The sequence below is a fragment of the Rattus norvegicus genome, chromosome 5, assembly GCF_036323735.1.
Source record: "Rattus norvegicus strain BN/NHsdMcwi chromosome 5, GRCr8, whole genome shotgun sequence".
In the NCBI taxonomy this organism is placed as follows: Eukaryota; Metazoa; Chordata; class Mammalia; order Rodentia; family Muridae; genus Rattus; species Rattus norvegicus.
The window spans coordinates 1,027,109-1,099,197 of record NC_086023.1 but is presented as its reverse complement, the minus strand read 5'-3'; positions in this window follow the sequence as shown (position 1 = coordinate 1,099,197).

The following is a 72,089-nucleotide window of genomic DNA, read 5'->3' as shown; positions in this document are numbered from 1 at the left end:
TTCTTTGTGAATTCAGTTAGTTCCCATTAGCAGGCTCTTGTAATATGTGTAATTTAAAAGATTTATCAAAATTTGGTGACCCGAATCTGAGTAACATGGTGAATTCGGTCAGTTGCCAATAGGCCGCAGTAGTAATTAGTGGACTGTTCGGGATATAGAAAAATGTTCAGGAATGGAATCAAAATTTGTAGGCGAAATCAGTGAGTTCCCAATGGGACATGCTTGTATGAGTTTGCTTTTCAATACAGAGCAACATTTTAAGGAACGGAATCTAAGAATCATGGTGAATTCAGTAGGTTCCCAATAGGATTCCCATGTAATAAACTTGTTATTCAAGATAGAGCAACGTTTTAATGAACTGAAACACTGCTTCTTTGTGAATTCAGTTAGTTCCCATTAGCAGGCTCTTGTAATATGTGTACTTTTAAAGATTTATCAAAATTTGGTTAGCCGAATCTGAGTAACATGGTGAAATCGGTTAGTTCCCAATGGGCCGCAATAGTAATAAGTGGACTGTTCGGGATATAGAAAAATTTTCACGAATGGAATCAAAATTTCTAGGCGAATTCAGTGAGTTCCCAATGGGACATGCTTGTATGAGTTTGCTTTTCAATAGAGAGCAACATTTTAAGGAACGGAATCTAAGTATCATGGTGAATTCAGTAGGTTCCCAATAGGATTCGCATGTAATAAGCTTGTTATTCAAGATAGAGCAATGTTTAACGAACTGAAACACTGTTACTTTGTGAATTTAGTTAGTGCACTGTAGCCTGCTCTTGTAATATGTGTACTTTTAAAGTTTTATCGAAATTTGGTGAGCCGAATCTGAGTAACATTGTGAATTCGGTTAGTTCCCAATAGGCCGCAGTAGGAATAAGTGGACAGTTCGGGATATAGAAAAATTATCACGAATGGAATCAAAATTTCTAGGCAAATTCAGTGAGTACCCAATGGGACATGCTTGTATGAGTTTGCTTTTCAATATAGAGCAACATTTTAAGGAACGTAATCCAAGTCTCATCGTGAATTCAGTAGGTTCCCAGTAAGATTTGCATGCAATAAGCTTGTTATTCAAGATAGAGCAACGTTTTAACGAACTAAAACACTGTTTCTTTGTGAATTCAGTTAGTTCCCAGTAGCCTGTTCTTGTAATATGTGTACTTTTAAAGATTTATCAAAATTTGGTGAGCCGAATCTGAGTAACATGGTGAATTCGTATAGTTCCCAATAGGCCAGAGTGGTAATAAGAGGACTGTTCGGGATATAGAAAAATGTTCAGGAATGGAATCAAAATTTCTAGTCGAAATCAGTGAGTTCCCAATGGGACATGCTTGTATGAGTTTGCTCTTCAATATACAGCAACATTTTAAGGAACGGAATCTAAGTATCAATGTGAATTCAGTAGGTTTCCAATAGGATTCGCATGTAATAAGATTGTTATTCAAGATAGAGCAACGTTTAACGAACTGAAACACTCTTTCTTTGTGAATAAGTTAGTTACCAGTAGCAGGCTCTTGTAATATGTGTACTTTTAAAGATTTATCAAAATTTGGTTAGCCGAATCTGAGTAACATGGTGAATTTAGTTAGTTCCCAATGGGCCTCAGCAGTAATAAGTGGACTTTTCAGGATATAGAAAAATTTTCACGAATGGAATCAAAATTTCTTGGCGAATTTTGAGAGTTCCCAATGGGACATGCTTGTATGAGTTGGCTTTTCAATATAGAGCAACATTTTAAGGAACGGAATCTATGTTTCAAGGTGAATTCAGTAGTTTCCCAATAGGATTCGCATGTAATAAGATTGTTATTCAAGATAGAGCAACGTTTTAACGAACTGAAACACTGTTTCTTTGTGAATTCATTTAGTTCCCAGTAGCAGGCTCTTGTAATATGTGTACTTTTAAAGATTTATCAAAATTTGGTGAGCCGAATCTGAGTAACACGGTGAATTCGGTTAGTTCAAAATGGGCCGCAGTAGTAATAAGTGGACTGTTCGGGATATAGAAAAATTTTCAGGAATGGAATCCAAATTTTTAGGCGAAATCAGTGAGTTCCCAATGGGACATGCTTGTATGAGTTTTCTTTTCAATATAGAGCAACATTTTAAGGAACGGAATCTAAGAATCATGGTGAATTCAGTAGGTTCCCAATAGGATTCGCATGTAATAAGGTTGTTATTCAAGATAGAGCAAAGTTTTAACGAACTGAAACACTGTTTCTTTGTGAATTCAGTTAGTTCCCAGTAGCAGGCTCTTGTAATATGTGTACTTTTAAAGATTTATCAAAATTGGGTGAGCCGAATATGAGTAACATGGTGTATTCGGATAGTGCCCAATAGGCCGCAGTAGTAATAATTGGACTGTTCGGGATATAGAAAAATGTTCACGAATGGAATCAAAATATCTAGGCGAATTCAGTGAGTTCCCAATGGGACATGCTTGTATGAGTTTGCTTTTCAATATGGAGCAACGTTTTATGGAACGTAATCTAAGTATCATGGTGAATTCAATAGGTTCCCAGTAGGATTCGCATATAATAAGCTTGTTATTCAAGATAGAGAAACGTTTTAACGAACTGAAACACTGTTTCTTTGTGAAATCAGTTAGTACCCAGTAGCCTGCTCTTGTAATATGTGTACTTTATAGATTTATCAAAATTGGGTGAGCCGAATCTGAGTAACATGTCGAATTAGGTTAGTTCCCAATGGGCCTAAGTAGTAATAAGTGGACTGTTCGGGATATAGAAAAATGTTCACGAATGGAATCAAAATTTCTAGGCGAATTCAGAGAGTTCCCAATGGGACATGCTTGTATGAGTTTGCTTTTCAATAGAGAGCAACATTTTAAGGAACGGAATCTAAGTATCATGGTGCATTCAGTAGGTTCCCAATAGGATTCGCATGTAATAAGCTTCTTATTCAAGATAGAGCAATGTTTAACGAACTGAAACACTGCTACTTTGTGAATTTAATTAATTCCCAGTAGCCTGCTCTTGTAATATGTGTACTTTTAAAGATTTACCGAAATTTGGTGAGCCGAATCTGAGTAACATGGTGAATTCGATTTGTTCCCAATAGGCCGCACTAGTAGTAGTGGAGTGTTCGGGATATAGAAAAATTTTCATGAATGGAGTCAAAATTTCTATGCGAATTCAGTGAGTTCCCAATGGGACATGCTTGTATGAGTTTGCATTTCAATACAGTGCAACATTTTAAGGAACGGAATCTATGTATCATGGTGAATTCAGTAGGTTCCCAATAGGATTCCCATGTAATAAACTTGTTATTCAAGATAGAGCAACGTTTTAATGAACTGAAACACTGTTTCTTTGTGAATTCAGTTAGGTCCCAGTAGCCTGTTCTTGTAATATGTGTACTTTTAAAGATTTATCAAAATTTGTTGAGCCGAATCTGAGTAACATGGTAAATTCGGTTAGTTCCCAATAGGCCGCAGTAGTAATAAGTGGACTGTTCGGGATATAGAAAAATTTTCACGAATGGAATCAAAATTTCTAGGCGAATTCAGAGAGTTCCCAATGGGACATGCTTGTATGAGTTTGCTTTTCAATAGAGAGCAACATTTTAAGGAACGGAAACTATGTATCATGGTGAATTCAGTAGGTTCCCAATAGGATTCGCATGTAATAAGCTTGTTATTCAAGATAGAGCAATGTTTAACGAACTGAAACACTGTTTCTTTGTGAATTCAGTTAGTTCCCAGTAGCCTGCTCTTGTAATATGTGTACTTTTAAAGATTTATCAAAATTTGGTTAACCGAATCTGAGTAACTAGGTGAATTCGGATGGTTCCCAATGGGCCTCAGTAGTAATAAGTGGACTGTTCGGGATATAGAAAAATGTTCACGAATGGAATCAAAATTTCTAGTCGAATTAAGTGAGTTCCCAATGGGACATGCTTGTATGAATTTGCTTTTCAATACAGAGCAACATTTTAAGGAAGGGAATCTAAGTATCATGGTGAATTCAGTAGGTTCCCAATAGGATTCGCATGTAATAAGCTTGTTATTCAAGATAGAGCAACGTTTTAACGAACTGAAACACTGTTTCTTTGTGAATTCAGTTAGTTCCCAGTAGCAGGCTCTTGTAATATGTGTACTTTTAAAGATGTATCAAAATTTGTTGAACCGAATATGAGTAACATGGTGAATTCGGATAGTTCCCAATAGGCCGCAGTAGTAATAATTGGACTGTTCGGGATATAGAAAAATGTTCACGAATGGAATGAAAATTTCTCGGCAAATTCAGTGAGGTCCCAATGGGACATGCTTGTATAGTTTGCTTTTCAATATACAGCAACATTTTAAGGAACCGAATATAAGTATCATGGTGAATTCAGTAGGTTCCCAATAGGATTCGCATGTAATAAGCTTGTTATTCAAAATAGAGCAACGTTTTAACGAACTGAAACACTGCTTCTTTGTGAATTCAGTTAGTTCCCATTAGCAGGCTCTTGTAATATGTGTAATTTAAAAGATTTATCAAAATTTGGTGACCCGAATCTGAGTAACATGGTGAATTCGGTCAGTTGCCAATAGGCCGCAGTAGTAATTAGTGGACTGTTCGGGATATAGAAAAATGTTCAGGAATGGAATCAAAATTTGTAGGCGAAATCAGTGAGTTCCCAATGGGACATGCTTGTATGAGTTTGCTTTTCAATACAGAGCAACATTTTAAGGAACGGAATCTAAGAATCATGGTGAATTCAGTAGGTTCCCAATAGGATTCCCATGTAATAAACTTGTTATTCAAGATAGAGCAACGTTTTAATGAACTGAAACACTGCTTCTTTGTGAATTCAGTTAGTTCCCATTAGCAGGCTCTTGTAATATGTGTACTTTTAAAGATTTATCAAAATTTGGTTAGCCGAATCTGAGTAACATGGTGAAATCGGTTAGTTCCCAATGGGCCGCAATAGTAATAAGTGGACTGTTCGGGATATAGAAAAATTTTCACGAATGGAATCAAAATTTCTAGGCGAATTCAGTGAGTTCCCAATGGGACATGCTTGTATGAGTTTGCTTTTCAATAGAGAGCAACATTTTAAGGAACGGAATCTAAGTATCATGGTGAATTCAGTAGGTTCCCAATAGGATTCGCATGTAATAAGCTTGTTATTCAAGATAGAGCAATGTTTAACGAACTGAAACACTGTTACTTTGTGAATTTAGTTAGTGCACTGTAGCCTGCTCTTGTAATATGTGTACTTTTAAAGTTTTATCGAAATTTGGTGAGCCGAATCTGAGTAACATTGTGAATTCGGTTAGTTCCCAATAGGCCGCAGTAGGAATAAGTGGACAGTTCGGGATATAGAAAAATTATCACGAATGGAATCAAAATTTCTAGGCAAATTCAGTGAGTACCCAATGGGACATGCTTGTATGAGTTTGCTTTTCAATATAGAGCAACATTTTAAGGAACGTAATCCAAGTCTCATCGTGAATTCAGTAGGTTCCCAGTAAGATTTGCATGCAATAAGCTTGTTATTCAAGATAGAGCAACGTTTTAACGAACTAAAACACTGTTTCTTTGTGAATTCAGTTAGTTCCCAGTAGCCTGTTCTTGTAATATGTGTACTTTTAAAGATTTATCAAAATTTGGTGAGCCGAATCTGAGTAACATGGTGAATTCGTATAGTTCCCAATAGGCCAGAGTGGTAATAAGAGGACTGTTCGGGATATAGAAAAATGTTCAGGAATGGAATCAAAATTTCTAGTCGAAATCAGTGAGTTCCCAATGGGACATGCTTGTATGAGTTTGCTCTTCAATATACAGCAACATTTTAAGGAACGGAATCTAAGTATCAATGTGAATTCAGTAGGTTTCCAATAGGATTCGCATGTAATAAGATTGTTATTCAAGATAGAGCAACGTTTAACGAACTGAAACACTCTTTCTTTGTGAATAAGTTAGTTACCAGTAGCAGGCTCTTGTAATATGTGTACTTTTAAAGATTTATCAAAATTTGGTTAGCCGAATCTGAGTAACATGGTGAATTTAGTTAGTTCCCAATGGGCCTCAGCAGTAATAAGTGGACTTTTCAGGATATAGAAAAATTTTCACGAATGGAATCAAAATTTCTTGGCGAATTTTGAGAGTTCCCAATGGGACATGCTTGTATGAGTTGGCTTTTCAATATAGAGCAACATTTTAAGGAACGGAATCTATGTTTCAAGGTGAATTCAGTAGTTTCCCAATAGGATTCGCATGTAATAAGATTGTTATTCAAGATAGAGCAACGTTTTAACGAACTGAAACACTGTTTCTTTGTGAATTCATTTAGTTCCCAGTAGCAGGCTCTTGTAATATGTGTACTTTTAAAGATTTATCAAAATTTGGTGAGCCGAATCTGAGTAACATGGTGAGCTCAGTTAGTTCCAAATTGGCCTCAGTAGTAATTAGTGGACTGTTCGGGATATAGAAAAATTTTCACGAATGGATTCAAAATTTCTAGGCGAATTCAATGAGTTCCCAATGGGACATGCTTGTATGAGTTTGCTTTTCAATACAGAGCAACATTTTAAGGAACGGAATCTAAGTATCATGGAGAATTCAGTAGGTTCCCAAAAGGATTCGCATGTAATAAGCTTGTTATTCAAGATAGAGCAACGTTTTAACGAACTGAAACACTGTTTCTTTGTGAATTCAGTTAGTTCCCAGTAGCCTGCCCCTGTAATATGTGTACTTTTAACGATTTATCAAAATTTGGTGAGCCGAATATGAGTTCATGTGGAATTCGGTTAGTTCCCAATTGGCCGCAGTAGTAATAAGTGGACTCTTCGGGATATAGAAAAATTTTCAGGAATGGAATCAAAATTTCTAGGCGAATTCAGTTAGTTCCCAAAGGGAAATGCTTGTATGAGTTTGCTTTTCAATATAGAGCAACATTTTAGGAACGGAATATAAGTATAAAATGAATTCAGTAGGTTCACAATAGGATTCTCATGTAATAAGCTTGTTATTCAAGATAGAGCAAAGTTTTAACGAACTGAAACACTGTTTCTTTGTGAATTCAGTTAGTTCCCAGTAGCAGGCTCTTGTAATATGTGTACTTGTAAAGATTTATCAAAATTTGGTGAGCCGAATCTGAGTAACATGGTGAGTTCGGTTAGTTCCCAATAGGCCGCAGTAGTAATAAGTGGACTGTTCGTGATATAGAAAAATGTTCACGAATGGAATCAAAATTTCTAGGCGAATTCAGTGAGTTCCCAATGGCACATGCTGTATGAGTTTGCTTTTCAATACAGAGCAACATTTTAAGGAAAGGAATCTAAGTCTGTTAGTGAATTCAGTAGGTTCCCAATAGGATTCGCATGTAATAAGCTTGTTATTCAAGATAGAGTAACGTTTTAACGAACTGAAACACTGTTTCTTTGTGAATTCAGTTAGATCCCAGTAGCCTGTTCTGGTAATATGTGTACTTTTAAAGATATATCAAAATTCGGTTAGGCGAATCTGAGTAACATGGTGAATTCGGTTAGTTCCAAATGGGCCTTAGTAGTTATAGGTGGACTGTTCGGGATATAGAAAAATTTTCACGAATGGAATCAAAATTTCTAGGCGAATTCAGTGAGTTCCCAATGGGACATGCTTGTATGAGTTTGCTTTTCAATATAGAGCAACATTTTAAGGAACGGAATCTAAGTATCATGGTGAATTCAGTAGGTTCCCAATAGGATTCGCATGTAATAAGCTTGTTATTCAAGATAGAGCAACGTTTAACGAACTAAAACACTGTTCCTTTGTGAATTCAGTTAGTTCCTGGTAGCATGCTCTTGTAATATGTGTACTTTTAAAGATTTATCAAAATTTGATGAGCCAAATCTGAGTAACATGGTGATTCGGTTAGTTCCCAATGGGCCTCAGTAGTAATAAGCGGACTGTTCGGGATATAGAAAAATGTTCACGAATGGAATCAAAATTTCTAGGCGAAATCAGTGAGTTCCCAATGGGACATGCTTGAAAGAGTTTGCTTTTCAATATAGAGCAACATTTTAAGGAACGGAATCTAAGTATCAGGGTGAATTCAGTAGGTTCCCAATAGGATTCGCATGTAATAAGCTTGTTATTCAAGATAGAGCAACGTTTTAACGAACTGAAACACTGTTTCTTTGTGAAGGCAGTTTGTTCCCAGTAGCCTGTTCTTGTAATATGTGTACTTTTAAAGATTTTCAATATTTGGTTAGCCGAATCTGAGTAACATGGTGAATTCGGTTAGTTCACAATGGGCCGCAGTAGTAATAAGTGGACTGTTCGGGATATAGAAAAATTTTCACGAATGGAATCAAAATTTCTAGGCGAATTCAGTGAGTACCAAATGGGACATGCTTGTATGAGTTTGCTTTTCAATATAGAGCAACATTTTAAGGAACGGAATCTAAGTATCATGGTGAATTCAGTAGGTTCCCAATAGGATTCGCATGTAATAAGCTTGATATTCAGATAGAGCAACGTTTTAACGAACTGAAACACTGTTTCTTTGTGAAGGCAGTTAGTTCCCAGTAGCCTGTTCTTGTAATATGTGTACTTTTAAAGATTTTCAATATTTGGTTAGCCAAATCTGAGTAACATGGTGAATTCGGTTAGTTCACAATGGGCCGCAGTAGTAATAAGTGGACTGTTCGGGATATACAAAAATTTTCACGAATGGAATCAAAATTTCTAGGCGAATTCAGTGAGTACCCAATGGGACATGCTTGTATGAGTTTGCTTTTCAATATAGAGCAACATTTTAAGGAACGGAATCTAAGTCTCATGGTGAATTCAGTAGGTTCCCAGTAGGATTCGCATGTAATAAGCTAGTTATTCAAGATAGAGCAACGTTTAACGAACTGAAAGTATGTTTCTTTCTGAATTCAGTTAGTTCCCAGTAGCAGGGTCTTGTAATATGTGTACTTTTAAAGATTTATCAAAATTTGGTGAGCTATATCTGAGAAATGGTGAATTCGGTTAGTTCCCAATAGGCCGCAGTAGTAATAAGTGGAGTGTTCGGGATATAGAAAAATGTTCACGAATGGAATCAAAATTTCTAGGGGAATTCAGTGATTACCCAATGGGACATGCTTGTATGAGTTTGCTTTTCAATACAGAGCAACATTTTACGGAACGGAATCTATGTATCATGGTGAATTCAGTAGGTTTCCAATAGGATTCGCAGGTAATAAGCTTGTTATTCAAGATAGAGCAACGTTTTAACGAACTGAAACACTGTTTCTTTGTGAATTCAGTTAGATCCCAGTAGCCTGTTCTTGTAATATGTGTACTTTTAAAGATTTATCAAAATTTGGTTAGCCGAATCTGAGTAACATGGTGAATTCGGTTAGTTCCCTATGGGCCTCCGTCGTAATAAGTGGACTTTTCGGGATATAGAAAAATTTTCACGAATGGAATCAAAATTTCTAGGCGATTCAGTGAGGTCCCAATGGGACATGCGTGTATGAGTTTGATTTTCAATACAGAGAAACAATTTAAGGAACGGAATCAAAGTATCATGGTGAATTCAGTAGGTTCCCAATAGGAATCACATGTAATAAACTTGTTTATCAAGATTGAGCAACGTTTTAACGAACTGAAACACTGTTTCTTTGTGAATTCACTTAGATCCCAGTAGCCTGTTCTTGTAATATGTATACTTTTAAAGATTTATCAAAATTTGGTGAGCCGAATCTGAGTAACATGGTGAATTCGGTTAGTTCCCAATAGACCCCAATACTAATAAGTGGACTGTTCGGGATATAGAAAAATTTTCACGAATGGAATCAAAATTTCTAGGCGAATTCAGTGAGTTCCCAATGGGACATGCTTGTATGAGTTTGCTTTTCAATACAGAGCAACATTTTAAGGAAAGGAATCTAAGTCTCATGGTGAATTCAGTAGGTTCCCAAAGGATTCGCATCTAATAAACTTGTTATTCAAGATAGAGCAAAGTTATAACGAACTGAAACACTGTTCCTTTGTGAATTCACTTAGATCCCAGTAGCCTGTTCTTGTAATATGTGTACTTTTAAAGATTTATCAAAATTTGGTGAGCCGAATCTGAGTAACATGGTGAATTCGGTTAGTTCCCAATACGTCCCAATAGTAATAAGTGGACTGTTCGGGATATAGAAAAATTTTCACGAATGGAATCAAAATTTCTAGGCGAATTCAGTGAGTTCCCAAGGGCACATGCTTGTATGAGCTTGATTTTCAATATAGAGCAACATTTAAAGGAAGGCAATCTAAGTATCAAGGTGAATTCAGTAGGTTCCCAATAGGATTCGCATGTAATAAGCTTGTTATTCAAGATAGAGCAACGTTTAACGAAATGAAACACTGTATCTTTGTGAATTCAGTTACTTCCCAGTAGCAGGCTCTTGTAATATGTGTACTTTTAAAGATTTATCAAAATTTGTTGAGCCGAATCTGAGTAACATGGAGAATTCAGTTAGTTCCCAATGGGCCTCAGTAGTATTAAGTGGACTCTTCGGGATATAGAAAAATTTTCATAATGGAATCAAAATTTCTAGGCGAATTCAGTGAGTCCCCAAAGGGACATGCTTGTATGAGTTTGCTCTTCAATACAGAGCAACATTTTAAGGAACGGAATTTATTTATCATTGTGAATTCAGTAGGTTCCCATAGGATTCACATGTAATAAACATGTTATTCAAGATAGAGCAACGTTTTAACGAACTGAAACACTGTTTCTTTTTGAATTCAGTTAGATCCCAGTAGCCTGTTCTTGTAATATGTGAACTCTTAAAGATTTATCAAAATTTGGTGAGCCGAATCTGAGTAACATGGTGAATTCGGTTAGTTCCCAATGGGCCTTAGTAGTAAGTGGACAGTTCGGGATATAGAAAAATTTTCACGAATGGAATCAAAATGTCTAGGCCAATTCAGTGAGTTCCCAATGGGACACGCTTGTATGAGTTTGCTTTTCAATACAGAGCAACATTTTAAGGAACGGAATCTAAGTATCATGTTGAATTCAGTAGATTCCCAATAGGATTCGCATGAAATAAACTTGTTATTCAAGATAGAGCAACGTTTTAACGAACTGAAACACTGTTTCTTTGTGAATTCACTTAGATCCCAGTAGCCTGTTCTTGTAATATGTGTACTTTTGAAGATTCATCAAAGTTTTGTGAGCCGAATCTGAGTAACATGGTCAATTCGGTTAGTTCACAATGGGCCGCAGTGGTAATAAGTGGACTGGTCAAGATATAGAAAAATTTTCAGGAATGGAATCAAAATTTCTAGGCGACATCAGTGAGTTCCCAATGGGACATGTTTGTATGAGATTGCTTTTCAATATATAGCAACATTTTAAGGAACGGAATCTAAGTATCATGGTGAATTCAGTAGGTTCCCAATAGGATTCGTATGTAATAAGCTTGATATTCAAGATAGAGCAACGATTTAACGAACTGAAACACTGTTTCTTTGTGAAGGCAGTTAGTTCCCAGTAGCCTGTTCTTGTAATATGTGTACTTTTAAAGATTTTCAATATTTGGTGAGCCGAATCTGAGTAACATAGTGAATTCGGTTAGTTCACAATGGGCCGCAGTAGTAATAAGTGGACTGTTCGGGATATAGAAAAATTTTCACGAATGGAATCAAAATTTCTAGGCGAATTCAGTGAGTACCAAATGGGACATGCTTGTATGAGTTTGCTTTTCAATATAGAGCAACATTTTAAGGAACGGAATCTAAGTCTCATGGTGAATTCAGTAGGTTCCCAGTAGGATTCGCATGTAATAAGCTAGTTATTCAAGATAGAGCAACGTTTAACGAACTGAAAGTATGTTTCTTTCTGAATTCAGTTAGTTCCCAGTAGCAGGGTCTTGTAATATGTGTACTTTTAAAGATTTATCAAAATTTGGTGAGCTATATCTGAGAAATGGTGAATTCGGTTAGTTCCCAATAGGCCGCAGTAGTAATAAGTGGAGTGTTCGGGATATAGAAAAATGTTCACGAATGGAATCAAAATTTCTAGGGGAATTCAGTGATTACCCAATGGGACATGCTTGTATGAGTTTGCTTTTCAATACAGAGCAACATTTTAAGGAACGGAATCTAAGTATCATGGTGAATTCAGTAGGTTTCCAATAGGATTCACACGTAATAAACTAGTTATTCAAGATAGAGCAACGTTTTAACGAACTGAAACACTGTTTCTTTGTGAATTCAGTTAGATCCCAGTAGCCTGTTCTTGTAATATGTGTACTTTTTAAGATTTATCAAAATTTGGATAGCTGAATCTGAGTAACATGGTGAATTCGGTTAGTTCCCTATGGGCCTCAGTCGTAATAAGTGGACTTTTCGGGATATAGAAAAATTTTCACGAATGGAATCAAAATTCTAGGCGATTCAGTGAGTTCCCAATGGGACATGCGTGTACGAGTTTGATTTTCAATACAGAGAAACAATTTAAAGAACGGAATCAAAGTATCATGGTGAATTCAGTAGGTTCCCAATAGGAATCACATGTAATAAACTTGTTAATCAAGATAGAGCAACGTTATAACGAACTGAAACACTGTTTCTTTGTGAATTCACTTAGATCCCAGTAGCCTGTTCTTGTAATATGTATACTTTTAAAGATTTATCAAAATTTGGTGAGCCGAATCTGAGTAACATGGTGAATTCGGTTAGTTCCCAATAGGCCCCAATACTAATAAGTGGACTCTTCAGGATATAGAAAAATTTGCATGAATGGAAACAGAATTTCTAGGCGATTCAGTGAGTTCCCAATGGGACATGCGTGTATGAGTTTGATTTTCAATACAGAGCAACAATTTAAGGAACGGAATCTAAGTATCATGGTGAATTCAGTAGGTTCCCAATAGGATTCGCGTGTAATAAACTTGTTATTCAAGATAGAGCAACGTTATAACGAACTGAAACACTGTTTCTTTGTGAATTCACTTAGATCCCAGTAGCCTGTTCTTGTAATATGTGTACTTTTAAAGATTTATCAAATTTTGGTGAGCCGAATCCTAGTAACATGGTGAATTCGGTTAGTTCCCAATAGGCCACAGTAGTAGTAAGTGGACTGTTCGGGATATAGAAAAAATTTCACGAATGGAATCAAAATTTCTAGGCAAATTTTGGGAGTTCCCAATGGGACATGCTTGTATGAGTTTGCTTTTCAATACAGAGCAACATTTTAAGGAACGTAATCTAAGTATCATGGTGAATTCAGTAGGTTCCCAATAGGATTCGCATGTAATAAGTTTGTTATTCAAGATAGAGCAACGTTTTTACGAACTGAAACACTGTTTCTTTGTGAATTCAGTTTCTTCCCAGTAGCAGGCTCTTGTAATATGTGTACTTTTAAAGATTTATCAAAATTGGGTGAGCCGAATCTGAGTAACATGGTGTATTCGGATAGTGCCCAATAGGCCGCACTAGTAATAATTGGACTGTTCGGGTTATAGAAAAATGTTCAGGAATGGAATCAAAATATCTAGGCGAAATCAGTGAGTTTCCAATGGGACATGCTTGTATGAGTTTGCTTTCCATACAGAGCAACATTTTAAGGAACGGACTCTAGGTATCATTGTGAATTCAGTAGGTTCCCAATAGGATTCGCATGTAATAAGCTTGTTATTCAAGATAGAGCAACGTTTTAACGAACTGAAACACTGTTTCTTTGTGAAGTCAGTTAGTTCCCAGTAGCAGGCTCTTGTAATATGTGTACTTTTAAAGATTTATCAAAATTTGGTGAGCCAAATCTGAGTAACAGGGTGAATTCGGAGAGTTCCCAATAGGCCGCAGTAGTAATAAGTGGACTGTTCGGGATATAGAAAAATTTTCGCGAATGGAATCAATATTTCTAGGCGAATTCAGAGAGTTCCCAATGGGACATGCTTGTATGAGTTTGCTTTTCAATACAGAGCAATATTTTAAGGAACGGAATCTATGTTTCATGGTGAATTAAGTTGGTTACCAATAGGAATCACATGTAATAAACTTGTTATTCACGATAGAGCAACGTTTTAACGAACTGAAACACTGTTTCTTTGTGAATTCTGTTAGATCCCAGTAGCCTGTTCTTGTAATATGTGTACTTTTAAAGATTTATCAAAATTTGGATAGCCGAATCTGAGTAACATGGTGAATTGGGTTAGTTCACAATGGTTCTCAGTAGTAATAGGAGGACTGTTCGGGATATAGAAAAATTTTTACGTATGGAATCAAAATTTCTAGGCGAATTCAGTGAGTTCCCAATGGGACATGCTCTATGAGTTTGCTTTTCAATACAGAGCAACATTTAAAGGAAAGGAATCTAAGTCTCATTGTGAATTCAGTAGGTTCCCAATAGGATTCGAATCTAATAAAGTTGTTATTCAAGATAGAGCAACGTTTTAACAAACTGAAACACTGTTTCTTTGTAAGTCAATTAGTTCCCAGTAGCAGGCTCTTGTAATATGTGTACTTTTAAGGATTTATCAAATTTTCCTGAACCGGATCTTAGTAAATCGGTAAATGCGGTTAGTTCCCAATAGGCTGCAGTGGTAATAAGTAGACTGTTCGGGATATAGAAAAACGTTCACGAATGGAATCAAAATTTCTAGGCAAATTCAGTGAGTTCCCAATGGGACATGCTTGTATGAGTTTGCTTTTCAATAGAGAGCAACATTTTAAGGAACGTAATCTAAGTATCATGGTGAATTCAGTAGGTTCCCAATAGGATTCGCATGTAATAAGCTTCTTATTCAAGATAGAGCAATGTGTTAACGAACTGAAACACTGTTTCTTTGTGATTTCAGTTAGTTCCCAGTAGCAGGCTCTTGTAATATGTGTATTTTTAAAGATTTATCTAATTTTCCTGAGCCGGATTTGAGTAAATCGGTAAATGCGGTTATTTCCCAATAGGCTGCAGTGGTAATAAGTAGACAGTTCGGGATATAGAAAAATGTTCACGAATGGAATCAAAATTTCTAGGCGAATTCAGTGAGTTCCCAATGGGACATGCTTGTATGAGTTTGCTTTTCAATAGAGAGCAACATTTTAAGGAATGGAAACTAAGTATAATGGTGAATTCAGTAGGTTCCCAATAGGATTCGCATGTAATAAGCTTGTTATTCAAGTTAGAGCAAAGTTTTAACGAACTGAAACACTGTTTCTTGTGATTGCAGTTAGTTCCCAGTAGCAGACTCTTGTAATATGTGTACTTTTAAAGATTTATCAAAATTTGGTGAGCCGAATCTGAGTAACATGCTGAATTCGGTTAGTTCCAAATGCGCCGCAGTGGTAAAAAGTGGACTGTTTGGGATACTGAATAATTTTCACGATTGGAATCAAAATTTCTAGGCAAATTCAGTGAGTTCCCAATGGGACATGCTTGAATGAGCTTGCTTTTCAATACAGAGCAACATTTTAAGGAACGGAATCTAAGTATCATTGTGAATTCAGTAGGTTCCCAATAGGATTCGCAAGTAATAAGCTTGTTATTCAAGATAGAGCAACGTTTAACAAAATGAAACACTGTTTCTTTGTGAATTCAGTTACTTCCCAGTAGCAGGCTCTTGTAATATGTGTACTTTTAAAGATTTATCAAAATTTGGTGAGCCGAATCTGAGTAACACGGTGAATTCGGTTAGTTCAAAATGGGCCGCAGTAGTAATAAGTGGACTGTTCGTGATATAGAAAAATTTTCAGGAATGGAATCCAAATTTTTAGGCGAAATCAGTGAGTTCCCAATGGGACATGCTTGTATGAGTTTTCTTTTCAATATAGAGCAACATTTTAAGGAACGGAATCTAAGAATCATGGTGAATTCAGTAGGTTCCCAATAGGATTCGCATGTAATAAGCTTGTTATTCAAGATAGAGCAAAGTTTTAACGAACTGAAACACTGTTTCTTTGTGAATTCAGTTAGTTCCCAGTAGCAGGCTCTTGTAATATGTGTACTTTTAAAGATTTATCAAAATTGGGTGAGCCGAATATGAGTAACATGGTGTATTCGGATAGTGCCCAATAGGCCGCAGTAGTAATAATTGGACTGTTCGGGATATAGAAAAATGTTCACGAATGGAATCAAAATATCTAGGCGAATTCAGTGAGTTCCCAATTGGACATGCTTGTATGAGTTTGCTTTTCAATATGGAGCAACGTTTTATGGAACGTAATCTAAGTATCATGGTGAATTCAATAGGTTCCCAGTAGGATTCGCATATAATAAGCTTGTTATTCAAGATAGAGCAACGTTTTACGAACTGAAACACTGTTTCTTTGTGAAATCAGTTAGTACCCAGTAGCCTGCTCTTGTAATATGTGTACTTTATAGATTTATCAAAATTGGGTGAGCCGAATCTGAGTAACATGTCGAATTAGGTTAGTTCCCAATGGGCCTAAGTAGAAATAATAGGACTGTTCGGGATATAGAAAAATGTTCACGAATGGAATCAAAATTTCTAGGCGAATTCAGAGAGTTCCCAATGGGACATGCTTGTATGAGTTTGCTTTTCAATAGAGAGCAACATTTTAAGGAACGGAATCTAAGTATCATGGTGCATTCAGTAGGTTCCCAATAGGATTCGCATGTAATAAGCTTCTTATTCAAGATAGAGCAATGTTTAACGAACTGAAACACTGCTACTTTGTGAATTTAATTAATTCCCAGTAGCCTGCTCTTGTAATATGTGTACTTTTAAAGATTTATCGAAATTTGGTGAGCCGAATCTGAGTAACATGGTGAATTCGATTTGTTCCCAATAGGCCGCACTAGTAGTAGTGGAGTGTTCGGGATATAGAAAAATTTTCATGAATGGAGTCAAAATTTCTATGCGAATTCAGTGAGTTCCCAATGGGACATGCTTGTATGAGTTTGCATTTCAATACAGTGCAACATTTTAAGGAACGGAATCTATGTATCATGGTGAATTCAGTAGGTTCCCAATAGGATTCCCATGTAATAAACTTGTTATTCAAGATAGAGCAACGTTTTAATGAACTGAAACACTGTTTCTTTGTGAATTCAGTTAGGTCCCAGTAGCCTGTTCTTGTAATATGTGTACTTTTAAAGATTTATCAAAATTTGTTGAGCCGAATCTGAGTAACATGGTAAATTCGGTTAGTTCCCAATAGGCCGCAGTAGTAATAAGTGGACTGTTCGGGATATAGAAAAATTTTCACGAATGGAATCAAAATTTCTAGGCGAATTCAGAGAGTTCCCAATGGGACATGCTTGTATGAGTTTGCTTTTCAATAGAGAGCAACATTTTAAAGAACGGAAACTATGTATCATGGTGAATTCAGTAGGTTCCCAATAGGATTCGCATGTAATAAGCTTGTTATTCAAGATAGAGCAATGTTTAACGAACTGAAACACTGTTTCTTTGTGAATTCAGTTAGTTCCCAGTAGCCTGCTCTTGTAATATGTGTACTTTTAAAGATTTATCAAAATTTGGTTAACCGAATCTGAGTAACTAGGTGAATTCGGATGGTTCCCAATGGGCCTCAGTAGTAATAAGTGGACTGTTCGGGATATAGAAAAATGTTCACGAATGGAATCAAAATTTCTAGTCGAATTAAGTGAGTTCCCAATGGGACATGCTTGTATGAATTTGCTTTTCAATACAGAGCAACATTTTAAGGAAGGGAATCTAAGTATCATGGTGAATTCAGTAGGTTCCCAATAGGATTCGCATGTAATAAGCTTGTTATTCAAGATAGAGCAACGTTTTAACGAACTGAAACACTGTTTCTTTGTGAATTCAGTTACTTCCCAGTAGCAGGCTCTTGTAATATGTGTACTTTTAAAGATGTATCAAAATTTGGTGAACCGAATATGAGTAACATGGTGAATTCGGATAGTTCCCAATAGGCCGCAGTAGTAATAATTGGACTGTTCGGGATATAGAAAAATGTTCACGAATGGAATGAAAATTTCTCGGCAAATTCAGTGAGGTCCCAATGGGACATGCTTGTATAGTTTGCTTTTCAATATACAGCAACATTTTAAGGAACCGAATCTAAGTATCATGGTGAATTCAGTAGGTTCCCAATAGGATTCGCATGTAATAAGCTTGTTATTCAAAATAGAGCAACGTTTTAACGAACTGAAACACTGCTTCTTTGTGAATTCAGTTAGTTCCCATTAGCAGGCTCTTGTAATATGTGTACTTTAAAAGATTTATCAAAATTTGGTGACCCGAATCTGAGTAACATGGTGAATTCGGTCAGTTGCCAATAGGCCGCAGTAGTAATTAGTGGACTGTTCGGGATATAGAAAAATGTTCAGGAATGGAATCAAAATTTGTAGGCGAAATCAGTGAGTTCCCAATGGGACATGCTTGTATGAGTTTGCTTTTCAATACAGAGCAACATTTTAAGGAACGGAATCTATGTATCATGGTGAATTCAGTAGGTTCCCAATAGGATTCCCATGTAATAAACTTGTTATTCAAGATAGAGCAACGTTTTAATGAACTGAAACACTGTTTCTTTGTGAATTCAGTTAAATCCCAGTAGCCTGTTCTTGTAATATGTGTACTTTTAAAGATTTATCAAAATTTGGTTAGCCGAATCTGAGTAACATGGTGAAATCGGTTAGTTCCCAATGGGCCGCAATAGTAATAAGTGGACTGTTCGGGATATAGAAAAATTTTCACGAATGGAATCAAAATTTCTAGGCGAATTCAGTGAGTTCCCAATGGGACATGCTTGTATGAGTTTGGTTTTCAATAGAGAGCAACATTTTAAGGAACGGAATCTAAGTATCATGGTGAATTCAGTAGGTTCCCAATAGGATTCGCATGTAATAAGCTTGTTATTCAAGATAGAGCAATGTTTAACGAACTGAAACACTGTTACTTTGTGAATTTAGTTAGTGCACTGTAGCCTGCTCTTGTAATATGTGTACTTTTAAAGTTTTATCGAAATTTGTTGAGCCGAATCTGAGTAACATTGTGAATTCGGTTAGTTCCCAATAGGCCGCAGTAGGAATAAGTGGACAGTTCGGGATATAGAAAAATTATCACGAATGGAATCAAAATTTCTAGGCAAATTCAGTGAGTACCCAATGGGACATGCTTGTATGAGTTTGCTTTTCAATATAGAGCAACATTTTAAGGAACGTAATCCAAGTCTCATCGTGAATTCAGTAGGTTCCCAGTAAGATTTGCATGCAATAAGCTTGTTATTCAAGATAGAGCAACGTTTTAACGAAGTAAAACACTGTTTCTTTGTGAATTCAGTTAGTTCCCAGTAGCCTGTTCTTGTAATATGTGTACTTTTAAAGATTTATCAAAATTTGGTGAGCCGAATCTGAGTAACATGGTGAATTCGTATAGTTCCCAATAGGCCAGAGTGGTAATAAGAGGACTGTTCGGGATATAGAAAAATGTTCAGGAATGGAATCAAAATTTCTAGTCGAAATCAGTGAGTTCCCAATGGGACATGCTTGTATGAGTTTGCTCTTCAATATACAGCAACATTTTAAGGAACGGAATCTAAGTATCAATGTGAATTCAGTAGGTTTCCAATAGGATTCGCATGTAATAAGATTGTTATTCAAGATAGAGCAACGTTTAACGAACTGAAACACTCTTTCTTTGTGAATAAGTTAGTTACCAGTAGCAGGCTCTTGTAATATGTGTACGTTTAAAGATTTATCAAAATTTGGTGAGCCGATTCTGAGTAACATGGTGAATTCGGTTAGTTCCCAATGGGCCGCAGTAGTAATAAGTGGACTGTTCGGGATATAGAAAAATTTTCACGAATGGAATCAAAATTTCTAGGCGAATTCAGTGATTTCCCAATGGCACATGCTTGTATGAGTTTGCTTTTCAATATAGAGCAACATTTTAAGGAACGGAATCTAAGTATCGTGGTGAATTCAGTAGGTTCCCAATAGGATTCGCATGTAATAAGCATGTTATTCAAGATAGAGCAACGTTTTAACGAACTGAAACACTGTTTCTTTGTGAATTCAGTTAGTTCCCAGTCGCAGGCTCTTGTAATATGTGTACTTTTAAAGATTTATCGAAATTTGTTGAGCCGAATCTGAGTAACATGGTGAATTCGGTTAGTTCCCAATTGGCGGCAGTAGTAATAAGTGGACTGTTCGGGATATAGAAAAATTTTCACGAATGGAATCAAAATTTCTAGGCGAATTCAGTGAGTTCCCAATGGGACATGCTTGTATGAGTTGCTTTTCAATACAGAGCCATTTTTAAGGAACGGAATCTAAGTATCATGGTGAACTCAGTAGGTTCCCAATAGGATTCACATGTAATAGCTTGTTATTCAAGATAGAGCAACGTTTTAACGAAGTGAAACACTGTTTCTTTGTGAATTCAGTTAGTTCCCAGTAGCCTGTTCTTGTAATATGTGTACTCTTTAAGATTTATCAAAATTAGGTGAGCCGAGCCTGAGTAACATGGTGAATTCGGTTAGTTCCCAATAGGTCGCAGTAGTTATAAGTGGACTGTTCGGGATGTAGAAAAATTTTCACGAATGGAATCAAAATTTCTAGGCGAATTCAGTGAGTTCCCAATGGGACATGCTTGCATGAGTTTGTTTTCAATACAGAGCAACATTTTCAGGAACGGAATGTAAGTATCATGGTGAATTCAGTAGGTTCCCAATAGGATTTGCCTGTAATAAAATTGTTATTCATGATAGAGGAACGTTTTAACGAACTGAAATACTGTTTCTTTGTGAATTCACTTAGATCCCAGTAGCCTGTTCTTGTCATATGTGTACTTTTAAAGATTTATCAAAATTTGGTGAGCCGAATCTGAGTAACTTGGTGAATTCGGTTAGTTCCAATGGGCTGCAGTAGTAATAAGTGGACTGTTCGGGATATAGAAAAAATTTTCACGAATGGAATAAAAATTTCTAGTCGAATTAAGTGAGTTCCCAATGGGACATGCTTGTATGAGTTTGCTTTTCCATATAGAGCAACATTTTAAGGAACGGAATCTAAGTATCATCGTGAATTCAGTAGGTTCCCAATAGGATTCGCATGTAATAAGCTTGTTATTCAAGATAGAGCAACGTTTTAACGAAATGAAACACTGTTTCTTTGTGAAATCAGTTAGTTCCCAGTAGCTTGCTCTTGTGATATGTGCCCTTTTAAAGATTTATCAAAATTTGGTGAGTCGAATCTGAGTAACATGGTGAATTCGGTTAGTTCCCAATAGGCCGCAGTAGTAATAAGTGGACTGTTCGGGATATAGAAAAATTTTCAAGAATGGAATCAAAATATCTAGGAGAATTCAGTGAGTTCCAATGGGACATGCTTGTATGAGTTTGCTTTTCACTACAGAGCAACATTTTAAGGAACGGAACCTAAGTATCATGGTGAGTTCAGTAGGTTCCGAATAGGATTCGCATGTAATAAACTTGTTATTCAAGATAGAGCAACGTTTTAACGAACTGAAACACTGTTTCTTTGTGAATTCACTTAGATCCCAGTAGCCTGTTCTTGTAATATGTGTACTTTTAAAGATTTACCAAAATTTGGTGAGCCTAATCTGAGTAACATGGTGAATTCGATTTGTTCCCAATAGGCCGCAGTAGTAGTAGTGGAGTGTTCGGGATATAGAAAAATTTTCACGAATGGAGTCAAAATTTCTATGCGAATTCAGAGAGTTCCCAATGGGACATGCTTGTATGAGTTTGCTTTTCAATACAGTGCAACATTTTAAGGAACGGAATCTATGTATCATGGTGAATTCAGTAGGTTCCCAGTAGGATTCCCATGTAATAAACTTGTCATTCAAGATAGAGCAACGTTTTAATGAACTGAAACACTGTATCTTTGTGAATTCAGTTAGGTCCCAGTAGCCTGTTCTTGTAATATGTGTACTTTTAAAGATTTATCAAAATTTGGTTAGCCGAATATGAGTAACATGGTGAATTCGGTTAGTTCCCAATAGGCCGCAGTAGTAATAAGTGGACTGTTCGGGATATAGAAAAATTTTCACGAATGGAATCAAAATTTCTAGGCGAATTCAGTGAGTTCCGAATGGGACATGCTTGTATGAGTTTGCTTTTCAATAGAGAGCAACATTTTAAGGAACGGAATCTAAGTATCATGGTGAATTCAGTAGGTTTCCAATAGGATTCACACGTAATAAAATTGTTATTCAAGATAGAGCAACGCTTTAACGAACTGAAACACTGTTTCTTTGTGAATTCACTTAGATCCCAGTAGCCTGTTCTTGTAATATGTATACTTTTAAAGATTTATCAAAATTTGGTGAGCCGAATCTGAGTAACATGGTGAATTCGTTTAGTTCCCAATAGATCCCAATACTAATAAGAGGACTCTTCGGGATATAGAAAAATTTTCACGAATGGAATCAAAATTTCTAGGCGAATTCAGTGAGTTCCCAATGGGACATGCTTGTATGAGTTTGCTTTTCAATACAGAGCAACTTTTATGGAAAGGAATCTAAGTCTCATGGTGAATTCAGTAGGTTCCCAAAGGATTCGCATCAAATAAACTTGTTATTCAAGATAGAGCAACGTTTTAATGAACTGAAACACTGTTTCTTTGTGAATTCAGTTACTTCCCAGTAGCAGGCTCTTGTAATATGTGTACTTTTAAAGATTTATCAAAATTTGGTGAGCCGAATCTGAGTAACATGGTGAATTCGGTTATTTCCCAATAGTCCCCAGTACTAATAAGTGGACTGTTCAGGATATAGAAAATTTTTCACGAATGAAATCAAAATTTCTAGGCAAATTGTGGGCGTTCCCAATGGGACATGCTTGTATGAGTTTGCTTTTCAATACAGAGAAACATTTTAAGGAACGGAATCTAAGTATCATGGTGAATTCAGTAGGTTCCCAATAGGATTCGCATGTAATAAGCTTGATATTTAAGATAGAGCAACGTTTTAACGACTGAAACACTGTTTCTTTGTGAAGGCAGTTAGTTCCCAGTCGCCTGTTCTTGTAATATGTGTACTTTTAAAGATTTTCAATATTTGGTGAGCCGAATCTGAGTAACATGGTGAATTCGGTTAGTTCACAATGGGCCGCAGTAGTAATAAGTGGACTGTTCGGGATATAGAAAAATGTTCACGAATGGAATCAAAATTTCTAGGCGAATACAGTGAGTTCCCAATGGGACGTGCTTGTATGAGCTTGCTTCTCAATATAGAGCAACATTTTAAGGAACGGAATCTAAGTATCATGGTGAATTCAGTAGGTTCCAATAGGATTCGCATGTAATAAGTTTGTTATTCAAGATAGAGCAAAGTATTAACGAACTGGAACACTGTTTCTTTGTGAAGTCAGTTAGTTCCCAGTAGCAGGCTCTTGTAATATGTGTACTTTTAAAGATTTATCGAAATTTGGTGAGCCGAATCTGAGTAACATGGTGAATTCGGTTAGTTCCCAATAGGCCGCAGTAGTAATAAGTGGACTGTTTGGGATATAGAAAAATGTTCACGAATGGAATCAAAATTTCTAGGTGAATTCAGTTAGTACCCAATCGGACATGCATGTTTGAGTTTGCTTTTCAGTACAGAGCAACGTTTTAAGGAACGGAATCTATGTATCATTGTGAATTCAGTAGGTTTCCAATGGGATTCACATGTAATAAACTTGTTATTCAAGATAGAGCAACGTTTTAACGAACTGAAACACTGTTTCTTTGTGAATTCAGTTAGATCCCAGTAGCCTGTTCTTGTAATATGTGTACTTTCAAAGATTTATCAAAAAATTTTTAGCCATTTCTGAGTAACATGGTGAATTCGGTTAGTTCCCAATGGTCCTCAGTAGTAATAAGTGGACTTTTCCGGATATAGAAAAATTTTCACGAATGGAATCAAAATTTCTAGGCGATTCAGTGAGTACCCAGTGGGACATGCGTGTATGAGTTTGAATTTCAATACAGAGCAACAATTTATGGAACGGAATCTAAGTATCATGGTGAATTAAGTAGGTTCCCAATAGGATTCGCATGTAATAATCTTGTTAATCAAGATAGATCAACGTTTTAACGAACTGAAACACTGTTTCTTTGTGAATTCACTTAGATCCCAGTAGCCTGTTCTTGTAATATGTTTACTTTTAAAGATTTATCAAAATTTGGTGAGCCGAATCTGAGTAACATGGTGAATTCGGTTAGTTCCCAATAGGCCCCAGTACTAATAAGTGGACTGCTCAGGATATAGAAAAATTTTCAGGAATGGAATCAAAATTTATAGGCAAATTTTGGGGGTTCCCAATGGGACATGCTTGTATGAATTTGCTTTTCAATACAGAGCAACATTTTAAGGAACGGATTCTAAATATCATGGTGAATTCAGTAGGTTCCCAGTAGGTTCGCATGTAATAAGCTTGTTATTCAAGATAGAGCAACGTTTTAACGAACTGAAACACTGTTTCTTTGTGAAGGCAGTTAGTTCCCAGTAGCCTGTTCTTCTAATATGTGTACTTTTAAAGATTTATCAAAATTTGGTGAGCCGAATCTGAGTAACATGGTGAATTCGGTTAGTCCACAATGGGCCGCAGTAGTAATAAGTGGACTGTTCGGGATATAGAAAAATGTTCACGAATGGAATCAAAATTTCTAGGCGAATACAGTGAGTTCCCAATGGGACATGCTTGTATGAGCTTGCTTTTCAATATAGAGCAACATTTTAAGGAACGGTATCTAAGTATCATGGTGAATTCAGTAGGTTCCCAATAGGATTCGCATGTAATAAGCTTGTTATTCAAGATAGAGCAATGTTTAACGAACTGAAACACTGTTACTTTGTGAATTTAGTTAGTGCACTGTAGCCTGCTCTTGTAATATGTGTACTTTTAAAGATTTATCGAAATTTGGTGAGCCGAATCTGAGTAACATGGTGAATTCGGTGAGTTCCCAATAGGCCGCAGTAGGAATAAGTGGACATTTCGGGATATAGAAAAATTATCACGAATGGAATCAAAATTTCTAGGCAAATTCAGTGAGTACCCAATGGGACATGCTTGTATGAATTTGCTTTTCAATATAGAGCAACATTTTAAGGAACGTAATCCAAGTATCATCGTGAATTCAGTAGGTTCCCAGTAAGATTTGCATGCAATAAGCTTGTTATTCAAGATAGAGCAACGTTTTAACGAACTAAAACACTGTTTCTTTGTGAATTCAGTTAGTTCCCCGTCGCAGGCTCTTGTAATATGTGAACTTTTAAAGATTTATCAAAATTTGGTGAGCCGAATCTGAGTAACATGGTGAATTCAGTTAGTTCCCAATGGGCCTCATTAGTATTAAGTGGACTTTTCGGGATATAGAAAAATGTTCACGAATGGAATCAAAATTTCTAGGCGAATTCAGTGAGTTCCCAATGTGACATGCTTGTATGAGCTTGCTTTTCAATATAGAGCAACATTTTAAGCATCGGAATCTATGTATCATGGTGAAATCAGTAGGTTCACAATAGCATTCTCATGTAATAAGCTTGTTATTCAAGATAGAGCAACGTTTAACGAAATGAAACACTGTTTCTTTGTGAATTCAGTTACTTCCCAGTAGCCTGCTCTTGTACTATGTATACTTTTGAAGATTTATCAAAATTTGGTGAGCCGAATCTGAGTAACATGGTGAATTCGGTTAGTTCACAATGGGCCGCAGTAGTAATAAGTGGACTGTTCGGGATATAGAAAATGTGCACGAATGGAATCAAAATTTCTAGGCGAATTCAGTGAGTTCCCAATGGGACATGCTTGTATGAGTTTGCTTTTCAATATAGAGCAACATTTTAAGGAACGGAATCTAAGTATCATGGTGAATTCAGTAGGTTCCCAATAGGATTCGCATGTAATAAGTTTGTTATTCAAGATAGAGCAACGTTTTAACGAACTGAAACATTGTTTCTTTGTGAATTCAGTTACTTTCCAGTAGCAGGCTCTTGTCATATGTGTACTTTTAAAGATTTATCAAAATTGGGTGAGCCGAATCTGAGTAACATGGTGTATTCGGATAGTGCCCAATAGGCCGCACTAGTAATAATTGGACTGTTCGGGATATAGGAAAATGTTCAGGAATGGAATCAAAATATCTAGGCGAAATCAGTGAGTTCCCAATGGGACATGCTTGTATGAGTTTGCTTTCCATACAGAGCAACATTGTAAGGAACGGAATCTAGGTATCATGGTGAATTCAGTAGGTTCCCAATAGGATTCGCATGTAATAAACTTGTTATTCAAGATAGAGCAACGTTTTAACGAACTGAAACACTGTTTCTTTGTGAAGTCAGTTAGTTACCAGTAGCAGGCTCTTGTAATATGTGTACTTTTAAAGATTTATCAAAATTTGGTGAGCCAAATCTGAGTAACTTGGTTAATTCGGTTAGGTCCCAATAGGCCGCAGTAGTAATAAGTGGACTGTTCGGGATATAGAAAAATGTTCACGAATGGAATCAAAATTTCTAGGCAAATTCTGTGAGTACCCAATGGGACATGCTTTTATGCGTTTGCTTTTCAATACAGAGTAACATTTTAAGGAAAGGAATCTAAGTCTCATGGTGAATTCAGTAGATTCCCAAACGATTCACATCTAATAAACTTGTTATTCAAGATAGAGCAACGTTTTAACGAACTGAAACACTGTTTCTTTGTGAAGTCACTTAGATCCCAGTAGCCTGTTCTTGTAATATGTGTACTTTTAAAGATTTATCAAATTTGGTGAGCCGAATCTGAGAAATGGTGAATTCGTTTAGTTCCCAATAGGCCGCAGTAGTAATAAGTGGACTGTTCGGGATATAGAAAAATTTTCACGAATGGAATCAAAATTTCTAGGCGAATTCAGAGAGTTCCCAATGGGACATGCTTGTATGAGTTTGCTTTTCAATACAGAGCAATATTTTAAGGAACGGAATCTATGTATCATGGTGAATTCAGTTGGTTCCCAATAGGAATCACATGTAATAAACTTGTTATTCATGATAGAGCAACGTTTTAACGAACTGAAACACTGTTTCTTTGTGAATTCCGTTAGATCCCAGTAGCCTGTTCTTGTAATATGTGTACTTTTAAAGATTTATCAAAATTTGGTTAGCCGAATCTGAGTAACATGGTGAATTCGGTTAGTTCACAATGGTTCTCAGTAGTAATCAGAGGACTGTTCGGGATATAGAAAAATTTTCACGAATGGAATCAAAATTTCTAGGCGAATTCAGTGAGTTCCCAATGGGACATGCTCTATGAGTTTGCTTTTCAATACAGAGCAACATTTAAAGGAAAGGAATCTAAGTCTCATTGTGAATTCAGTAGGTTCCCAATAGGATTCGAATCTAATAAAGTTGTTATTCAAGATAGAGCAACGTTTTAACAAACTGAAACACTGTTTCTTTGTGAAGTCAATTAGTTCCCAGTAGCAGGTCTTGTAATATGTGTACTTTTAAGGATTTATCAAATTTTCCTGAACCGGATCTGAGTAAATCGGTAAATGCGGTTAATTCCCAATAGGCTGCAGTGGTAATAAGTAGACTCTTCGGGATATAGAAAAACGTTCACGAATGGAATCAAAATTTCTAGGCAAATTCAGTGAGTTCCCAATGGGACATGCTTGTATGAGTTTGCTTTTCAATATAGAGCAACATTTTAAGGAACGTAATCTAAGTATCATGGTGAATTCAGTAGGTTCCCAATAGGATTCGCATGTAATAAGCTTCTTATTCAAGATAGAGCAACGTGTTAACGAACTGAAACACTGTTTCTTTGTGATTTCAGTTAGTTCCCAGTAGCAGGCTCTTGTAATATGTGTACTTTTAAAGGTTTATCAAAGTTTCCTGAGCCGGATCTGAGTAAATCGGTAAATGCGGTTATTTCCCAATAGGCTGCAGTGGTAATAAGTAGACAGTTCGGGATATAGAAAAACGTTCACGAATGGAATCAAAATTTCTAGGCGAATTCAGTGAGTTCCCAATGGGACATGCTTGTATGAGTTTGCTTTTCAATAGAGAGCAACATTTTAAGGAACGGAAACTAAGTATAATGTTGAATTCAGTAGGTTCCCAATAGGATTCGCATGTAATAAGCTTGTTATTCAAGTTAGAGCAAAGTTTTAACGAACTGAAACACTGTTTCTTGTGATTTCAGTTAGTTCCCAGTAGCAGACTCTTGTAATATGTGTACTTTTAAAGATTTATCAAAATTTGGTGAGCCGAATCTGAGTAACATGGTGAATTCTGTTAGTTCCAAATGCGCCACAGTGGTAAAAAATGGACTGTTTGAGATACTGAATAATTTTCACGATTGGAATGAAAATTTCTAGGCAAATTCAGTGAGTTCCCAATGGGACATGCTTGCATGAGCTTGCTTTTCAATACAGAGCAACATTTTAAGGAACGGAATCTAAGTATCATGGTGAATTCAGTAGGTTCCCAATAGGATTCGCATGTAATAAGCTTGTTATTCAAGATAGAGCAACGTTTAACAAAATGAAACACTGTTTCTTTGTGAATTCAGTTACTTCCCAGTAGCAGGCTCTTGTAATATGTGTACTTTTAAAGATTTATCAAAATTTGGTGAGCCGAATCTGAGTAACATGGTGAATTCGGTTATTTCCCAATAGTCCCCAGTACTAATAAGTGGACTGTTAAGGATATAGAAAATTTTTCACGAATGGAATCAAAATGTCTAGGCAAATTGTGGGGGTTCCCAATGGGACATGCTTGTATGAGTTTGCTTTTCAATACAGAGAAACATTTTAAGGAACGGAATCTAAGTATCATGGTGAATTCAGTAGGTTCCCAATAGGATTCGCTTGTAATAAGCTTGATATTCAAGATAGAGCAACGTTTTAACGACTGAAACACTGTTTCTTTGTGAAGGCAGTTAGTTCCCAGTAGCCTGTTCTTGTAATATGTGTACTTTTAAAGATTTTCAATATTTGGTGAGCCGAATCTGAGTAACATGGTGAATTCGGTTAGTTCACAATGGGCCGCAGTAGTAATAAGTGGACTGTTCGGGATATAGAAAAATGTTCACGAATGGAATCAAAATTTCTAGGCGAATACAGTGAGTTCCCAATGGGACATGCTTGTATTAGCTTGCTTTTCAATATAGAGCAACATTTTAAGGAACGGAATCTAAGTATCATGGTGAATTCAGTAGGTTCCAATAGGATTCGCATGTAATAAGTTTGTTATTCAAGATAGAGCAAAGTATTAACGAACTGGAACACTGTTTCTTTGTGAAGTCAGTTAGTTCCCAGTAGCAGGCTCTTGTAATATGTGTACTTTTAAAGATTTATCGAAATTTGGTGAGCCGAATCTGAGTAACATGGTGAATTCGGTTAGTTCCCAATAGGCCGCAGTAGTAATAAGTGGACTGTTCGGGATATAGAAAAATGTTCACGAATGGAATCAAAATTTCTAGGTGAATTCAGTTAGTACCCAATCGGACATGCATGTTCGAGTTTCCTTTTCAATACAGAGCAACATTTTAAGGTACGGAATCTATGTATCATTGTGAATTCAGTAGGTTTCCAATGGGATTCACATGTAATAAACTTGTTATTCAAGATAGAGCAACGTTTTAACGAACTGAAACACTGTTTCTTTGTGAATTCAGTTAGATCCCAGTAGCCTGTTCTTGTAATATGTGTACTTTCAAAGATTTATCAAAAATTTTTTAGCCATTTCTGAGTAACATGGTGAATTCGGTTAGTTCCCAATGGGCCTCAGTAGTAATAAGTGGACTTTTCCGGATATAGAAAAATTTTCACGAATGGAATCAAAATTTTTAGGCGATTCAGTGAGTACCCAGTGGGACATGCGTGTATGAGTTTGAATTTCAATACAGAGCAACAATTTAAGGAACGGAATCTAAGTATCATGGTGAATTAAGTAGGTTCCGAATAGGATTCGCATGTAATAAACTTGTTAATCAAGATAGAGCAACGTTTTAACGAACTGAAACACTGTTTCTTTGTGAATTCACTTAGATCCCAGTAGCCTGTTCTTGTAATATGTGTACTTTTAAAGATTTATCAAAATTTGGTGAGTTGAATCTGAGTAACATGGTGAATTCGGTTAGTTCCCAATAGGCCCCAGTACTAATAAGTGGACTGCTCAGGATATAGAAAAATTTTCACGAATGGAATCAAAATTTATAGGCAAATTTTGGGGGTTCCCAATGGGACATGCTTGTATGAGTTTGCTTTTCAATACAGAGCAACATTTTAAGGAACGGATTCTAAATATCATGGTGAATTCAGTAGGTTCCCAGTAGGTTCGCATGAAATAAGCTTGTTATTCAAGATAGAGCAACGTTTTATCGAACTGAAACACAGTTTCTTTGTGAAGGCAGTTAGTTCCCAGTAGCCTGTTCTTCTAATATGTGTACTTTTAAAGATTTATCAAAATTTGGTGAGCCGAATCTGAGTAACATGGTGAATTCGGTTAGTTCACAATGGGCCGCAGTAGTAATAAGTGGTGTTCGGGATATAGAAAAATGTTCACGAATGGAATCAAAATTTCTAGGCGAATTAAGTGAGTTCCCAATGGGACATGCTTGTATGAGCTTGCTTTTCAATATAGAGCAACATTTTAAGGAACGGTATCTAAGTATCATGGTGATTTCAGTAGGTTCCCAATAGGATTCGCATGTAATAAGCTTGTTATTCAAGATAGAGCAATGTTTAACGAACTGAAACACTGTTACTTTGTGAATTTAGTTAGTGCACTGTAGCCTGCTCTTGTAATATGTGTACTTTTAAAGATTTATCGAAATTTGGTGAGCCGAATCTGAGTAACATGGTGAATTCGGTGAGTTCCCAATAGGCCGCAGTAGGAATAAGTGGACATTTCGGGATATAGAAAAATTATCACGAATGGAATCAAAATTTCTAGGCAAATTCAGTGAGTACCCAATGGGACATGCTTGTATGAATTTGCTTTTCAATATAGAGCAACATTTTAAGGAACGTAATCCAAGTATCATCGTGAATTCAGTAGGTTCCCAGTAAGATTTGCATGAAATAAGCTTGTTATTCAAGATAGAGCAACGTTTTAACGAACTAAAACACTGTTTCTTTGTGAATTCAGTTAGTTCCCCGTCGCAGGCTCTTGTAATATGTGTACTTTTAAAGATTTATCAAAATTTGGTGAGCCGAATCTGATTAACATGGTGAATTCAGTTAGTTCCCAATGGGCCTCAGTAGTATTAAGTGGACTTTTCGGGATATAGAAAAATGTTCACGAATGGAATCAAAATTTCTAGGCGAATTCAGTGAGTTCCCAATGGGACATGCTTGTATGAGCTTGCTTTTCAATATAGAGCAACATTTTAAGCAACGGAATCTATGTATCATGGTGAAATCAGTAGGTTCCCAATAGGATTCTCATGTAATAAGCTTGTTATTCAAGATAGAGCAACGTTTAACGAAATGAAACACTGTTTCTTTGTGAATTCAGTTACTTCACAGTAGCAGGCTCTTGTAATATGTGTACTTTTGAAGATTTATCAAAATTTGGTGAGCCGAATCTGAGTAACATGGTGAATTCGGTTAGTTCACAGTGGGCCGCAGTAGTAATTAGTGGACTGTTCGGGATATAGAAAATGTGCACGAATGGAATCAAAATTTCTAGGCGAATTCAGTGAGTACCCAATGGGACATGCTTGTATGAGTTTGCTTTTCAATACAGAGCAACATTTTAAGGAAAGGAATCTAAGTCTCTTGGTGAATTCATTAGGTTCCCAAAGGATTCGCATCTAATAAACTTGTTATTCAAGATAGAGCAACGTTTTAACGAACTGAAACACTGTTTCTTTGTGAAGTCACTTAGATCCCAGTAGCCTGTTCTTGTAATATGTGTACTTTTAAAGATTTATCAAATATGGTGAGCTGATTCTGAGAAATGGTGAATTCGTTTAGTTCCCAATAGGCCGCAGTAGTAATAAGTGGACTGTTTGGGATATAGAAAAATTTTCACGAATGGAATCAAAATTTCTAGGCGAATTCAGAGAGTTCCCAATGGGACATGCTTGTATGAGTTTGCTTTTCAATACAGAGCAATATTTTAAGGAACGGAATCTATGTATCATGGTGAATTCAGTTGGTTCCCAATAGGAATCACATGTAATAAACTTGTTATTCATGATAGAGCAACGTTTTAACGAACTGAAACACTTTTTCTTTGTGAATTCCGTTAGATCCCAGTAGCCTGTTCTTGTAATATGTGTACTTTTAAAGATTTATCAAAATTTGGTTAGCCGAATCTGAGTAACATGGTGAATTCGGTTAGTTCAAAATGGTTCTCAGTAGTAATAAGAGGACTGTTCGGGATATAGAAAAATTTTCACGAATGGAATCAAAATTTCTAGGCGAATTCAGTGAGTTCCCAATGGGACATGCTCTATGAGTTTGCGTTTCAATAAAGAGCAACATTTAAAGGAAAGGAATCTAAGTCTCATTGTGAATTCAATAGGTTCCCAATAGGATTCGAATCTAATAAAGTTGTTATTCAAGATAGAGCAACGTTTTAACAAACTGAAACACTGTTTCTTTGTGAAGTCAATTAGTTCCCAGTAGCAGGCTCTTGTAATATGTGTACTTTTAAGGATTTATCAAATTTTCCTGCTCCGGATCTGAGTAAATCGGTAAATGCGGTTAGTTCCCAATAGGCTGCAGTGGTAATAAGTAGACTCTTCAGGATATAGAAAAACGTTCACGAATGGAATCAAAATTTCTAGGCAAATTCAGTGAGTTCCCAATGGGACATGCTTGTATGAGTTTGCTTTTCAATATAGAGCAACATTTTAAGGAACGTAATCTAAGTATCATGGTGAATTCAGTAGGTTCCCAATAGGATTCGCATGTAATAAGCTTCTTATTCAAGATAGAGCAACGTGTTAACGAACTGAAACACTGTTTCTTTGTGATTTCAGTTAGTTCCCAGTAGCAGGCTCTTGTAATATGTGTACTTTTAAAGATTTATCAAATTTTCCTGAGCCGGATCTGAGTAAATCGGTAAATGCGGTTATTTCCCAATAGGCTGCAGTGGTAATAAGTAGACAGTTCGGGATATAGAAAAATGTTCACGAATGGAATCAAAATTTCTAGGCGAATTCAGTGAGTTCCCAATGGGACATGCTTGTATGAGTTTGCTTTTCAATAGAGAGCAACATTTTAAGGAACGGAAACTAAGTATAATGTTGAATTCAGTAGGTTCCCAATAGGATTCGCATGTAATAAGCTTGTTATTCAAGTTAGAGCAAAGTTTTAACGAACTGAAACACTGTTTCTTGTGATTTCAGTTAGTTCCCAGTAGCAGACTCTTGTAATATGTGTACTTTTAAAGATTTATCAAAATTTGGTGAGCCGAATCTGAGTAACATGGTGAATTCGGTTAGTTCCAAATGCGCCACAGTGGTAAAAAATGGACTGTTTGAGATACTGAATAATTTTCACGATTGGAATGAAAATATCTAGGCAAATTCAGTGAGTTCCCAATGGGACATGCTTGCATGAGCTTGCTTTTCAATACAGAGCAACATTTTAAGGAACGGAATCTAGGTATCATGGTGAATTCAGTAGGTTCCCAATAGCATTCGCATGTAATAAGCTTGTTATTCAAGATAGAGCAACGTTTAACAAAATGAAACACTGTTTCTTTGTGAATTCAGTTACTTCCCAGTAGCAGGCTCTTGTAATATGTGTACTTTTAAAGATTTATCAAAATAATGTGAGCCGAATCTGAGTAACATGGTGAATTCGGTTATTTCCCAATAGTCCCCAGTACTAATAAGTGGACTGTTCAGGATATAGAAAATTTTTCACGAATGGAATCAAAATTTCTAGGCAAATTGTGGGGGTTCGCAATGGGACATGCTTGTATGAGTTTTCTTTTCAATATACAGCAACATTTTAAGGAACGGAATCTAAGAATCATGGTGAATTCAGTAGGTTCCCAATAGGATTCGCATGTAATAAGGTTGTTATTCAAGATAGAGCAAAGTTTTAACGAACTGAAACACTGTTTCTTTGTGAATTCAGTTAGTTCCCAGTTGCAGGCTCTTGTAATATGTGTACTTTTAAAGATTTATCAAAATTGGGTGAGCCGAATCTGAGTAACATGGTGTATTCGGATAGTGCCCAATAGGCCGCAGTAGTAATAATTGGACTGTTCGGGATATAGAAAAATGTTCACGAATGGAATCAAAATATCTAGGCGAATTCAGTGAGTTCCCAATGGGACATGCTTGTATGAGTTTGCTTTTCAATATGGAGCAACATTTTATGGAACGTAATCTAAGTATCATAGTGAATTCAATAGGTTCCCAGTAGGATTCGCATATAATAACATTGTTATTCAAGATGAGCAACGTTTTAACGAACTGAAACACTGTTTAATGGGAATTCAGTTAGTTCCCAGTAGCAGGCTCTTGTAATATGTGTACTTTTAAAGATTTATCAAATTTTCCTGAGCCGGATCTGAGTAAATCGGTAAATGCGGTTAGTTCCCAATAGGCTGCAGTGGTAATAAGTGGAGTGTTCGGGATAAATAAAAATGTTCACGAATGGAATCAAAATTTCTAGGCGAATTCAGTGAGTTCTCAATGGGACATCCTTGTATGAGTTTGCTTTTCAATATAGAGCTACATTTTAAGGAACGGAATCTAAGTATCATGGTGAATTCAGTAGGTTCCCAATAGGATTCCCATGTAATAAGCTTGTTATTCAAGATAGAGCAAAGTTTAAACGAACTGAAACACTGTTTCTTTGTGAATTCAGTTAGTTCCCAGTAGCCTGCTCTTGTAATATGTGTACTTTTAAAGATTTATCAAAATTTGGTGAGCCGAATCTGAGTAACATGTTGAATTAGGTAGGTTCCCAAAGGGCCTCAGTAGTAATAAGTGGACTGTTCGGGATATAGAAAAATTTTCACAAATGGAATCAAAATTTCTAGGCGAATTCAGTGAGTTCCAATGGGACATACTTGTATGAGTTTGCTTTTCCATACAGAGCAACATTTGAAAGAACGGAATCTAAGTTTCATGGTGAATTCAGTAGGTTCCCAATAGGATTCGCATGTAATAAGCTTGTTATTCAAGATAGAGCAACGTTTTAACGAACTGAAACACTGTTTCCTTGTAAATTCTGTTAGTTCGCTGTAGCAGGCTCTTGCAATGTGTGTACTTTTAAAGATTTATCAAAATTTGGTGAGCCGAATCTGAGTAATATGTTGAATTCGGATAGTTCCCAGTAGGCCGCAGTAGAAATAAGTGGACTGTTCGGGATATAGAAAAATTTTCACGAATGGAATCAAAATTTCTAGGCAAATTCAGTGAGTTCCCAATGGGACATGCTTGTATGAGTTTGCTTTTCAATATATAGCAACATTTTACGGAACGGAATCTAAGTATTATGGTGAATTCAGTAGGTTCCCAATAGGATTCGCGTGTAATAAGCTTGTTATTCAAGATAGAGCAACGTTTTAACGAACTGAAACACTGTTTCTTTGTGAATTCAGTTATTTCCCAGTACCAGGCTCTTGGAATATGTGTACTTTGAAAGATTTATCAAAATTTGGTTAGCGTAATCCGAGTACCATGGTGATTTCGGTTAGTTCCCAATAGGCCGCAGTAGTAATTAGTGGACTGTTCGGGATATAGAAAAATGTTCTGGAATGAAATAAAAATTTCTAGTCGAATTCAATGAGTTCCCAATGGGACATGCTCGTATGAGTTTGCTTTTCAATATAGAGCAACATTTTAAGGTACGGAATATAAGTATCATGGTGTATTCAGTAGTTTCCCAAGAGGATTCGCATGTAATAAGCTTGTTATTCAAGATAGAGCAACGTTTAACGAACTGATACACTGTTTCTTTGTGAATTCAGTTAGTTCCCAGTAGCAGGCTCTTGTAATATGTGTACTTTTAAAGATTAATCAAAATTTGGTGAGCCGAATCTCAGTAACATGGTGAATTCGGTTAGTTCACAATGGGCCACAGTAGTAATAAGTGGACTGTTCGGATTATAGAAAAATATTCACGAATGGAATCAAAATTTCTATTCGAATTCAGTGAGTTCCCAATGGGACATGCTTGTGTGAGTTTGCTTTTCAATACAGAGAAATATTTTAAGGAACGGAATCTAAGTATCATGGTGAATTCCGTAGGTTCCCAATAGGATTCACATGTAATAAACTTGTTATTCAAGATAGAGCAACGTTCTAACGAACTGAAACACTGTTTCTTTGTGAAGTCAGTTAGTTCCCAGTAGCCTGTTCTTGTAATATGTGTACTTTTAAAGATTTATCAAAATTTGGTGAGCCGAATCACAGGAAATTGGTGAATTCGGTTAGTTCCCAGTGGGCCTCAGTAGTAATAAGCGGACTGTTCGGGATATAGAAAAATTTTCACGAATGGAATCAAAATTTCTAGGCGATTAGGTGAGCTCCCAATGGGACATATTGTAAAGTTTGCTTTTCAATATAGAGCAACATTTTAAGGAACGGAATCTAAGTATCATGGTGAATTCAGTAGGTTCCCAATAGGATTCGTATGTAATAAGCTTGTTATTCAAGGTAGAGCAACGTTTTAACGAACTGAAACACTGTTTGTTTGTGAATTCAGTTAGTTCCCAGTAGCAGGCTCTTGTAATATGTGTACTTTTAAAGATTTATCAAAATTTGGTGAGCGGAATCTGAGTAAAATGGTGAATTCGGTTAGTTCCCAATAGGCCGCAGTAGTATTTAGTTGACTGTTCGGGATATAGAAAAATGTTCAGGAACGGAATCAAAATTTCTTGGCGAATTCAGTGAGTTCCCAATGGGACATGCTTGTATGAGTTATTTTTCAATATAGAGCAACATTTTAACGCACGGTTTATAAGTATCATGGTGAATTGAGTAGGTTCCCAACAGGATTCGCATGTAATAAGCTTGTTATTCAAGATAGAGCAACGTTTAATGAACTGAAACACTGTTTCTTTGTGAATTCAGTTATTTCCCAGTAGCAGGCTCTTGTAATATGTGTACTTTTAAAGATTAATCAAAATTGGGTGAGCCGAATCTGAATAACATGGTGAATTCGGTTAGTTCCCAATAGGCCGCAGTAGTAAGAAGTGGACTGTTCGGGATATAGAAAAATGTTCACGAATGGAATCAAAATTTCTAGGCAAATTCAGTGAGTACCCAATGGGACATGCTTGTATGAGTTTGCTTTTCAATATAGAGCAACATTTTAAAGAACGTAATCCAAGTATCATCGTGAATTTAGTAGGTTCCCATTAAGATTCGCATGCAATAAGCTTGTTATGCAAGATAGAGCAACGTTTTAACGAACTAAAACACTGTTTCTTTGTGAATTCAGTTAGTTCCCAGTAGCCTGCTCTTGTAATATGTGTACTTTCAAAGATTTATCAAAATTTGTTGAGCCGAATCTGAGTAACATGGTGAATTCGGTTAGTTCCCAATAGGCCGCAGTAGTAATAAGTGGACTGTTCGGGATATAGAAAAATGTTCAGGAATGGAATCAAAATTTCTAGGCGAATTGAGTGAGTTCCCTATGGGACATGCTTGTATGAGTTTGCTTTTAAATTTAGAGCAACATTTTAAGGAATGGAATCTAAGTATCATAGTGAATTCAGTAGGTTCCCAATAGGATTCGCATGTAATAACCTTGTTATTCAAGATAGAGCAACGTTTTAACGAACTGGAACACTGTTTCTTTGTGAATTCAGTTAGTTTCCAGTAGCCTGCTCTTGTAATATGTGTACTTTTAAAGATTTATCGAAATTTGGTGAGGCGAATCTGAGTAACATGGTGAATTCGATTTGTTCCCAATAGGCCACAGTAGTAGTAGTGGAGTGTTCGGGATATAGAAAAATTTTCACGAATGGAGTCAAAATTTCTATGCGAATTCAGTGAGTTCCCAATGGGACATGCTTGTATGAGTTTGCTTTTCAATACAGTGCAACATTTTAAGGAACGGGATCTATGGATCATGGTGAATTCAGTAGGGTCCCAATAGGATTCCCATGTAATAAACTTGTTATTCAAGATAGAGCAACGTTTTAATGAACTGAAACACTGTTTCTTGTGAATTCAGTTAGGTCCCAGTAGCCTGTTCTTGTAATATGTGTACTTTTAAAGATTTATCAAAATTTGGTGAGCCGAATATGAGTAACATGGTGAATTCGGTTAGTTCCCAATAGGCCGCAGTAGTAATAAGTGGACTGTTCGGGATATAGAAAAATTTTCACGAATGGAATCAAAATTTCTAGGCGAATTCAGTGAGTTCCGAATGGGACATGCTTGTATGAGTTTGCTTTTCAATAGAGAGCAACATTTTAAGGAACGGAATCTAAGTATCATTGCGAATTCAGTAGGTTCCCAATAGGATTCGCATGTAATAAGCTTGTTATTCAAGATAGAGCAATGTTTAACGAACTGAAACACTGTTTCTTTGTGAATTTAGTTAGTGCCCTGTAGCCTGCTCGTGTAATATGTGTACTTTTAAAGATTTATCGAAATTTGGTGAGCCGAATCTGAGTAACATGGTGAATTCGGTTAGTTCCCAATAGGCCGCAGTAGTAATAAGTGCACTGTTCGGGATATAGAAAAATTATCACGAATGGAATCAAAATTTCTAGGCAAATTCAGTGAGTACCCAATGGGACATGCTTGTATGAGTTTGCTTTTCAATATAGAGCAACATTTTAAGGAACGTAATCCAAGTATCATCGTGAATTCAGTAGGTTCCCAGTAAGATTCGCATGCAATAAGCTTGTTATTCAAGATAGAGCAACGTTTTAACGAACTAAAACACTGTTTCTTTGTGAATTCAGTTAGTTCCCAGTAGCCTGCTCTTGTAATATGTGTACTTTCAAAGATTTATCAAAATTTGTTGAGCCGAATCTGAGTAACATGGTGAATTCGGTTAGTTCCCAATAGGCCGCAGTAGTAATAAGTGGACTGTTCGGGATATAGAAAAATGTTCACGAATGGAATCAAAATTTCTAGGCGAATTCAGTGAGTTCCCAATGGGACATGCTTGTATGAGTTTGCTTTTCAATAGAGAGCAACATTTGAAGGAACGGAATCTAAGTATCATGGTGAATTCAGTAGGTTCCCAATAGGATTCGCATGTAATAAGCCTGTTATTCAAGATAGAGCAATGTTTAACGAACTGAAACACTGTTACTTTGTGAATTTAGTTAGTGCCCTGTAGCCTGTTCTTGTAATATGTGTACTTTTAAAGATTTATCGAAATTTGTTGAGCCGAATCTGAGTAACATGGTGAATTCGATTTGTTCCCAATAGGCCGCAGTAGTAGTAGTGGAGTGTTCGGGATATAGAAAAATTTTCACGAATGGAGACAAAATTTCTATGCGAATTCAGTGAGTTCCCAATGGGACATGCTTGTATGAGTTTGCTTTTCAATACAGTGCAACATTTTAAAGAACGGAATCTATGTATCATGGTGAGGTCAGTAGGTTCCCAATAGGATTCCCATGTAATAAACTTGTTATTCAAGATAGAGCAACGTTTTAATTAACTGAAACACTGTTTCTTTGTGAATTCAGTTAGGTCCCAGTAGCCTGTTCTTGTAATATGTGTACTTTTAAAGATTTATCAAAATTTGGTGAGCCGAATCTGAGTAACATGGTGAATTCGGTTAGTTCCCAGTAGGCCGCAGTAGTAATAAGTGGACTGTTCGGGATATAGAAAAATTTTCACGAATGGAATCAAAATTTCTAGGCGAATTCAGTGAGTTCCCAATGGGACATGCTTGTATGAGTTTGCTTTTCAATATAGAGCAACATTTTAATGAACGTAATCCAAGTATCATCGTGAATTCAGTAGGTTCCCAGTAAGATTCGCATGCAATAAGCTTGTTATTCAAGATAGAGCAACGTTTTAACGAACTAAAACACTGTTTCTTTCTGAATTCAGTTAGTTCCCAGTAGCCTGCTCTTGTAATATGTGTACTTTCAAAGATTTATCAAAATTTGTTGAGCCGAATCTGAGTAACATGGTGAATTCGGTTAGTTCCCAATAGGCCGCAGTAGTAATAAGTGGACTGTTCGGGATATAGAAAAATGTTCACGAATGGAATCAAAATTTCTAGGCGAATTCAGAGAGTTCCCAATCGGACAAGCTTGTATTAGTTTGCTTTTCAATAGAGAGCAACATTTTAAGGAACGGAAACTATGTATCGTATCATGGTGAATTCAGTAGGTTCCCAATAGGATTCGCATGTAATAAGCTTGTTATTCAAGATAGAGCAATGTTTAACGAACTGAAACACTGTTTCTTTGTGAATTCAGTTAGTTCCCAGTAGCCTGCTCTTGTAATATGTGTACTTTTAAAGATTTATCAAAATTTGGTTAGCCGAATCTGAGTAACTAGGTAAATTCGGTTAGTTCCCAATGGGCCTCAGTAGTAATAAGTGGACTGTTTGGGATATAGAAATATGTTCACGAATGGAATCAAAATTTCTAGTCGAATTAAGTGAGTTCCCAATGGGACATGCTTGTATGAATTTGCTTTTCAATACAGAGCAACATTTTAAGGAAGGGAATCTAAGTATAATGGTGAATTCAGTAGGTTCCCAATAGATTCGCATGTAATAAGCTTGTTATTCAAGATAGAGCAACGTTTTAACGAACTGAAACACTGTTTCTTTGTGAATTCAGTTAGTTCCCAGTAGCAGGCTCTTGTAATATATGTACTTTTAAAGATTTATCAAAATTTGGTTACCCGAATATGAGTAACATGGTGAATTCGGCTAGTTCCCAATAGGCCGCTGTAGTAATAAGTGGACTGTTCGGGATATAGAAAAATTTTCACGAATGGAATCAAAATTTCTAGGCAAATTCAGTGAGTTCCCAATGGGACATGCTTGTATGAGTTTGCTTTTCAATAGAGAGCAACATTTTAAGGAACGGAATCTAAGTATCATGGTGAATTTCGTAGGTTCCCAATAGGATTCGCATGTAATAAGCTTGTTATTCAAGATAGAGCAATGTTTAACGAACTGAAACACTGTTTCTTTCTGAATTTAGTTAGTGCCCTGTAGCCTGCTCTTGTAATATGTGTACTTTTAAATATTTATCAAAATTTGGTGAGCCGAATCTGAGTAACATGGTGAATTCGGTTAGTTCCCAATAGGCCGCAGTAGTAATAAGTGGACTGTCTGGGATATAGAAAAATTATCACGAATGGAATCAAAATTTCTACTCAAATTCAGTGAGTACCCAATGGGACATGCTTGTATGAGTTTGATTTTCAATATAGAGCAACATTTTAAGGAACGTAATCCAAGTATCATCGTGAATTCAGTAGGTTCCCAGTAAGATTCGCATGCAATAAGCTTGTTATTCAAGATAGAGCAACGTTTTAACGAACTAAAACACTGTTTCTTTCTGAATTCAGTTAGTTCCCAGTAGCCTGCTCTTGTAATATGTGTACTTTGAAAGATTAACAAAATTTGTTGAGCCGAATCTGAGTAACATGGTGAATTCGGTTAGTTCCCAATAGGCCGCAGTAGTAATAAGTGGACTGTTCGGGATATAGAAAAATGTTCACGAATGGAATCAAAATTTCTAGGCGAATTCAGAGAGTTCCCAATCGGACATGCTTGTATGAGTTTGCTTTTCAATAGAGAGCAACATTTTAAGGAACGGAAACTATGTATCGTATCATGGTGAATTCAGTAGGTTCCCAATAGGATTCGCATGTAATAAGCTTGTTATTCAAGATAGAGCAATGTTTAACGAACTGAAACACTGTTTCTTTGTGAATTCAGTTAGTTCCCAGTAGCCTGCTCTTGTAATATGTGTACTTTTAAAGATTTATCAAAATTTGGTTAGCCGAATCTGAGTAACTAGGTGAATTCGGTTAGTTCCCAATGGGCCTCAGTAGTAATAAGTGGACTGTTTGGGATATAGAAATATGTTCACGAATGGAATCAAAATTTCTAGTCGAATTAAGTGAGTTCCCAATGGGACATGCTTGTATGAATTTGCTTTTCAATACAGAGCAACATTTTATGGAAGGGAATCTAAGTATAATGGTGAATTCAGTAGGTTCCCAATAGGATTCGCATGTAATAAGCTTGTTATTCAAGATAGAGCAACGTTTTAACGAACTGAAACACTGTTTCTTTGTGAATTCAGTTAGTTCCCAGTAGCAGGCTCTTGTAATATCTGTACTTTTAAAGATTTATCAAAATTTGGTTACCCGAATATGAGTAACATGGTGAATTCGGTTAGTTCCCAATAGGCCGCTGTAGTAATAAGTGGACTGTTCGGGATATAGAAAAATTTTCACGAATGGAATCAAAATTTCTAGGCAAATTCAGTGAGTTCCCAATGGGACATGCTTGTATGAGTTTGCTTTTCAATATACAGCAACATTTTAAGGAACCGAATCTAAGTATCATGGTGAATTCACTAGGTTCCCAATAGGATTCGCATGTAATAAGCTTGTTATTCAAAATAGAGCAACGTTTTAACGAAGTGAAACACTGCTTCTTTGTGAATTCAGTTAGTTCCCATTAGCAGGCTCTTGTAATATGTGTACTTTAAAAGATTTATCAAAATTTGGTGAACCGAATCTGAGTAACATGGTGAATTCGGTCAGTTGCCAATAGGCCGCAGTAGTAATTAGTGGACTGTTCGGGATATAGAAAAATTTTCAGGAATGGAATCAAAATTTATAGGCGAAATCAGTGAGTTCCCAATGGGACATGCTTGTATGAGTTTGCTTTTCAATAGAGAGCAACATTTTAAGGAACGGAATCTATGTATCATGGTGAATTCTGTAGGTTCCCAATAGGATTCCCATGTAATAAACTTGTTATTCAAGATAGAGCAACGTTTTAATGAACTGAAACACTGTTTCTTTGTGAATTCAGTTAAATCCTAGTAGCCTGTTCTTGTAATATGTGTACTTTTAAAGATTTATCAAAATTTGGTTAGCCGAATCTGAGTAACATTGTGAAATCGGTTAGTTCCCAATGGGCAGCAATAGTAATAAGTGGACTGTTCGGGGTATAGAAAAATTTTCACGAATGGAATAAAAATTTCTAGGCGAATTCAGTGAGTTCCGAATGGGACATGCTTGTATGAGTTTGCTTTTCAATAGAGAGCAACATTTTAAGGAACGGAATCTAAGAATCATGGTGAATTCAGTAGGTTCCCAATAGGATTCGCATGTAATAAGCTTGTTTTTCAAGATAGAGTAATGTTTAACGAACTGAAACACTGTTACTTTGTGAATTTAGTTAGTGCCCTGTAGCCTGCTCTTGTAATATGTGTACTTTTAAAGATTAATCGAAATTTGGTGAGCCGAATCTGAGTAACATGGTGAATTCGGTTAGTTCCCAATGGGCCGCAGTAGGAATAAGTGGTCTGTTCGGGATATAGAAAAATTATCACGAATGGAATCAAAATTTCTAGGCAAATTCAGTGAGTACCCAATGGGACATGCTTGTATGAGTTTGCTTTTCAATATAGAGCAACATTTTAAGGAACGTAATCCAAGTATCATCGTGAATTCAGTAGGTTCCCAGTAAGATTTGCATGCAATAAGCTTGTTATTCAAGATAGAGCAACGTTTTAACGAACTAAAACACTGTTTCTTTGTGAATTCAGTTAGTTCCCAGTAGCCTGCTCTTGTAATATGTGTACTTTTAAAGATTTATCGAAATTTGTTGAGCCGAATCTGAGTATCTTGGTGAATTCGTATTGTTCCCAATAGGCCAGAGTGGTAATAAGTGGACTGTTCGGGATATAGAAAAATGTTCAGGAATGGAATCAAAATTTCTAGTCGAAATCAGTGAGTTCCCAATGGGACATGCTTGTATGAGTTTGCTCTTCAATATACAGCAACATTTTTAGGATCGGAATCTAAGTATCAAGGTGAATTCAGTAGGTTCCCAATAGGATTCGCATGTAATAAGATTGTTATTCAAGATAGAGCAACGTTTAACGAACTGAAACACTCTTTCTTTGTGAATCAGTTAGTTCCCAGTAGCAGGCTCTTGTTATATGTGTATACTTAAAGATTTATCAAAATTGGTTAGCCGAATCTGAGTAACATGGTGAATTCGGTTAGTTCCCAATGGGCCGCAGTAGTAATAAGTGGACTGTTCGGGATATAGAAAAATTTTCACGAATGGAATCAAAATTTCTAGGCGAATTCAGTGATTTCCCAATGGCGCATGCTTGTATGAGTTTGCTTTTCAATATAGAGCAACATTTTAAGGAACGGAATCTAAGTATCATGGTGAATTCAGTAGGTTCCCAATAGGATTCGCATGTAATAAGCATGTTATTCAAGATAGAGCAACGTTTTAACGAACTGAAACACTGTTTCTTTGTGAATTCAGTTAGTTCCCAGTAGCCTGTTCTTGTAATATGTGTACTTTTAAAGATTTATGACAATTAGGTGAGCCGAGCCTGAGAAACATGGTGAATTCGGTTAGTTCCCAATAGGTCGCAGTAGTTATAAGTGGACTGTTCGGGATATAGAAAAATTTTCACGAATGGAATCAAAATTTCTAGGCGAATTCAATGACTTCCCAATGGGACATGCTTGCATGAGTTTGTTTTCAATACAGAGCAACATTTTATGGAAAGGAATGTAAGTATCATGGTGAATTCAGTAGGTTCCCAATAGGATTTGCCTGTAATAAAATTGTTATTCAAGATAGAGGAACGTTTTAACGAACTGAAACACTGTTTCTTTGTGAATTCACTTAGATCCCAGTAGCCTGTTCTTGTAATATGTGTACTTTTAAAGATTTATCAAAATTTGGTGAGCCGAATCTGAGTAACTTGTTGAATTCGGTTAGTTCCAATGGGCCTCAGTAGTAATAAGTGGACTGTTCGGGATATAGAAAAATTTTCACGAATGGAATCAAAATTTCTAGTCGAATTAAGTGAGTTCCCAATGGGACATGCTTGTATGAGTTTGCTTTTCCATATAGAGCAACATTTTAAGGAACGGAATCTAAGTATCATCGTGAATTCAGTAGGTTCCCAATAGGATTCGCATGTAATAAGCTTGTTATTCAAGATAGAGCAACGTTTTAACGAAATGAAACACTGTTTTTTTGTGAAATCAGTTAGGTCCCAGTAGCTTGCTCTTGTAATATGTGCACTTTTAAAGATTTATCAATTTTGTGAGCCGAATCTGAGTAACATGGTGAATTCGATTAGTTCCCAATAGGCCGCAGTAGTAATAAGTGGACTGTTCGTGATATAGAAAAATTTTCACGAATGGAATAAAAATTTCTAGGCGAATTCAGTGAGTTCCGAATGGGACATGCTTGTATGAGTTTGCTTTTCAATATAGAGCAACATTTTAAGGAACGGAATCTAAGTATCATGGTGAATTCAGTAGGTTCCCAATAGGATTCGCATGTAATAAGCTTGTTATTCAAGATAGAGCAATGTTTAACGAACTGAAACACTGTTACTTTGTGAATTTAGTTAGTGCCCTGTAGCCTGCTCTTGTAATATGTGTACTTTTAAAGATTTATCGAAATTTGGTGAGCCGAATCTGAGTAACATGGTGAATTCGTTTAGTTCCCAATGGGCCGCAGTAGGAATAAGTGGTCTGTTCGGGATATAGAAAAATTATCACGAATGGAATCAAAATTTCTAGGCAAATTCAGTGAGTACCCAATGGGACATGCTTGTATGAATTTGCTTTTCAATATAGAGCAACATTTTAAGGAACGTAATCCAAGTATCATCGTGAATTCAGTAGGTTCCCAGTAAGATTTGCATGCAATAAGCTTGTTATTCAAGATAGAGCAACGTTTTAACGAACTAAAACACTGTTTCTTTGTGAATTCAGTTAGTTCCCAGTAGCCTGCTCTTGTAATATGTGTACTTTTAAAGATTTATCAAAATTTGTTGAGCCGAATCTGAGTATCTTGGTGAATTCGTATTGTTCCCAATAGGCCAGAGTGGTAATAAGTGGACTGTTCGGGATATAGAAAAATGTTCAGGAATGGAATCAAAATTTCTAGCCGAAATCAGTGAGTTCCCAATGGGACATGCTTGTATGAGTTTGCTCTTCAATATACAGCAAAATTTTAAGGATCGGAATCTAAGTATCAAGGTGAATTCAGTAGGTTCCCAATAGGATTCGCATGTAATAAGATTGTTATTCAAGATAGAGCAACGTTTAACGAACTGAAACACTCTTTCTTTGTGAATTCAGTTAGTTCCCAGTAGCAGGCTCTTGTTATATGTGTACGCTTAAAGATTTATCAAAATTTGGTTAGCCGAATCTGAGTAACATGGTGAATTCGGTTAGTTCCCAATGGGCCGCAGTAGTAATAAGTGGACTGTTCGGGATATAGAAAAATGTTCACGAATGGAATCAAAATTTCTAGGCGAATTCAGTGATTTCCCAATGGCACATGCTTGTATGAGTTTGCTTTTCAATATAGAGCAACATTTTAAGGAACGGAATCTAAGTATCGTGGTGAATTCAGTAGGTTCCCAATAGGATTCGTATGTAATAAGCATGTTATTCAAGATAGAGCAACGTTTTAACGAACTGAAACACTGTTTCTTTGTGAATTCAGTTAGTTCCCAGTCGCAGGCTCTTGTAATATGTGTACTTTTAAAGATTTATCGAAATTTGTTGAGCCGAATCTGAGTAACATGGTGAATTCGGTTAGTTCCCAATTGGCCGCAGTAGTAATAAGTGGACTGTTCGGGATATAGAAAAATTTTCACGAATGGAATCAAAATTTCTAGGCGAATTCAGTGAGTTCCCAATGGGACATGCTTGTATGAGTTTCTTTTCAATACAGAGCCATATTTTAAGGAACGGAATCTAAGTATCATGGTGAATTCAGTAGGTTCCCAATAGGATTCACATGTAATAGCTTGTTATTCAAGATAGAGCAACGTTTTAACGAAGTGAAACACTGTTTCTTTGTGAATTCAGTTAGTTCCCAGTAGCCTGTTCTTGTAATATGTGTACTTTTAAAGATTTATCAAAATTAGGTGAGCCGAGCCTGAGTAACATGGTGAATTCGGTTAGTTCCCAATAGGTCGCAGTAGTTATAAGTGGACTGTTCGGGATATAGAAAAATTTTCACGAATGGAATCAAAATTTCTAGGCGAATTCAATGACTTCCCAATGGGACGTGCTTGCATGAGTTTGTTTTCAATACAGAGCAACATTTTAAGGAACGGAATGTAATTATCATTGTGAATTCAGTAGGTTCCCAATAGGATTTGCCGGTAATAAAATTGTTATTCAAGATAGAGGAACGTTTTAACGAACTGAAACACTGTTTCTTTGTGAATTCACTTAGATCCCAGTAGCCTGTTCTTGTAATATGTGTACTTTTAAAGATTTATCAAAATTTGGTGAGCCGAATCTGAGTAACATGGTGAATTCGGTTAGTTCCAATGGGCTGCAGTAGTAATAAGTGGACTGTTCGGGATATAGAAAAATTTTCACGAATGGAATCAAAATTTCTAGTCGAATTAAGTGAGTTCCCAATGGGACATGCTTGTATGAGTTTGCTTTTCCATATAGAGCAACATTTTAAGGAACGGAATCTAAGTATCATCGTGAATTCAGTAGGTTCCCAATAGGATTCGCATGTAATAAGCTTGTTATTCAAGATAGAGCAACGTTTTAACGAAATGAAACACTGTTTCTTTGTGAATTCAGTTAGTTCCCAGTAGCTTGCTCTTGTAATATGTGCACTTTTAAAGATTTATCGAAATTTGTTGAGCCGAATCTGAGTAACATGGTGAATTCCGTTAGTTCCCAATTGGCCGCAGTACTAATAAGTGGACAGTTCGGGATATAGAAAAATTTTCACGAATGGAATCAAAATTTCTAGGCGAAATCAGTTCGTTCCCAATGGGACATGCTTGTATGAGTTGCTTTTCAATACAGAGCCATATTTTAAGGAACGGAATCTAAGTATCATGGTGAATTCAGTAGGTTCCCAATAGGATTCACATGTAATAGCTTGTTATTCAAGATAGAGCAACGTTTTAACGAAGTGAAACACTGTTTCTTTGTGAATTCAGTTAGTTCCCAGTAGCCTGTTCTTGTAATATGTGTACTTTTAAAGATTTATCACAATTAGGTGAGCCGAGCCTTCGTAACATGGTGAATTCGGTTAGTTCCCAATAGGTCGCAGTAGTTATAAGTGGACTGTTCGGGATATAGAAAAATTTTCACGAATGGAATCAAAATTTCTAGGCGAATTCAATGACTTCCCAATGGGACATGCTTGCATGAGTTTGTTTTCAATACAGAGCAACATTTTATGGAAAGGAATGTAAGTATCATGGTGAATTCAGTAGGTTCCCAATAGGATTTGCCTGTAATAAAATTGTTATTCAAGATAGAGGAACGTTTTAACGAACTGAAACACTGTTTCTTTGTGAATTCACTTAGATCCCAGTAGCCTGTTCTTGTAATATGTGTACTTTTAAAGATTTATCAAAATTTGGTGAGCCGAATCTGAGTAACTTGTTGAATTCGGTTAGTTCCAATGGGCTGCAGTAGTAATAAGTGGACTGTTCGGGATATAGAAAAATTTTCACGAATGGAATCAAAATTTCTAGTCGAATTAAGTGAGTTCCCAATGGGACATGCTTGTATGAGTTTGCTTTTCCATATAGAGCAACCTTTTAAGGAACGGAATCTAAGTATCATCGTGAATTCAGTAGGTTCCCAATAGGATTCGCATGTAATAAGCTTGTTATTCAAGATAGAGCAACGTTTTAACGAAATGAAACACTGTTTCTTTGTGAAATCAGTTAGGTCCCAGTAGATGCTCTTGTAATATGTGCACTTTTAAAGATTTATCAATTTTGTGAGCCGAATCTGAGTAACATGGTGAATTCGGTTAGTTCCCAATAGGCCGCAGTAGTAATAAGTGGACTGTTCGGGATATAGTAAAATTTTCACGAATGGAATCAAAATTTCTAGGCGAATTCAGTGAGTTCCCAATGGGACATGCTTGTATGAGTTTGCTTTTCAATACAGAGCAACATTTTAAGGAACGGAACCTAAGTATCATGGTGAGTTCAGTAGGTTCCCAATAGGATTCGCATGTAATAAACTTGTTATACATGATAGAGCAACGTTTTAACGAAATGAAACACTGTTTCTTTGTGAATTCACTTAGATCCCAGTAGCCTGCTCTTGTAATATGTGTACTTTTAAAGATTTACCAAAATTTGGTGAGCCTAATCTGAGTAACATGGTGAATTCGATTTGTTCCCAATAGGCCGCAGTAGTAGTAGTGGAGTGTTCGGGATATAGAAAAATGTTCAGGAATGGAATCAAAATTTCTAGTCGAATACAGAGAGTTCCCGATGGGACATGCTTGTATGAGTTTGCTTTTCAATACAGTGCAACATTTTAAGGAACGGAATCTATGTATCATGGTGAATTCAGTAGGTTCCCAATAGGATTCCCATGTAATAAACTTGTCATTCAAGATAGAGCAACGTTTTAATGAACTGAAACACTGTTTCTTTGTGAATTCAGTTAGGTCCCAGTAGCCTGTTCTTGTAATATGTGTACTTTTAAAGATTTATCAAAATTTGGTTAGCCGAATGTGAGTAACATGGTGAATTCGGTTAGTTCCCAATAGGCCGCAGTAGTAATAAGTGGTCTGTTCGGGATATAGAAAAATTTTCACGAATGGAATCAAAATTTCTAGGCGAATTCAGTGAGTTCCGAATGGGACATGCTTGTATGAGTTTGCTTTTCAATAGAGAGCAACATTTTAAGGAACGGAATCTAAGTATCATGGTGAATTCTGTAGGTTCCGAATAGGATTCGCATGTAATAAGCTTGTTATTCAAGATAGAGCAATGTTTAACGAACTGAAACACTGTTTCTTTGTGAATTTAGTTAGTGCCCTGTAGCCTGCTCTTGTAATATGTGTACTTTTAAAGATTTATCGAAATTTGGTGAGCCGAATCTGAGTAACATGGTGAAATCGGTTAGTTCCCAATAGGCCGCAGTAGTAATAAGTGGACTGTTCGGGATATAGAAAAATGTTCACGAATGGAATCAAAATTTCTAGGCAAATTCAGTGAGGTCCCAATGGGACATGCTTGTATGAATTTGCTTTTCAATACAGAGAAACATTTTAAGGAAGGGAATCTAAGTATCAGGGTGAATTCAGTAGGTTCCCAATAGGATTCGCATGTAATAAGCTTGTTATTCAAGATAGAGCAACGTTTTAACGAACTGAAACACTGTTTCTTTGTGAATTCAGTTAGTTCCCAGTTGCAGGCTCTTGTAATATGTGTACTCTTAAAGATTTATCAAAATTTGGTGAACCGAATATGAGTAACATGGTGAATTCGGTTAGTTCCCAATAGGCCGCTGTAGTAATAAGTGGACTGTTCGGGATATAGAAAAATTTTCACGAATGGAATCAAAATTTCTAGGCAAATTGAATGAGGTCCCAATGGGACATGCTTGTATGAGTTTGCTTTTCAATATACAGCAACATTTTAAGGAACCGAATCTAAGTATCATGGTGAATTCAGTAAGTTCCCAATAGGATTCGCATGTAATAAGCTTGTTATTCAAAATAGAGCAACGTTTTAACGAACTGAAACACTGCTTCTTTGTGAATTCAGTTAGTTCCCATTAGCAGGCTCTTGTAATATGTGTACTTTTAAAGATTTATCAAAATTTGGTGAGCCGAATCTGAGTAACATGGTGAATTCGGTTAGTTCCCAATAGACCCCAATACTAATAAGTGGACTGTTCGGGATATAGAAAAATTTTCACGAATGGAATCAAATTTCTAGGCGAATTCAGTGAGTTCCCAATGGGACATGCTTGTATGAGTTTGCTTTTCAATATAGAGCAACATTTTAAGGAACGGAATCTAAGTATCATGGTTAAATCAGTAGGTTCCCAATAGGATTCGCATGTAATAAGTTTGTTATTCAAGATAGAGCAACGTTTTAACGAACTGAAACACTGTTTCTTTGTGAATTCAGTTACTTCCCAGTAGCAGGCTCTTGTAATATGTGTACTTTTAAAGATTTATCAAAATTGGGTGAGCCGAATCTGAGTAACATGGTGTATTCGGATAGTGCCCAATAGGCCGCACTAGTAATAATTGGACTGTTCGGGATATAGAAAAATGTTCACGAATGGAGTCAAAATATCTAGGCGAAATCAGTGAGTTCCCAATGGGACATGCTTGTATGAGTTTGCTTTCCATACAGAGCAACATTTTAAGGAACGGAATCTAGGTATCATGGTGAATTCAGTAGGTTCCCAATAGGATTCGCATGTAATAAGCTTGTTATTAAAGATAGAGCAACGTTTTAACGAACTGAAACACTGTTTCTTTGTGAAGTCAGTTAGTTCCCAGTAGCAGGCTCTTGTAATATGTGTACTTTTAAAGATTTATCAAAATTTGGTGAGCCAAATCTGAGTAACAGGGTGAATTCGGGGAGTTCCCAATAGGCCGCAGTAGTAATAAGTGGACTGTTCGGGATATAGAAAAATTTTCACGAATGGAATCAGAATTTCTAGGCAAATTTTGTGAGTACCCAATGGGACATGCTTGTATGAGTTTGCTTTTCAATACAGAGCAACATTTTAAGGAAAGGAATCTAAGTCTCTTGGTGAATTCAGTAGGTTCCCAAAGGATTCGCATCTAATAAACTTGTTATTCAAGATAGAGCAACGTTTTAACGAACTGAAACACTGTTTCTTTGTGAATTCACTTAGATCCCAGTAGCCTCGTAATATGTGTACTTTAAAGATTTATCAAATTTGGTGAGCCGAATCTGAGAATGGTGAATTCGTTTAGTTCCCAATAGGCCGCAGTAGTAATAAGTGGACTGTTCGGGATATAGAAAAATTTTCACGAATGGAATCAAAATTTCTAGGCGAATTCAGAGAGTTCCCAATGGGACATGCTTGTATGAGTTTGCTTTTCAATACAGAGCAATATTTTAAGGAACGGAATCTATGTATCATGGTGAATTCAGTTGGTTCCCAATAGGAATCACATGTAATAAACTTGTTATTCATGATAGAGCAACGTTTTAACGAACTGAAACACTGTTTCTTTGTGAATTCCGTTAGATCCCAGTAGCCTGTTCTTGTAATATGTGTACTTTTAAAGATTTATCAAAATTTGGTTAGCCGAATCTGAGTAACATGGTGAATTCGGTTAGTTCACAATGGTTCTCAGTAGTAATAAGAGGACTGTTCGGGATATAGAAAAATTTTCACGAATGGAATCAAAATTTCTAGGCGAATTCAGTGAGTTCCCAATGGGACATGCTCTATGAGTTTGCTTTTCAATACAGAGCAACATTTAAAGGAAAGGAATCTAAGTCTCATTGTGAATTCAGTAGGTTCCCAATAGGATTCGAATCTAATAAAGTTATTATTCAAGATAGAGCAACATTTAACGAAATGAAACACTGTTTCTTTGTGAATTCAGTTACTTCCCAGTAGCAGGCTCTTGTAATATGTGTACTTTTAAAGATTTATCAAAATTTGGTGAGCCGAATCTGAGTAAAATGGTGAATTCTGTTAGTTCACAATGGGTCGCAGTAGTAATAAGTGGACTGTTCGGGATATAGAAAATGTGCACGAACGGAATCAAAATTTCTAGGCGAATTCAGTGATTTCCCAATGGGACATGCTTGTATGAGTTTGCTTTTCAATATAGAGCAACATTTTAAGGAACGTAATCTAAGTATCATGGTGAATTCAGTAGGTTCCCAATAGGATTCGCATGTAATAAACTTGTTAATCAAGGTAGATCAACGTTTTAAAGGACTGAAACACTGTTTCTTTGTGAATTCACTTAGATCCCAGTAGCCTGTTCTTGTAATATGTGTACTATTAAAGATTTATCAAAATTTGCTGAGCCGAATCTGAGTAACATGGTGAAATCGGTTAGTTCCCAATAGGCCCCAGTACCAATAAGTGGACTGTTCAGGATATAGAAAAATTTTCACGAATGGAATCAAAATTTCTAGGCAAATTGTGGGGGTTCCCAATGGGACATGCTTGTATGAGTTTGCTTTTCAATACATAGAAACATTTTAAGGAACGGAATCTAAGTATCATGGTGAATTCTGTAGGTTCCCAATAGGATTCGCATGTAATAAGCTTTATATTCAAGATAGAGCAACGTTTTAACTAATGAAACACTGTTTCTTTGTGAAGGCAGTTAGTTCCCAGTAGCCTGTTTTTGTAATATGTGTACTTTTAAAGATTTTCAATATTTGGTGAGCCGAATCTGAGGAACATGGTGAATTCGGTTAGTTCACAATGGGCCGCAGTAGTAATAAGTGGACTGTTCGGGATATAGAAAAATGTTCACGAATGGAATCAAAATTTCTAGGTGAATTCAGTAGTACCCAATGGGACATGCATGTTTGAGTGTGCTTTTCAATACAGAGCAACATTTTAAGGAACGGAATCTATGTATCATTGTGAATTCAGTAGGTTTCCAATGGGATTCACATGTAATAAACTTGTTATTCAAGATAGAGCAACGTTTTAACGAACTGAAACACTGTTTCTTTGAGAATTCAGTTAGATCCCAGTAGCCTGTTCTTGTAATATGTGTACTTTCAAAGATTTATCAAAAATTTTTTAGCCATTTCTGAGTAACATGGTTAATTCGGTTAGTTCCCAATGGGCCTCAGTAGTAATAAGTGGACTTTTCCGGATATAGAAAAATTTTCACGAATGGAATCAAAATTTCTAGGTGATTCAGTGAGTACCCAGTGGGACATGCGTGTATGAGTTTGAATTTCAATACAGAGCAACAATTTAAGGAACGGAATCTAAGTATCATGGTGAATTAAGTAGGTTCCCAATAGGATTCGCATGTAATAAACTTGTTAATCAAGATAGATCAACGTTTTAACGAACTGAAACACTGTTTCTTTGTGAATTCACTTAGATCCCAGTAGCCTGTTCTTGTAATATGTGTACTTTTAAAGATTTATCAAAATTTGGTGAGCCGAATCTGGGTAACATGGTGAATTCGGTTAGTTCCCAATAGGCCCCAGTACTAATAAGTGGACTGTTCAGGATGTAGAAAAATTTTCACGAATGGAATCAAAATTTCTAGGCAAATTTTGGGGGTTCCCAATGGGACATGCTTGTATTAGTTTGCTTTTCAATACAGAGCAACATTTTAAGGAACGGATTCTAAATATCATGGTGAATTCAGTAGGTTCCCAGTAGGTTCGCATGTAATAAGCTTGTTATTCAAGATAGAGGAACGTTTTAACGAACTGAAACACTGTTTCTTTGTGAATTCAGTTACTTCCCAGTAGCAGGCTCTTGTAATATGTGTACTTTTGAATTTATCAAAATTTGGTGATCCGAATCTGAGTAACATGGTGAATTCGGTTAGTTCACAATGGGCCGCAGTAGTAATAAGTGGACTCTTCGGGATACAGAAAAATTTTCACGAATGGAATCAAAATTTCTAGGCGAATTCAGTGAGTTCCCAATGGGACATGCTTGTATGAGTTTTCTTTTCAATAGAGAGCAACATTTTAAGGAACGGAAACTAAGTATAATGTTGAATTCAGTAGGTTCCCAATAGGATTCGCATGTAATAAGCTTGTTATTCAAGTTAGAGCAAAGTTTTAACGAACTGAAACACTGTTTCTTGTGATTTCAGTTAGTTCCCAGTAGCAGGCTCTTGTAATATGTGTACTTTTAAAGATTTATCAAAATTGGGTGAGCCAAATCTGAGTAACATGGTGTATTCGGATAGTGCCCAATAGGCCGCAGTAGTAATAATTGGACCGTTCGGGATATAGAAAAATGTTCACGAATGGAATCAAAATATCTAGGCGAATTCAGTGAGTTCCCAATGGGACATGCTTGTATGAGTTTGCTTTTCAATATGGAGCAACATTTTATGGAACGTAATCTAAGTATCATAGTGAATTCAATAGGTTCCCAATAGGATTCGCATGTAATAAGCTTCTTATTCAAGATAGAGCAACGTTTTAACGAACTGAAACACTGTTTCCTTGTAAATTCTGTTAGTTCGCTGTAGCAGGCTCTTGCAATGTGTGTACTTTTAAAGATTTATCAAAATTTGGTGAGCCGAATCTGAGTAATATGTTGAATTCGGATAGTTCCCAGTAGGCCGCAGTAGAAATAAGTGGACTGTTCGGGATATAGAAAAATTTTCACGAATGGAATCAAAATTTCTAGGCAAATTCAGTGAGTTCCCAATGGGACATGCTTGTATGAGTTTGCTTTTCAATATATAGCAACATTTTACGGAACGGAATCTAAGTATTATGGTGAATTCCGTAGGTTCCCAATAGGATTCGCGTGTAATAAGCTTGTTATTCAAGATAGAGCAACGTTTTAACGAACTGAAACACTGTTTCTTTGTGAATTCAGTTATTTCCCAGTACCAGGCTCTTGTAATATGTGTACTTTGAAAGATTTATCAAATTTGGTTAGCGTAATCCGAGTACCATGGTGATTTCGGTTAGTTCCCAATAGGCCGCAGTAGTAATTAGTGGACTGTTCGGGATATAGAAAAATGTTCTGGAATGAAATAAAAATTTCTAGTCGAATTCAGTGAGTTCCCAATGGGACATGCTCGTATGAGTTTGCTTTTCAATATAGAGCAACATTTTAAGGTACGGAATATAAGTATCATGGTGTATTCAGTAGTTTCCCAAGAGGATTCGCATGTAATAAGTTTGTTATTCAAGATAGAGCAACGTTTAACGAACTGATACACTGTTTCTTAGTGAATTCAGTTAGTTCCCAGTAGCAGGCTCTTGTAATATGTGTACTTTTAAAGAGTAATCAAAATTTGGTGAGCCGAATCTCAGTAACATGGTGAATTCGGTTAGTTCACAATGGGCCACAGTAGTAATAAGTGGACTGTTCGGATTATAGAAAAATATTCACGAATGGAATCAAAATTTCTAGGCGAATTCAGTGAGTTCCCAATGGGACATGCTTGTGTGAGTTTGCTTTTCAATACAGAGCAATATTTTAAGGAACGGAATCTAAGTATCATGGTGAATTCTGTAGGTTTCCAATAGGATTCACATGTAATAAACTTGTTATTCAAGATAGAGCAACGTTCTAACGAACTGAAACACTGTTTCTTTGTGAAGTCAGTTAGTTCCCAGTAGCCTGTTCTTGTAATATGTGTACTTTTAAAGATTTATCAAAATTTGGTGAGCCGAATCACAGGAAATTGGTGAATTCGGTTAGTTCCCAGTGGGCCTCAGTAGTAATAAGCGGACTGTTCGGGATATAGAAAAATTTTCACGAATGGAATCAAAATTTCTAGGCGATTCAGTGAGCTCCCAATGGGACATATTGTATGAGTTTGCTTTTCAATATAGAGCAACATTTTAAGGAACGGAATCTAAGTATCATGGTGAATTCAGTAGGTTCCCAATAGGATTCGTATGTAATAAGTTGTTATTCAAGGTAGAGCAACGTTTTAACGAACTGAAACACTGTTTGTTTGTGAATTCAGTTAGTTCCCAGTAGCAGGCTCTTGTAATATGTGTACTTTTAAAGATTTATCAAAATTTGGTGAGCGGAATCTGAGTAAAATGGTGAATTCGGTTAGTTCCCAATAGGCCGCAGTAGTATTTAGTTGACTGTTCGGGATATAGAAAAATGTTCAGGAACGGAATCAAAATTTCTTGGCGAATTCAGTGAGTTCCCAATGGGACATGCTTGTATGAGATATTTTTCAATATAGAGCAACATTTTAAGGCACGGAATCTAAGTATCATGGTGAATTCAGTAGGTTCCCAACAGGATTCGCATGTAATAAGCTTGTTATTCAAGATAGAGCAACGTTTAATGAACTGAAACACTGTTTCTTTGTGAATTCAGTTATTTCCCAGTAGCTGGCTCTTGTAATATGTGTACTTTTAAAGATTAATCAAAATTGGGTGAGCCGAATCTGAGTAACATGGTGAATTCGGTTAGTTCCCAATAGGCCGCAGTAGTAATAAGTGGACTGTTCGGGATATAGAAAAATGTTCACGAATGGAATCAAAATTTCTAGGCAAATTCAGTGAGTACCCAATGGGACATGCTTGTATGAGTTTGCTTTTCAATATAGAGCAACATTTTAAAGAACCTAATCCAAGTATCATCGTGAATTTAGTAGGTTCCCATTAAGATTCGCATGCAATAAGCTTGTTATGCAAGATAGAGCAACGTTTTAACGAACTAAAACACTGTTTCTTTGTGAATTCAGTTAGTTCCCAGTAGCCTGCTCTTGTAATATGTGTACTTTCAAAGATTTCTCAAAATTTGTTGAGCCGAATCTGAGTAACATGGTAAATTCGGTTAGTTCCCAATAGGCCGCAGTAGTAATAAGTGGACTGTTCGGGATATAGAAAAATGTTCAGGAATGGAATCAAAATTTCTAGGCGAATTGAGTGAGTTCCCTATGGGACATGCTTGTATGAGTTTGCTTTTAAATATAGAGCAACATTTTAAGGAATGGAATCTAAGTATCATGGTGAATTCAGTAGGTTCCCAATAGGATTCGCATGTAATAACCTTGTTATTCAAGATAGAGCAACGTTTTAACGAACTGGAACACTGTTTCTTTGTGAATTCAGTTAGTTTCCAGTAGCCTGCTCTTGTAATATGTGTATTTTAAAGATTTATCGAAATTTGGTGAGGCGAATCTGAGTAACATGGTGAATTCGATTTGTTCCCAATGGGCCACAGTAGTAGTAGTGGAGTGTTCGGGATATAGAAAAATTTTCACGAATGGAGTCAAAATTTCTATGCGAATTCAGTGAGTTCCCAATGGGACATGCTTGTATGAGTTTCCTTTTCAATACAGTGCAATATTTTAAGGAACGGGATCTATGTATCATGGTGAATTCAGTAGGGTCCCAATAGGATTCCCATGTAATAAACTTGTTATTCAAGATAGAGCAACGTTTTAATGAACTGAAACACTGTTTCTTGTGAATTCAGTTAGGTCCCAGTAGCCTGTTCTTGTAATATGTGTACTTTTAAAGATTTATCAAAATTTGGTGAGCCGAATATGAGTAACATGGTGAATTCGGTTAGTTCCCAGTAGGCCGCAGTAGTAATAAGTGGACTGTCCGGGATATAGAAAAATTTTCACGAATGGAATCAAAATTTCTAGGCGAATTCAGTGAGTTCCGAATGGGACATGCTTGTATGAGTTTGCTTTTCAATAGAGAGCAACATTTTAAGGAACGGAATCTAAGTATCATTGTGAATTCAGTAGGTTCCCAATAGGATTCGCATGTAATAAGCTTGTTATTCAAGATAGAGCAATGTTTAACGAACTGAAACACTGTTTCTTTGTGAATTTAGTTAGTGCCCTGTAGCCTGCTCTTGTAATATGTGTACTTTTAAAGATTTATCGAAATTTGGTGAGCCGAATCTGAGTAACATGGTGAATTCGGTTAGTTCCCATTAGGCCGCAGTAGTAATAAGTGGACTGTTCGGGATATAGAAAAATTATCACGAATGGAATCAAAATTTCTAGGCAAATTCAGTGAGTACCCAATGGGACATGCTTGTATGAGTTTGCTTTTCAATATAGAGCAACATTTTAAGGAACGTAATTCAAGTATCATCGTGAATTCAGTAGGTTCCCAGTAAGATTCGCATGCAATAAGCTTGTTATTCAAGATAGAGCAACGTTTTAACGAACTAAAACACTGTTTCTTTGTGAATTCAGTTAGTTCCCAGTAGCCTGCTCTTGTAATATGTGTACTTTCAAAGATTTATCAAAATTTGTTGAGCCGAATCTGAGTAACATGGTGAATTCGGTTAGTTCCCAATAGGCCGCAGTAGTAATAAGTGGACTGTTCGGGATATAGAAAAATTATCACTAATGGAATCAAAATTTCTAGGCGAATTCAGAGAGTTCCCAATGGGACATGCTTGTATGAGTTTGCTTTTCAATAGAGAGCAACATTTTAAAAACGGAATCTAAGTATCATGGTGAATTCAGTAGGTTCCCAATAGGATTCGCATATAATAAGCTTGTTATTCAAGATAGAGCAATGTTTAACGAACTGAAACACTGTTACTTTGTGAATTTAGTTAGTGCCCTGTAGCCTGTTCTTGTAATATGTGTACTTTTAAAGATTTATCGAAATTTGGTGAGCCGAATCTGAGTAACATGGTGAATTCGATTTGTTCCCAATAGGCCGCAGTAGTAGTAGTGGAGTGTTCGGGATATAGAAAAATTTTCACGAATGGAGTCAAAATTTCTATGCGAATTCAATGAGTTCCCAATGGGACATGCTTGTATGAGTTTGCTTTTCAATACAGTGCAACATTTTAAAGAACGGAATCTATGTATCATGGTGAGTTCAGTAGGTTCCCAATAGGATTCCCATGTAATAAACTTGTTATTCAAGATGGAGCAACGTTTTAATGAACTGAAAAACTGTTTCTGTGTGAATTCAGTTAGGTCCCAGTAGCCTGTTCTTGTAATATGTGTACTTTTAAAGATTTACCAAAATTTGGTTAGCCGAATATGAGTAACATGGTGAATTCGGTTAGTTCCCAATAGGCCGCAGTAGTAATAAGTGAACTGTTCGGGATATAGAAAAATTTTCACGAATAGAATCAAAATTTCTATGCGAATTCAGTGAGTTCCCAATGGGACATGCTTGTATGAGTTTGCTTTTCAATAGAGAGCAACATTTTAAGGAACGGAATCTAAGTATCATGGTGAATTTCGTAGGTTCCCAATAGGATTCGCACGTAATAAGCTTGTTATTCAAGATAGAGCAATGTTTAACGAACTGAAACACTGTTTTTTTGTGAATTTAGTTAGTGCCCTGTAGCCTGCTCTTGTAATATGTGTACTTTTAAAGATTTATCGAAATTTGGTGAGCCGAATCTGAGTAACATGCTGAATTCGGTTAGTTCCCAATAGGCCGCAGTAGTAATAAGTGGACTGTCCGTGATATAAAAAAATTATCACGAATGGAATCAAAATTTCTACTCAAATTCAGTGAGTACCCAATCGGACATGCTTGTATGAGTTTGATTTTCAATATAGAGCAACATTTTAAGGAACGTAATCCAAGTATCATCGTGAATTCAGTAGGTTCCCAGTAAGATTCGCATGCAATAAGCTTGTTATTCAAGATAGAGCAACGTTTTAACGAACTGAAACACTGTTTCTTTCTTAATTCAGTTAGTTCCCAGTAGCCTGCTCTTGTAATATGTGTACTTTCAAAGATTTATCAAAATTTGTTGAGCCGAACCTGAGTAACATGGTGAATTCGGTTAGTTCCCAATAGGCCGCAGTAGTAATAAGTGGACTGTTCGGGATATAGAAAAATTTTCACGAATGGAATCAAAATTTCTAGGCGAATTCAGAGAGTTCCCAATCGGACATGCTTGTATGAGTTTGCTTTTCAATAGAGAGCAACATTTTAAGGAACGGAAACTATGTATCGTATCATGGTGAATTCAGTAGGTTCCCAATAGGATTCGCATGTAATAAGCTTGTTATTCAAGATAGAGCAATGTTTAACGAACTGAAACACTGTTTCTTTGTGAATTCAGTTAGTTCCCAGTAGCCTGTTCTTGTAATATGTGTACTTTTAAAGATTTATCAAAATTTGGTTAGCCGAATCTGAGTAACTAGGTGAATTCGGTTAGTTCCCAATGGGCCTCAGTAGTAATAAGTGGACTGTTTGGGATATAGAAAAATGTTCACGAATGGAATCAAAATTTCTAGTCGAATTAAGTGAGTTCCCAATGGGACATGCTTGTATGAATTTGCTTTTCAATACAGATCAACATTTTAAGGAAGGGAATCTAAGTATAATGGTGAATTCAGTAGGTTCCCAATAGGATTCGCATGTAATAAGCTTGTTATTGAAGATAGAGCAACGTTTTAACGAACTGAAACACTGTTTCTTTGTGAATTCAGTTAGTTCCCAGTAGCAGGCTCTTGTAATATGTGTAATTTTAAAGATTTATCAAAATTTGGTGAACCGAATATGAGTAACATGGTGAATTCGGTTAGTTCCCAATAGGTCGCTGTAGTAATAAGTGGACTGTTCGGGATATAGAAAAATTTTCACGAATGGAATCAAAATTTCTAGGCAAATTCAGTGAGGTCCCAATGGGACATGCTTGTATGAGTTTGCTTTTCAATATACAGCAACATTTTAAGGAACCGAATCTAAGTATCATGGTGAATTCAGTAGGTTCCCAATAGGATTCGCATGTAATAAGCTTGTTATTCAAAATAGAGCAACGTTTTAACGAAGTGAAACACTGCTTCTTTGTGAATTCAGTTAGTTCCCATTAGCAGGCTCTTGTAATATGTGTACTTTAAAAGATTTATCAAAATTTGGTGAACCGAATCTGAGTAACATGGTGAATTCGGTCAGTTGCCAATAGGCCGCAGTAGTAATTAGTGGACTGTTCGGGATATAGAAAAATTTTCAGGAATGGAATCAAAATTTATAGGCGAAATCAGTGAGTTCCCAATGGGACATGCTTGTATGAGTTTGCTTTTCAATACAGAGCAACATTTTAAGGAACGGAATCTATGTATCATGGTGAATTCAGTAGGTTCCCAATAGGATTCCCATGTAATAAACTTGTTATTCAAGATAGAGCAACGTTTTAATTAACTGAAACACTGTTTCTTTGTGAATTCAGTTAAATCCCAGTAGCCTGTTCTTGTAATATGTGTACTTTTAAAGATTTATCAAAATTTGGTTAGCCGAATCTGAGTAACATGGTGAAATCGGTTAGTTCCCAATGGGCCGCAATAGTAATAAGTGGACTGTTCGGGATATAGAAAAATTATCACTAATGGAATAAAAATTTCTAGGCGAATTCAGTGAGTTCCGAATGGGACATGCTTGTATGAGTTTGCTTTTCAATAGAGAGCAACATTTTAAGGAACGGAATCTAAGTATCATGGTGAATTCAGTAGGTTCCCAATAGGATTCGCATGTAATAAGCTTGTTATTCAAGATAGAGCAATGTTTAACGAACTGAAACACTGTTACTTTGTGAATTTAGTTAGTGCCCTGTAGCCTGCTCTTGTAATATGTGTACTTTTAAAGATTTATCGAAATTTGGTGAGCCGAATCTGAGTAACATGGTGAATTCGGTTAGTTCCCAAGGGGCCGCAGTAGGAATAAGTGGTCTGTTCGGGATATAGAAAAATTATCACGAATGGAATCAAAATTTCTAGGCAAATTCAGTGAGTACCCAATGGGACATGCTTGTATGAATTTGCTTTTCAATATAGAGCAACATTTTAAGGAACGTAATCCAAGTACCATCGTGAATTCAGTAGGTTCCCAGTAAGATTTGCATGCAATAAGCTTGTTATTCAAGATAGAGCAACGTTTTAACGAACTAAAACACTGTTTCTTTGTGAATTCAGTTAGTTCCCAGTAGCCTGCTCTTGTAATATGTGTACTTTTAAAGATTTATCAAAATTTGTTGAGCCGAATCTGAGTATCTTGTTGAATTCGTATTGTTCCCAATAGGCCAGAGTGGTAATAAGTGGACTGTTCGGGATATAGAAAAATGTTCAGGAATGGAATCAAAATTTCTAGTCGAAATCAGTGAGTTCCCAATGGGACATGCTTGTATGAGTTTGCTCTTCAATATACAGCAACATTTTAAGGATCGGAATCTAAGTATCAAGGTGAATTCAGTAGGTTCCCAATAGGATTCGCATGTAATAAGATTGTTATTCAAGATAGAGCAACGTTTAACGAACTGAAACACTCTTTCTTTGTGAATCAGTTAGTTCCCAGTAGCAGGCTCTTGTTATATGTGTACGCTTAAAGATTTATCAAAATTTGGTTAGCCGAATCTGAGTAACATGGTGAATTCGGTTAGTTCCCAATGGGCCGCAGTAGTAATAAGTGGACTGTTCGGGATATAGAAAAATGTTCATGAATGGAATCAAAATTTCTAGGCGAATTCAGTGATTTCCCAATGGGACATGCTTGTATGAGTTTGCTTTTCAATATAGAGCAACATTTTAAGGAACAGAATCTAAGTATCGTGGTGAATTCAGTAGGTTCCCAATAGGATTCGCATGTAATAAGCAGGTTATTCAAGATAGAGCAACGTTTTAACGAACTGAAACACTGTTTCTTTGTGAATTCAGTTAGTTCCCAGTCGCAGGCTCTTGTAATATGTGTACTTTTAAAGATTTATCGAAATTTCTTGAGCCGAATCTGAGTAACATGGTGAATTCGGTTAGTTCCCAATTGGCCGCAGTAGTAATAAGTGGACTGTTCGGGATATAGAAAAATTTTCACGAATGGAATCAGAATTTCTAGGCGAATTCAGTGAGTTCCCAATGGGACATGCTTGTATGAGTTGCTTTTCAATACAGAGCCATATTTTAAGGAACGGAATCTAAGTATCATGGTGAATTCAGTAGGTTCCCAATAGGATTCACATGTAATAGCTTGTTATTCAAGATAGAGCAACGTTTTAACGAAGTGAAACACTGTTTCTTTGTGAGTTCAGTTAGTTCCCAGTAGCCTGTTCTTGTAATATGTGTACTTTTAAAGATTTATCAAAATTAGGTGAGCCGAGCCTGAGTAACATGGTGAATTCGGTTAGTTCCCAATAAGTCGCAGTAGTTATAAGTGGACTGTTCGGGATATAGAAAAATTTTCACGAATGGAATCAAAATTTCTAGGCGAATTCAATGACTTCCCAATGGGACATGCTTGCATGAGTTTGTTTTCAATACAGAGCAACATTTTATGGAACAGAATGTAAGTATCATGGTGAATTCAGTAGGTTCCCAATAGGATTTGCCTGTAATAAAATTGTTATTCAAGATAGAGGAAGGTTTTAACGAACTGAAACACTGTTTCTTTGTGAATTCACTTAGATCCCAGTAGCCTGTTCTTGTAATATGTGTACTTTTAAAGATTTATCAAAATTTGGTGAGCCGAATCTGAGTAAGTTGGTGAATTCGGTTAGTTCCAATGGGCTGCAGTAGTAATAAGTGGACTGTTCGGGATATAGAAAAATTTTCACGAATGGAATCAAAATTTCTAGTCGAATTAAGTGAGTTCCCAGTGGGACATGCTTGTATGAGTTTGCTTTTCCATATAGAGAAACATTTTAAGGAACGGAATCTAAGTATCATCGTGAATTCAGTAGGTTCCCAATAGGATTCGCATGTAATAAGCTTGTTATTCAAGATAGAGCAACGTTTTAACGAAATGAAACACTGTTTCTTTGTGAAATCAGTTAGGTCCCAGTAGCTTGCTCTTGTAATATGTGCACTTTTAAAGATTTATCAATTTTGTGAGCCGAATCTGAGTAACATGGTGAATTCGGTTAGTTCCCAATAGGCCGCAGTAGTAATAAGTGGACTGTTCGGGATATAGAAAAATTTTCACGAATGGAATCAAAATTTCTAGGCGAATTCAGTGAGTTCCCAATGGGACATGCTTGTATGAGTTTGCTTTTCAATACAGAGCAACATTTTAAGGAACGGAACCTAAGTATCATGGTGAGTTCAGTAGGTTCCCAATAGGATTCGCATGTAATAAACTTGTTATTCATGATAGAGCAACGTTTTAACGAACTGAAACACTGTTTCTTTGTGAATTCACTTAGATCCCAGTAGCCTGCTCTTGTAATATGTGTACTTTTAAAGATTTACCAAAATTTGGTGAGCCTAATCTGAGTAACATGGTGAATTCATTTTGTTCCCAATAGGCTGCAGTAGTAGTAGGGGAGTGTTCGGGATATAGAAAAATTTTCACGAATGGAGTCAAAATTTCTATGCGAATTCAGAGAGTTCCCAATGGGACATGCTTGTATGAGTTTGCTTTTCAATACAGTGCAACATTTTAAGGAACGGAATCTATGTATCATGATGAATTCAGTAGTTTCCCAATAGGATTCCCATGTAATAAACTTGTCATTCAAGATAGAGCAACGTTTTAATGAACTGAAACACTGTTTCTTTGTGAATTCAGTTAGGTCCCAGTAGCCTGTTCTTGTAATATGTGTACTTTTAAAGATTTATCAAAATTTGGTTAGCCGAATGTGAGTAACATGGTGAATTCGGTTAGTTTCCAATAGGCCGCAGTAGTAATAAGTGGACTGTTCGGGATATAGAAAAATTTTCACGAATGGAATCAAAATTTCTAGGCGAATTCAGTGAGTTCCGAATGGGACATGCTTGTATGAGTTTGCCTTTCAATAGAGAGCAACATTTTAAGGAACGGAATCTAAGTATCATGGTGAATTCTGTAGGTTCCCAATAGGATTCGCATGTAATAAGCTTGTTATTCAAGATAGAGCAATGTTTAACGAACTGAAACACTGTTTCTTTGTTAATTTAGTTAGTGCCCTGTAGCCTGCTCTTGTAATATGTGTACTTTTAAAGATTTATCGAAATTTGGTGAGCCGAATCTGAGTAACATGGTGAAATCGGTTAGTTCCCAATAGGCCGCAGTAGTAATAAGTGGACTGTTCGGGATATAGAAAAATGTTCACGAATGGAATCAAAATTTCTAGGCAAATTCAGTGAGGTCCCAATGGGACATGCTTGTATGAATTTGCTTTTCAATACAGAGAAACATTTTAAGGAAGGGAATCTAAGTATCATGGTGAATTCAGTAGGTTCCCAATAGGATTCACATGTAATAAGCTTGTTATTCAAGATAGAGCAACGTTTTAACGAACTGAAACACTGTTTCTTTGTGAATTCAGTTAGTTCCCAGTAGCAGGCTCTTGTAATATGTGTACTCTTAAAGATTTATCAAAATTTGGTGAACCGAATATGAGTAACATGGTGAATTCGGTTAGTTCCCAATAGGCCGCTGTAGTAATAAGTGGACTGTTCGGGATATAGAAAAATTTTCACGAATGGAATCAAAATTTCTAGGCAAATTGAGTGAGGTCCCAATGGGACATGCTTGTATGAGTTTGCTTTTCAATATACAGCAACATTTTAAGGAACCGAATCTAACTATTATGGTGAATTCAGTAGGTTCCCAATAGGATTCGCATGTAATAAGCTTGTTATTCAAAATAGAGCAACGTTTTAACGAACTGAAACACTGCTTCTTTGTGAATTCAGTTAGTTCCCATTAGCAGGCTCTTGTGATATGTGTACTTTTAAAGATTTATCAAAATTTGGTGAGCCAAATCTGAGTAACAGGGTGAATTCGGGGAGTTCCCAATAGGCCGCAGTAGTAATAAGTTTACTGTTCGGGATATAGAAAAATTTTCACGAATGGAATCAAAATTTCTAGGCAAATTTTGTGAGTACCCAATGGGACATGCTTGTATGAGTTTGCTTTTCAATACAGAGCAACATTTTAAGGAAAGGAATCTAAGTCTCTTGGTGAATTCAGTAGGTTCCCAAAGGATTCGCATCTAATAAACTTGTTATTCAAGATAGAGCAACGTTTTAACGAACTGAAACACTGTTTCTTTGTGAATTCACTTAGATCCCAGTAGCCTTGTAATATGTGTACTTTTAAAGATTCATCAAATTTGGTGAGCCGAATCTGAGAAATGGTGAATTCGTTTAGTTCCCAGTAGGCCGCAGTAGTAATAAGTGGACTGTTCGGGATATAGAAAAATTTTCACGAATGGCATCAAAATTTCTAGGCGAATTCAGAGAGTTCCCAATGGGACATGCTTGTATGAGTTTGCTTTTCAATACAGAGCAATATTTTAAAGGACGGAATCTATGTATCATGGTGAATTCAGTTGGTTCCCAATAGGAATCACATGTAATAAACTTGTTATTCATGATAGAGCAACGTTTTAACGAACTGAAACACTGTTTCTTTGTGAATTCCATTAGATCCCAGTAGCCTGTTCTTGTAATATGTGTACTTTTAAAGATTTATCAAAATTTGGTTAGCCGAATCTGAGTAACATGGTGAATTCGGTTAGTTCACAATGGTTCTCAGTAGTAATAAGAGGACTGTTCGGGATATAGAAAAATTTTCACGAATGGAATCAAAATTTCTAGGCGAATTCAGTGAGTTCCCAATGGGACATGGTCTATGAGTTTGTTTTTCAATACAGAGCAACATTTAAAGGAAAGGAATCTAAGTCTCATTGTGAATTCAGTAGGTTCCCAATAGGATTCGAATCTAATAAAGTTATTATTCAAGATAGAGCAACGTTTTAACAAACTGAAACACTGTTTCTTTGTGAAGTCAATTAGTTCCCAGTAGCAGGCTCTTGTAATATGTGTACTTTTAAGGATTTATCAAATTTTCCTGAACCGGATCTGAGTAAATCGGTAAATGCGGTTAGTTCCAAATAGGCTGCAGTGGTAATAAGTAGACAGTTCGGGATATAGAAAAACGTTCACGAATGGAATCAAAATTTCTAGGCATATTCAGTGAGTTCCCAATGGGACATGCTTGTATGAGTTTGCTTTTCAATAGAGAGCAACATTTTAAGGAACGTAATCTAAGTATCATTGTGAATTCAGTAGGTTCCCAATAGGATTCGCATGTAATAAGCTTGTTATTCAAGATAGAGCAACGTTTAACGAAATGAAACACTGTTTCTTTGTGAATTCAGTTACTTCCCAGTAGCAGGCTCTTGTAATATGTGTACTTTTAAAGATTTATCAAAATTTGGTGAGCCGAATCTGAGTAAAATGGTGAATTCTGTTAGTTCACAATGGGTCGCAGTAGTAATAAGTGGACTGTTCGGGATATAGAAAATGTGCACGAACGGAATCAAAATTTCTAGGCGAATTCAGTGATTTCCCAATGGGACATGCTTGTATGAGTTTGCTTTTCAATATAGAGCAACATTTTAAGGAACGGAATCTAAGTATCATGGTGAATTCAGTAGGTTCCAAATAGGATTCGCATGTAATAAACTTGTTAATCAAGGTAGATCAACGTTTTAAAGGACTGAAACACTGTTTCTTTGTGAATTCACTTAGATCCCAGTAGCCTGTTCTTGTAATATGTGTACTATTAAAGATTTATCAAAATTTGCTGAGCCGAATCTGAGTAACATGGTGAAATCAGTTAGTTCCCAATAGGCCCCAGTACTAATAAGTGGACTGTTCAGGATATAGAAAAATTTTCACGAATGGAATCAAAATTTCTAGGCAAATTGTGGGGGTTCCCAATGGGACATGCTTGTATGAGTTTGCTTTTCAATACATAGAAACATTTTAAGGAACGGAATCTAAGTATCATGGTGAATTCTGTAGGTTCCCAATAGGATTCGCATGTAATAAGCTTTATATTCAAGATAGAGCAACGTTTTAACGACTGAAACACTGTTTCTTTGTGAAGGCAGTTAGTTCCCAGGAGCCTGTTCTTGTAATATGTGTACTTTTAAAGATTTTCAATATTTGGTGAGCCGAATCTGAGTAACATTGTGAATTCGGTTAGTTCACAATGGGCCGCAGTAGTAATAAGTGGACTTTCAGGATATAGAAAATGTGCACGAATGGAATCAAAATTTCTAGGCGAATTTAGTGAGTTCCCAATGGGACATGCTTGTATGAGTTTGCTTTTCAATATAGAGCAACATTTTAAGGAACGGAATCTAAGTATCATGGTGAATTCAGTAGGTTCCCAATAGGATTCGCATGTAATAAGTTTGTTATTCAAGATAGAGCAAAGTTTTAACGAACTGGAACACTGTTTTTTTGTGAAGTCAGTTAGTTCCCAGTAGCAGGCTCTTGTAATATGTGTATTTTTAAAGATTTATCAAAATTTGGTGAGCCGAATCTGAGTAACATGGTGAATTCGGTTAGTTCCCAATAGGGCGCAGTAGTAATAAGTGGACTGTTCAGGATATAGAAAAATGTTCACGAATGGAATCAAAATTTCTAGGTGAATTCAGTAGTACCCAATGGGACATGCATGTTTGAGTTTGCTTTTCAATACAGAGCAACATTTTAAGGAACGGAATCTATGTATCATTGTGAATTCAGCAGGTTTCCAATGGGATTCACATGTAATAAACTTGTTATTCAAGATAGAGCAACGTTTTAACGAACTGAAACACTGTTTCTTTGTGAATTCAGTTAGATCCCAGTAGCCTGTTCTTGTAATATGTGTACTTTCAAAGATTTATCAAAAATTTTTTAGCCATTTCTGAGTGACATGGTGAATTCGGTTAGTTCCCAATGGGCCTCAGTAGTAATAAGTGGACTTTTCCGGATATAGAAAAATTTTCACGAATGGAATCAAAATTTCTAGGTGATTCAGTGAGTACCCAGTGGGACATGCGTGTATGAGTTTGAATTTCAATACAGAGCAACAATGTAAGGAACGGAATCTAAGTATCATGGTGAATTAAGTAGGTTCCCAATAGGATTCGCATGTAACAAACTTGTTAATCAAGATAGATCAACGTTTTAACGAACTGAAACACTGTTTCTTTGTGAATTCACTTAGATCCCAGTAGCCTGTTCTTGTAATATGTGTACTTTTAAAGATTTATCAAAATTTGGTGAGCCGAATCTGAGTAACATGGTGAATTCGGTTAGTTCCCAATAGGCCCCAGTACTAATAAGTGGACTGTTCAGGATATAGAAAAATTTTCACGAATGGAATCAAAATTTCTAGGCAAATTTTGGGGGTTCCCAATGGGACATGCTTGTATTAGTTTGCTTTTCAATACAGAGCAACATTTTAAGGAACGGATTCTAAATATCATGGTGAATTCAGTAGGTTCCCAGTAGGTTCGCATGTAATAAGCTTGTTATTCAAGATAGAGCAACGTTTTAACGAACTGAAACACTGTTTCTTTGTGAAGGCAGTTAGTTCCCAGTAGCCTGTTTTGTAATATGTGTACTTTTAAAGATTTATCAAAATTTGGTGAGCCGAATCTGAGTAACATGGTGAATTCGGCTAGTTCACAATGGGCCGCAGTAGTAATAAGTGGATTGTTCGGGATATAGAAAAATGTTCACGAATGGAATCAAAATTTCTAGGCGAATACAGTGAGTTCCCAATGGGACATGCTTGTATGAGTTTGCTTTTCAATAGAGAGCAACATTTTAAGGAACGGAATATATGTACCATGGTGAATTCAGTAGGTACCAAATAGGATTCGCATGTAATAAGCTTGTTATTCAAGATAGAGCAACGTTTAAAGAAATGAAACACTGTTTCTTTGTGAATTCACTTAGATCCCCGTAGCCTGTTTTTGTAATATGTGTACTTTTAAAGATTTATCAAAATTTGGTGAGCCGAATCTGAGTAACATGGTGAATTCGGTTAGTTCCCAATAGGCCCCAATACTAATAAGTGGACTGTTCAGGATATAGAAAAATTTTCAGGAATGGAAACAGAATTTCTAGGCGATTCAGTGAGTTCCCAATGGGTCATGCGTGTATGAGTTTGATTTTCAATAGAGAGCAACAATTTAAGGAACGGAATCTAAGTATCATGGTGAATTCAGTAGGGTCCCAATAGGATTTGCATGTAATAAACTTGTTATTCAAGATAGAGCAACGTTATAACGAACTGAAACACTGTTTCTTTGTGAATTCACTTAGATCCCAATAGCCTGTTCTTGTAATATGTGTTCTTTTAAAGATTTATCAAATTTTGGTGAGCCGAATCTGAGTAACATGGTGAATTCGGTTAGTTCCCAATAGGCCACAGTAGTAATAAGTGGACTGTTCGGGATATAGAAAAATTTTCACGAATGGAATCAAAATTTCTAGGCAAATTTTGGGAGTTCCCAATGGGACATGCTTGTATGAGTTTGCTTTTCAATACAGAACAACATTTTAAGGAACGGAATCTAAATATCATGGTGAATGCAGTAGGTTCCCAATAAGATTCGCATGCAATAAGCTTGTTATTCAAGATAGAGATACGTTTTAACGAACTAAAACACTGTTTCTTTGTGAATTCAGTTAGTTCCTCGTCGCAGGCTCTTGTAATATGTGTACTTTTAAAGATTTATCAAAATTTGGTGAGCCGAATCTGAGTAACATGGTGAATTCAGTTAGTTCCCAATGGGCCTCAGTAGTATTAAGTGGACTTTTCGGGATATAGAAAAATGTTCACGAATGGAATCAAAATTTCTAGGCGAATTCAGTGAGTTCCCAATTGGGCATGCTTGTATGAGCTTGCTTTTCAATATAGAGCAACATTTTAAGGAACGGAATCTATGTATCATGGTGAAATCAGTAGGTTCCCAATAGGATTCTCATGAAATAAGCTTGTTATTCAAGATAGAGCAACGTTTTAACGAACTGAAACACTGTTTCTTTGTGAATTCAGTTACTTCCCAGTAGCAGGCTCTTGTAATATGTGTACTTTTGAATTTATCAAAATTTGGTGAACCGAATCTGAGTAACATGGTGAATTCGGTTAGTTCACAATGGGCCGCAGTAGTAATAAGTGGACTCTTCGAGATACAGAAAAATTTTCACGAATGGAATCAAAATTTCTAGGCGAATTCAGTGAGTTCCCAATGGGACATGCTTGTATGAGTTTGCTTTTCAATATAGAGCAACATTTTAAGGAACGGAATCTAAGTATCATGGTTAATTCAGTAGGTTCCCAATAGGATTCGCATGTAATAAGTTTGTTATTCAAGATAGAGCAACATTTTAACGAACTGAAACACTGTTTGTTTGTGAATTCCGTTAGATCCCAGTAGCCTGTTCTTGTAATATGTGTACTTTTAAAGATTTATCAAAATTTGGTGAGCCGAATCTGAGTAACATGGTGAATTCGGTTAGTTCACAATGGTTCTCAGTAGTAATAAGAGGACTGTTCGGGATATAGAAAAATTTTCACGAATGGAATCAAAATTTCTAGGCGAATTCAATGACTTCCCAATGGGACATGCTTGCATGAGTTTGTTTTCAATACAGAGCAACATTTTATGGAACGGAATGTAAGTATCATGGTGAATTCAGTAGGTTCCCAATAGGATTTGTCTGTAATAAAATTGTTATTCAAGATAGAGGAACGTTTTAACGAACTGAAACACTGTTTCTTTGTGAATTCACTTAGATCCCAGTAGCCTGCTCTTGTAATATGTGTACTTTTAAAGATTTATCAAAATTTGGTGAGCCGAATCTGAGTAACTTGTTGAATTCGGTTAGTTCCAATGGGCTGCAGTAGTAATA